The 72,089-nt window shown below is 36.0% G+C and overlaps 4 protein-coding genes and 2 pseudogenes across 5 annotated transcripts; 1 reads left to right on the forward strand and 5 right to left on the reverse strand.

Moving 5' to 3' along the window:
• Positions 1–10,868: 10,868 nt before the first annotated feature.
• LOC107779150 (L-type lectin-domain containing receptor kinase IX.1-like) lies at positions 10,869–14,775 on the reverse strand (annotated as a pseudogene).
• A 4,616-nt stretch (positions 14,776–19,391) lies between these two features.
• LOC107829300 (L-type lectin-domain containing receptor kinase IX.1-like) lies at positions 19,392–21,691 on the reverse strand. The gene has a single exon (XM_016656770.2). It carries the CDS (start codon positions 21,540–21,542, stop codon positions 19,422–19,424), a length of 2,121 nt encoding a protein of 706 aa, XP_016512256.2. The 5' UTR covers positions 21,543–21,691; the 3' UTR covers positions 19,392–19,421.
• A 991-nt stretch (positions 21,692–22,682) lies between these two features.
• On the reverse strand, positions 22,683–28,687 carry LOC107761840 (uncharacterized). 2 transcript variants are annotated; one of them, XM_075247833.1, is made up of 7 exons: positions 28,533–28,687; positions 28,240–28,266; positions 27,528–27,650; positions 26,903–27,221; positions 25,187–25,273; positions 24,203–24,580; positions 22,683–23,783 (listed from the first exon to the last, which is right to left on the reverse strand). In XM_075247833.1, the coding sequence occupies exons 1-7, from the start codon at positions 28,577–28,579 to the stop codon at positions 23,220–23,222; spliced, it is 1,545 nt and encodes a 514-aa protein (XP_075103934.1). In that variant the 5' UTR covers positions 28,580–28,687; the 3' UTR covers positions 22,683–23,219. The 2 variants fall into 2 exon arrangements, with proteins under 2 accessions (XP_075103934.1, XP_075103935.1); XM_075247834.1 differs by lacking the exon at positions 28,240–28,266 and having other exon boundaries at positions 28,533–28,669.
• A 9,445-nt stretch (positions 28,688–38,132) lies between these two features.
• Positions 38,133–41,650, reverse strand: LOC107790049 (seed lectin-like; annotated as a pseudogene).
• Positions 41,651–45,720: 4,070 nt separating this feature from the next.
• Positions 45,721–48,285, reverse strand: LOC107790055 (L-type lectin-domain containing receptor kinase IX.1-like). The gene has a single exon (XM_075248116.1). The coding sequence runs from the start codon at positions 48,135–48,137 to the stop codon at positions 46,014–46,016; it is 2,124 nt and encodes a 707-aa protein (XP_075104217.1). The 5' UTR covers positions 48,138–48,285; the 3' UTR covers positions 45,721–46,013.
• Positions 48,286–50,477: 2,192 nt separating this feature from the next.
• LOC107790050 (MADS-box transcription factor 23-like) lies at positions 50,478–63,620 on the forward strand. The gene is made up of 8 exons (XM_075247533.1): positions 50,478–50,744; positions 53,653–53,731; positions 61,732–61,793; positions 62,801–62,900; positions 62,994–63,035; positions 63,114–63,197; positions 63,321–63,463; positions 63,593–63,620. Exons 1-8 carry the CDS (start codon positions 50,563–50,565, stop codon positions 63,618–63,620), a joined length of 720 nt encoding a protein of 239 aa, XP_075103634.1. The 5' UTR covers positions 50,478–50,562.
• The last annotated feature ends 8,469 nt before the right edge of the window (positions 63,621–72,089 follow it).

Here is a 72,089-nt window from a genome sequence, read left to right on the forward strand (position 1 = left end):
CATTAATCCGGGTAAGTAATCATGAGGTCTCCATGCCTCACATTCTGTTGTCAGTGTTGTGAAAATTCGAAACGAAGTGGTGGTTAATATGAGATTAATTGATGATACTGGAATTAATTATGAACAATTTTTAAGACTAGAGATGTGGTGATGAGCATACATATGATGTGCTTCATATCCTGATATCATTATGATAATGCAATGCTGAGATTAGTGTTATTGATATATACCTTGTGGTATTTTATTGGGTTGCGGATGTGTTGTAGGAGTTATTTTGGTGTTACTCTGGCAGGTGATTAGGCCCAATTACAAGGAAGACTCTACCAAAATTTCTGAAAATTTTGGGAGTTAGTAAAAATTTTGGGGATTGAGACGTGCAAAAGAAGAGACAAATTATGTTATGTGTTTGAGGGCGAATGATCCAAATCGGGAAAGAATGAAACCCCAAAAAATTAAAAATTAAAGTACTTCAACACTATCAAGAAAGTTGATGTGTGCATAGGCACGAGTTGCTATAGCCAGTTGAGACTAATACCGTGCGTCGAAATAAAAATGAGGCATTTTGGAAATGATTGAAGAGTTAGGGATTTTGCTTTAAAGCTTATAAGAATGGAGAAATGAAATAATCTCAAATGAGATGGCGTTGTCGGGCTTATCTCAAATGCGGTAGCATGGAATCAACCGTGAGTATATGTGTAAAATTAAAATCATCAAATTGATAACCTCAGAATAATTCTTAAAACATTCGAGGACGAACGTTTGTTTAAGAGGTGGAGAATGTAACGACCCGACTTGTCATTTTAAGAATTAGCGCCCCGTCCAGTGGCTTAAAGTCTCGAGCAGCTTCGTAATATATATTATGACCCGCGGGTGTGTTCAAGTTTGATTTACTGAAGATTCAAAATTTTATTAAAAAAATAATTCTTATTTAGAAGCTTAAATGGAAAGAGTTGATCGAAAAGTTGACTTTTGAGAAAACGACCCCGAAATAGAATTTTGATGATGTCAATAGCTTCGTATGATAATTTCGGACTTAGGCGTATGTTCGGATTTGGATTTGGAAAGCCGTAGGACAATTCGACATATTTTGGCGAAAATTGGTAAATATAAGATTTTGGAAAAGTTCGACCGAAGGGTGAATGTTTTATAACGAGGTTGGATTTCAATTTCGGAAATGGAAATAGATCCATTAAGTCAATTATGACTTGTGTGCAAAATTTGAAGTCATTCCGGATTGATTTAATACGTTTCGGCGCAAAATATAAAAGTTGGAAAATTTGAAAATTTATAATTCGATTCGATACGCGATTCAGAATTTCGCCGTTGTTTGACGTGGTTTGAAGCCTCGACTAAGTTCGTATTGTATTTTGGTACATACTGGTATATTTGGTTAAAGTGCCGATGGCCTCAGGTGGATTTCGGAAGGTTAACGGAGTTTCTTTTGGATGAGAGAATTGTTGGAATTTGTTGTTGTTTCTGGGCAGCAGCTGTTTGTTTCGCTACTACGGATGTCTGATCGCAAAAGCGACATTGCAGAGGTTAGATGAAGCTCGCAAAAGAATAATTTGGGCAGGCTGGACATTGGTCGTAGAAACGATGGTTTGGGCGCACTTGCGACAGCGCAGGTGCGGAAACAAGCACGCAGAAGCGGAAGAAGGCAGCAAGGCATGTCTTCGCAGAAGCGACAGTTTTGTCGCAGAAGCTACATCGCAGATGCGCATTTTCTTCCGCAAATGCGAGCTCCTATTGGGCAGTGGACATTGGGACTTTGCATATGCGCATTTTGGCTCGCAAAAGCGAGTCCGTAGATGCACCAAAATCTGTCCGCAGAAGCGGAACTCGGTAGAAACATAAAGGATAAAAAATGGTCATTTTACCATTTTCGATTGGATTTTTGGAGCTCGGTTTTGGGGCGATTATGGAGGAGTTCTTCACGACTTTGACTTGGGTAAGTATACTATATCCAAAACTGATTATATTTCATAAATTCATGGTTATATTCATCGTTTAATTCGGATTTAAATGGAAAATATCAAAGTTTTTACAAAATCTTCCAAAAATGAAAATTTAAGATTTGGAGGTTGAGTTATTATTGGAATTCGATAAAATTGGTATGGTTGAACTCGTATCAGAATGGGTGTTCGGATTTAATAAAAATTATATCGGGTTCCGAGGGGCGGGCCCCGTGTTGACTTTTGCTGACTTTTGGGAATAAATTTTTAAGCCAACGTATTATTATCCGGAATTATTTCCGATGAATTTTAATAAAGTTATACAATTAATTTGAATAGATTTGAGCGGTCTGGAGGTCAATTCAAGCAAAAAGGCGATTTTGGAATATTGGCATAACTTTTAAAAGGTAAGTGTCTTGCTTAACCTCGAGTGGGGGAATTTACCCCTTAGACATCGAGTCTTATGTGCCATTTGTGAAATGTGAAAAGCCGTGTACGCGAGGTGACGAGTACGTACTCAGGCTTATATGTGAAATTTTTATTGGATTAAAGTCTTAGACATTATTGTGTAGTAAATTGGGAAATTGTGGACAATTATTAAATCATCTGTTTGCGATGCCTAAAATTCTTGTTGTTGAATTTGTTTTTATATGACAATTTGATGTTATTGTTACTTGAAATATTTATGAAATTTCGTGAGTATTGTTGGTTTAATATTTCTTGGAAATAAATTTCAATATTAATTTTTCCTATGCAAATAATTAATTAAGCAAGTTTAAAAAGAAGTATTATATAATTATCTAAATTTGGATTTATGAAGACTTCGCTTTTATGTTGAGCAATTTCTATTTCTGTTTATTATTTTTGGGGTGTTATATACATTATGGTCGAGTCATAGGCTCCTTATTGTGAAAAATTATGTATTGTTGATTTCTGTGGCAAGTTGTAATTTTTGGGCATTTGATGTGCAATTTGTGATATATTGTAAGATTTGGGCACTTGATGTGCAATTTGTGATATGTTGTATGATTTGAGCACATGATATGCAATTTGTGATATGTTGTAAGATTTGAGCACTTGATGTGCAATTTATATTATGCTGTGATATTTGGGCACTTGAGGTGCGATTTGTGAAATATTGTGATATTGATACGCATGCAGTGAGATAAGGGTGGCTTGAAACGCGTGGCTAGTAGGGGAATTACTAGAAGTCATGCGGTATGATAAGGATAGCTAAAACGCGGGATGTTATTTCGGGAAAAATAATTTCTTTAAAATTATATGTGAAGGCTCCTGCGGTGATATAAGAAAATGAGATATTGTGAATTTATTTATGATTTGAGACTACGAGGCTGTATATCGGGAGTACCCTGTTGATATTTCTTTATTTATGTTCTTGCCTTGGGTGATTTTGTTTCATTTAATATGTAAATTCTTGTCCTCTTCCGTGATGTACTAGTTGACTTTATTATTAAGTATTTTGTGCTCCTAGTTGTATTGTGATGGCTTTGGCTTTTTAGCACGAGACTCTTAAGATGTATATTTCTGATTTTTCTTACTGATTTTCAATGATTGAGTTGATTTAAATAAAAAAAAATATTATTATGTTTTAAATTAAATAGTTTTATAGCCAAACCAAGAGTTTATTTGATGCTTTAATTTAAGTGCAATTTTATTTTCTTCGCCCAAATGATTTCAAAAAAATAAATTCAATTCTTTGAGGATTTCTTACTTGATTTAAAAAATTTAAACTCACTTTAGTGGAAATAAATTGATCATGTGTATCTTATATACATTGAGGATATTAGCATGTGAATTGTCTGTGCAAATGTGATATGAAATGAGGGCACTAGGTGCCGGAAAAATATGATGATTTAATTATGGGCACGAGGCGCCGTGAAAATATGAAAAATAGGCCAAGATCCATTTTTACGAAAAATATGAAAATGGGCTGAGACCCGTATTTTTATGATTATGAAACGAGGGTCACATGGTGAATTTTTAATTAAAAGAATTATATTCAAATATTTATTTGAAAGAATTTTTCTGTAGAAGGTATTATATGAAAGAATTATATTTGAAAGGTAATTATTTGAGAAAATTATATTTGAAAGAGAGTTATTTGAAAGAACTATATGTGAAAGATATTTATTTGAAGGATTTGACTTATTGTGTGTAATTGTATTTATTATTTGTTGAGCGAATTAATGGTATTCTTGTCGTCTGTTGTGTATATTACTGGTTGTTTTATGTTGCCCTTATTGTTATCTGCTTCCTATTATTTTGTATATTATATTGCACAGACTATTAGACTAGTGAGTGTCTTGACTGTACCTCGTCTCTACTCCACTGAGGTTAGTCTTGATATTTACTGGGCACCGACCGTGATGTACTCGTACTACACTTCTGCATATTTTTGTGCAGAGCCAGGTATTGGAGATATCAGACTTGAGCAGAGTTAAAGCGAGATCGTAAAGATTCAAGGTAGAGTTGCTTGGTCGTCGCAGTTCCTTGGAGTCTTTTCATTTCATTGTACTGTAAATTTTTAATCAAACAGTATAGTATATTCGGTCCTCATGATCATCCCATGTATTCAGTTAGAGTTCGTGACTCAGTACTACCAGTCTTGGGAGGTTGTATATTCATATTTGTTACGTTTCTAGTTTTGGTTACTTATTTATTTATTTTTTAAAATCGCTTCAAAAATGTAATTGAAATCGGCTTACCTAGTCTTAGAGACTGGGTGCCATCACGACACCTATGGTGAGATTTTGGGTCGTGACATCGGCTCAGGTATGTTAAGGTTATCCCTTCTTTCTTTTGGCATGATCAATACGATACAAGCGAAATGAGTAAACGCACAACTTTCATAAATGACTCTATTCATAGGAGTACTAGGGGTGTCTATATTCTTGATTCTCCATGTGAATTATTATTATATCTTCTGTTCATGGGTCTGAGAAAAATACGTAGTTGATAAAGTTTATCCGGAAGGCATATTGATCTTATGACATTCCGAGAATTTTTATTAACGAAATTCTTATGTATTTTATGCATTTATACATGTACATTGACCCATGACCAGATGGCGTTATATATGCATATATTATATGTATATGGGATATGGGAAAAATATGGGATATGGGAAAAGGTTACTACGTTATATACGCACCACCACCTGATCAACTGGTATACGTTGATGATTTGACCACAGTGACCGAGATGATATGATGGAATGCCCTCAGATGATGGATGATGGATGATGTTATGAAAGCATATACCTATGCATGGTATGACATTTATACGCACATGCATGACATTATAAGTATTAAATGATTCACAGAGCTATGCAGACTTACATGTCGAGTCTTTTACTCCATGTTTCTCTCAAGTCTATTATTTACTGATTTTCATTCCTTACATACTCGGTACATTATTTGTACTGACGTCCCTTTTTCCTGGGGGACGTTGTGTTTCATGCCCGCAGGTCTCGATAAACAGGTCGAGAGTCCTCCAAGTAGGCTATCAGCTCAGTGAAAGGTGTTGGTGAGCTCCGTTTGCTCCGGAGTTGCTATTTGGTCAGTATGATTAAGATATGTATTGCTTAGTATGGCGGGGATCTGTCCCGACCTTTATGACAACTATGTATTCTTAGAGGCTTGTAGACAGATGTCCCGTATATGAAAGATTGTATGGCCTTGTCGGCCTATGTTCAGTGTACGAGTGCTCATTTTGGCCTTATAGGCCCGTATGTCACATGTATAAGTTTTTATATCAGATTGGGTCGTCTTATATTGAGTATTCCTTTATGTTTATTCTGGTTAGCCCATGACAACCCGTTTGGCCAATTTTCCAATGATAGTACGATAAGAAGGATATGTAACGTTGGTACTTAGTTGAGTAAGGCACCGAGTGCCCGTCGCGGCCCATCAGTATGGATCGTGATATTCTTATCCTAAATTTAGGTTATCATGTATTTTACAGTCAACTGTTATTGGTTGCAAAGTTGCCTATGAAAGATTTTCTTAAATGTTACTACTTGGCTTCTATTAATTCGTACTTTCTTTAAAAATATGCAATGATTTAAAATTTTGGTGAAGAAAAAAAGTATTATATTGAATATGCTTGCAATATAAACTTTGTTTGTTATTGGATAAAAAGAATAGGTAGGATAACAATAGATAAGTGATTTATATCTCAAAAAAGAAGCTTAGAAAATGGGATCACCTAAAATTTTATATCTTTCTATAGAAATTTCATATAACTAGCATGGACAAATGCAAACGTTAATACTAAATTGTTCATTTCACAAGTTCAAAAGATATTCAATTATTTTTTATTTAACTATTTGTTGATACCCAATTTTCCCCTCATATTTTCTAAAAATACATATATACTTTCAACATGGCATATTTTCATCATCATTTAGTTTACAAACATATACAAGTATTTTCTATAATTTTTCATAATTTTTATAGCTCTAAATCAATTCCTTTCTACATTTTTATTATATAAATATTTAGTAATTATCCCTTCAAATTACTTTGTAATGACTAAATCATCCAAATTTATTGTTTACATCCACATATATGTTTTATAATATTTTTTACTTTATTTCACATAATTACATTTGTATTTTTAAGCTCTTTACATAATTTTGCAATAATAGCCTATATGCTACGTATAATTACAATTATTATATTATTCATGCTAAAATAACATTTTTATAATTTTTGCAATATTAAGTTATTATTTTCAATCATTTTATTACATAATTAATATTTTATTACTTATTAATCATTTTTGTTTAAATAATTTAATATATTTAATTTATAACCCAAATTTGGAGCCAATTCCGGACCAATTCAATAGCCCAAATACCCACACCTCAGCCCAATAATGCCCCAACCCAAACCAAATGACCCTTGTGACAAACCGGTCAGAACCCACTTAAAACCACCCGCCCCGCCTTCTTAAAATCCTGGTCGGCCCACGATTAACCCCCTCTTTTAATTATCCACCCCCTAACCCTAACCCTCACACTCACTCCGCCTAACCGCCCTAAAACACTCTCCACTCCTTTCTCTTTCACAAACCCTAGCCGCTATATCACTCAACTTTTCCAAATCCGGCTCTAAAATGGAATCAATCATTGACTCACTTACCTTATTGGTCTCCTCTTGCTACTGGTCGTCCGTTTGTGGTGTTACCTAGGTGCTTGCCTAAACATGGCAAGCAATACCTTCCCAAATCGAACCAAAGTGGTTCGAATCTTTGATTTTGAGCATTATTTCTTCTACATACGTCCAACACTGAATTATGTTAGTCCGATTTCGTTTGAATTTCTGTGATTTACACTTACCCTAAACAAAACTAGGGTTTACCGGATTTCTCTCTTAAATCGATTTCAAATTGATTTGCATGTTATCTTTCCTTATTTGTTGCTTAATTTACTCTGTTTCCTTATGTGTTTGTTTAATTTTTTCTGCTATATAAAACACTCCCCTAAAACCTCCTGGATAGACCTCGGAATCTCCTAATCACTGCTATTATTCTCATTGTTCTCCTCTTTCACTTACTCATTCACTATGTTACACTCGAATATTCTGTGAAATTCTGGGCCGGCTGAAAGCCAATGCCATTAAATGACCTACTTCGGTGCAAGCACTGTTCGGAGCCCTTCTCGAGGCTCTTATGAACTCTGAAGCATCAGAGATATGAGGTTCTTGCTATTAAGCTCTTTACTATTCTTCTGTTCGTATAATTTTTGCTACTGGTTAGTGTTTTAACCCCTCCAATGTTAATTTTCTTTCTTTCCTTCTGCATACTTATATGTGTTTGAATTATATAAGTATGATTTAGTTTGTGAATCCCTGATATTGCACTATTATGATAATGCTCAATACTCGTTTGTTATCATATGATAGTTCAATGCATGAGATAGTTTACTGCTTTGTCTGTGGTTTGTGTTAGGCTGGTCTGCACTTCTATGTTGGTACTTTGTTTTCTTCTGGAATCAGTTCTGTACCTCTAGCATCTGAATATGTTTCAGTTTTGAGTTTCAATGCGTGCCTATTTTGATCTAAATCTGACTGGTGTGACTATATGATGTTAGTTATAGAGTTTCTTCATACCTTGCTTTGGATACCACTACAACTCTATGGAAATCTCCCCATATGAATCATTTAGGGCTGAGTTTTGTGTCTAGTTGACTGTTCTTTGTGTACTAGCCATAACTATATAGAACACTGCTTTAAGGTTTACTCTAAAGATGTTTTCCTTGCTATCCTAATCCCTAGCATCACTTAGTATGTTAAGATAAACATTTATTTCTGCCTCAACTATGATCTTGCTCCCATGCTAATATGTTTTTTTCCAGTCTGTTTTTGTTCATTTAATGTCTTGCCTCTTCCAGTGTTTATCACAATGTCTAAATACTGATTAGTATGGCCATAAGATGCATGCTTAGCTTAATCCAAACCTCTTAGGTCTCAATTGGCTTAATTTTATGTATATCTTGCAAACTTGTTGCTTCCTCAATTTCTTTCAATATGAGACTATCTATGTAGTGTTTTACTGTCTTGTTGAACCTGTTGGCATGCTTGATTAGTTACTTTCTATGCTTAACTTGGTGTAGTACTTAATTTCTGTCCCTCTATCACTATCCACTCTTCTTATTTGTTACTCGTGCTATTCTGAATTGTCATTCTTAGTCGGCTGAAAACCAAGGCTATCTAGGTTCTATTGTCGACCTCCCTAGTGTGAGCACTACTCGGGGTCCAATTGAGACTCTTGTGAACTCTGACACACTAGGGCTTAGTCTTAGTCATTCTTTCAACCTCCAAAACTGTCCCCAATACTCTATTTCCATGTCATGTATTGTATATCTATATTGGTTGATCCAAGTGGTGCAATACTTGGCGTTGTGTCTTATTAAATTGGTATGGGCTCTTCTATGGACCCATGATCGTGTATTGAACGTGGCTCTTTGTTGAAGGCCCAGTAAGGATGGGTATTTAGTTATTTTATTTGGGTCTACGATAAGCTCGTTCACTGTTATGTAATATTGTTATTCATTATTGGGCTTGTAATAATTTTTTGTATAAATAATTAGGTTGTTAGTAAAAGGGAATGAGGTAGATTTTAATATTCATATGTGATGGGTAGATAACATTCCTATAGGACTTAATGATATGTTTGCTATATGTGTCGTTCACTCTCTATGTACACTATTAGAAATCATGCCATTAGGGAAATCACACACTCACACAACCCGTTTGCTATCAAAGCATAAGTGCTTTATTTATTCCAATTTCTACTGCTATGTGTCACTAGACAACATGCCTATAGGAAATAAATGCCAATAACTGTCCTTCAATTTGAATAACTGCACCATGTTCATTAGATATCATGCCTATAGGATTTTAATTATTTAATTCGCTATTGCACCTAGAAAACATGCCTATAAGAGCTAAATATAAAAAAAATCTGTTTCAATCGCCAATCTTTAGAAATCCTGCCTATAGGGTATTACTACTCGCTCTAAAGTGTTGATACTAGACTCTTCAAACGTTGTTTATTGCTTAGCCACGCCACTATTAGAAAGTATGAGTAATTCTGAGCATTTCGAATAATTTTTACTGTCCCTTACTGTGTAAACCACTTAGAGATCATGCCTATAAGTTTTATTAACTTATAATATGTAATCTCAATAAACAACTTAGCAATATCAGATACTCTCAAACTGGTAATTTAAAAATCATAGGTCTAAAGTGGCGCCTTGCATCTGAAACTGCTTGCATATTTGGATCAGATCATATAGAAACCATGTCTATAGAGCTTAATGACTTCAATCTTCCTCAATTATGAAACTGTCTAATGTCTAACGTAGAAATCTATTTGTGTGTATTCATTATCTAATTGTGGAGGTTAACTTGAGCCTTTAACTGTCCTTAAATGCAGCCCTATTTGTTTTGAATTATCGCCTAGTTTTGACATTTCTGAACAGCCTAAGTAAAGTCTAAACTACCCAAAATAGAGGTTCAATGCCTCATGGACCATAGGTATGGGACGAGTAGTACACGCATAAGGTACGACTTATAATTGAATTAGTGCGCTTTAGGTAATAACTTAAAGATAATAATCGGGTAGCAGGAGATGATAGTCTGTGCCCGCTGAATAATACGAGTAATACCCCATCTTGAGGGAGTTACGAAGTGTTATTTATGTTGCACGGGGTGATCCTTTAGGCTAAAAAACTTAGGATTCCCCATCTCATTCCCATTCTACCTTTGAATCATGTGTTTGTATTTACTCAAAGTCTTTGATAATCAAACTTCCCAAAATACTTGTTTTCTCTGTCTTTGTTTATCTGACTAATTCATATAATTCAAGTTCGGCCGGGACCTACAGTTGTGGACCTCGAATAGTGCCTAACACCTCCTCTTCGAGATAATTTCGAGCCCTTACCCGATCTCTGGTGATGCAAACTAGTCAAACCATAGTCATATGCAAATAGGTACCCCAACGCACCTTAAACCGTTAGGTGACGACTCTCCTCTTTTAATACCCTTCTTTAAAAGAGTTGTCACACGTCGATGCTCGCTTTTCGAGAGAGAAAAAAGGGGCGCGACACTATTACGTAAACATAATAAATGAGTGTTGCATCTTTTTTAACGTACCTTACTATTTCATATTAATCGTTTTCTTGTACACATTTTTTAATTGAGTGATACGTAATACACATGCAACGCACGTACTCTAAAGCTAGTAGAATTATAAATGAAGTTTGAGAAGAAAAATTATAGGTAACTACAAAAAAGTCAAAAACAGAAATGGAGAATGGGGAAATTTTTTTAAAAAGGGGGGAAATCATCCTAAATATAAGTCGCATACTTTTTATGCGATGTATATGCGAAGACTTCAGGGACTAATATGAAATATTTAAAACTTCACTGACCAAAGTGAATGTCTTCCAGATTTTCATATTGATTTGTTACTCAGTTTATTTCAAGAATCCAGAAATGGCGATCCAAAAATCCCAAAAGAGAAAGCCAAAACCAAGATCCCCAACACTCATACTCACAGACTGTACATTGGTTATTTCCCCCAAATGGGTTCTCTTTTTCCACTCCAAAAAGCTTAAGGACAACTCACTTTCCTTTTCCGAGGCTGTTGCTCATAACTAGATTGGGTGGAAGATGTTCATAGAAAGCCTGAAGATGTCTGCCAAAAGTTTCTCCCAACTAATGTTGAAGATGGATCATTACTGCCTCATTCAGCAGCCTTATATCCCATGCTTGTTCAAGTCACTGTTTTTGAGTGTGCAGGTATGGCTATTGGTATATGTGCTTCACACAAAGTTGCTGATTGTGCAGTCTATGAGGTTAGAAATAATCAAAATCTAATATGATGAACAACGTGTCAGTAAAATTTTTGCCTTTGATGATTCTACTATAGCATCGCTCAAGGCTAAGTGTGGCACTGATTTTGTACAAGTGCATACTTGTGGTGAAGTAGTATCAGCTGTGATATGGAAAATGTGCCATGACTGCTTCAGGGAACGAGAGAAGGCCATCACCGTTGGCTGCTTCAGGGAATGGGAGAAGATCGTCCCAGTTGGTGCATAAGGTAAATATACGAAAGAGGTTAGTCCCTTCATTGCCAAACCATTGTGTAGGAAATGTTGTTGTAATTAGCAAATCATGTAAAGGTGAGAATGATGACTCTGATTTACTCACTTTTCTAAAGTTCTTCTTTTTGTCTTGTTTAACTGTCCCTTTCATTTTAGTTGGCATGCTGAAAGTGTGTTTGTCTCTGTTGGTTGTGGGAAAAAGGAACCCCCCCAAATAAGTAGAGACCACCACCTTTTAGAAATCTGTCCTCAGTCAAGACTGTGGCCAGGTTACTGTAACATTGGGAAAAGTATGCTTACTAACATGGCGTGAATTGGTAACATGATTTCAGTTCCTTCATAAATTTTGGTATTTATTACTCCAGATTTTTCTCTCCTTGACGTGCTTCCGATGAAATTCTCTGTTCATGCATAGGTGAGAGACTAAAGCAATAAATGAACAAGTGACTTGTGCCAACATTACTTTCGCTTTGAAATAAATAAATCAGTTTTTTATATCATGTGGGGTGCGAACAAGTGATACCAGTAAGAGTAAAATAAGGATTAATGTTAAATAGTTTTCAAATATAAAAATATGTCAATCTTTTCAGGATGGACTAAAAGGGAGAGTGTCACAATATATCAGTGGAGTACTTGATTTGTCTCACTTGTCTACCGAATCAATTGTGTCTATTTGGTATGCAAACATGTTATTCTTTCCTCACTATCCTGTTAATGGGGCAGATTTTCTTCTCTTTGCTTGGTAGCTAATAAAATAAACGGCAGGAACTGAGAGGCCAAGATTACAAGTGTTTATTTTGGATCCTCAGACTTGCTCCAGACTTGGCCCTTGTTCCTATGCATTCTCAAGACATAGCTGCAAAAGAAAGGAAGAGACAGATATATCCATGTTAAGACTTCAGAGTAGATACTCTACAATGTGTACTAGCCAATTGATTAAGCAGGTTTTTATTTGATTGGTCTTCAAATATAGTTAGTTTTAGAGGATTCCACTTTTTGAATATTCCTATGTCATCAAATTTCATCCCCTGGCCAGACTGCAATTAAAATACTGATCATGTCTATCAGCATTTTGATAAATAACATAATATAATAGTTAATTAGTACAACATTTTGATAATATAGAAGTTGTGAAGGACAGCAATATGTTGGCACAGGCTTGTTTGGAGGGAGCACGGGAAATGGAGCTTCAAAATTAAGGACATGAGTTGCTTGCCTAATAGAAGGCCTGCAATTGCTTTCCGGATGAGCACACCATAAGCCAACAATTAGCAAGTGCTCCATCTCCTGCTCATTGAACTCTGATGAGAGTATAGGGTCAACTGCTTCATGAAGATTTCGCATCCCATAAAGTCTCTAAACCCAAATAACAATGTTTACTTGGTGATCCTCAGCTGTAGAATCAATAGGTTTTCTTCCACTAGCTATTTCTAATGCTACAACACCAAAACTATAGACATCTGCTTCCTTGCTAGCTTTGCCAGTGATGTGACATTCGGGGGGCCATGTAGCCCATAGTACCAGCCAAAACTGTTGTTTGGGATCCCTTTTCATGGTCAACCAGTCTAGCTAACCCCAAATCCCCAAGCTTGGCATTGAAGTTGGAATCCAACATAACATTACTTGACTTTATGCCCCTATGCAGCACATATTATTCCCATCCTTTGTGTGGATATAGCTCCAGAGGCCAAGCCTTGAGCAATCTTGTATCTTAGTGCCCATGTCACATGGCTTTTTCCCTTGAAAAGAAAGGAATCTAAGCTCCCATTAGGCATAAACTCATAGACAAGTAGTTTTCTTTTCTCATGGCACCAGCCAATGAGTTGCACCAGATGTCTATGTCTTAACCGGCTGGTGATCCTTACTTGTGATGCATATTCTTTTATTCCTTGCTTTGACTCCCTTGAAACCCTCTTAAAAGCGATATAGGAATTCAATTCCCTGAGATGTCCTTTGCACCCAAGGGTGTGGCCTAGCGGTCAATGAAGTGGGTGAGAACCATGAAGTCTCAGGTTCAAATTCCAGCAGAGGCAAAAAACACCAGGTGATTTCTTCCCAACTATCCAAGCTTTGGTGGATAGAGTTACCTGGTATGGTACCTGTTGCTGGTGGGAGGTGGCAAGTATCCCGTGGAATTAGTCGAGGTGCATACAAGCTGGCCCGGACACCACGGTTATAAAAAAAAAAAAAACCTTGAGATGTCCTTTATAAACACCCCTGAATCCACCCTCACGGACTTTTTTCCTGCGCAAAGTTATTCGTACATCTACCCAACTCAATATAACGGAACTTTTTTGGTTCTGTGCTTCTTTCAAATTCAAGAGTCATTGAACCATTAAAGATATCATTACCTTCACCTTCTATTACCTTTTTCTTTCTCCAAAATGCAAATAACATCAAGACACATACTGCAACTAAAAGACAACCTCCAGAAACTAATCCAACCACAAATCTTAACTTGTTTTTCCTTTGTGCATGCTTTGGCTTGGAGTTTGGTAGGGCTACCCATGGATTTGTAGCTTTCATTATCTTCTAAAGAAGCAGAAAAATTCCAAGAATAGATGCTTTTTAGTGCAAAGAAGTCTCCTGTTGCACCTCTGAAGCCAAAAGTGACCCATTCTGGCAAATATTCCCTGAGATCAAGATTGTAAGATAGGCTTTGCATGACAGTGACAGTAGAATTATCTTTGAAACCAGTAAAGACAACAGTAAGATTTTCTGATGTTGAATTATAGTTACTCCAGACATCAGTTTTCTTACCAGCTGGAATGCTACTAAACCAGGTTACATTAACAACAGATTGCATAGACTTGATATTAATACAATAATACCTACGTGATCATCCATCGGGTCGTACTCGACATTCTGTCAAATAATACCTTCGATGTATTCAGTTGCTGACTTATCGTAGAAAGGACAAGGTTGTCACCTGCACTGTCATAAAGAATTCTTGAATCTGCAGGTGCAAGGAAGAAGGCTAGGACATCACCATAACTTGTTCTTCCCTGTGAATTGATGCTGAAGGAGAAGTGAGTAGTGAAATCTGTGACATTTCCAGAGGCCTTGTCCCAAAGACAGTGGTTTCAAATATGTGGCTCGACCTATGCTAGAATTTATATCACGATTGAGCAAGTTTGTGGTAAGTTGAATTGCACCATTTGCTCGATAATCATCATATGTAAGATTGTGCCATCATAACTTAAAGGTAAGTTCTACAGAACCGTGGTCAAATCGACTATGTTGTATGGGGCGGAGTGTTGGCCAATCAAGAACTCCCATGTCCAAAAGATGAAGGTGACTGAAATGAGGATGTTGAGATGGATGTGCGGGCATACTAGGTTAGATAGAATTAGAAATGAAGTTATTCGGGACAATGTGTGCATGACTTATGTGGAGAACAAGATGTGGGAGGCGAGACTTAGATGGTTCGGGCATGTGAAAAAGAGAGGTACAGATACACCGATGAGGAGGTATGAGAGGTTGGCCCTAGAGGGCCTAAGGAGGGGCAGAGGCAGGTCGAAGAAGCATTGGGGAGAGGTGATTAGGCAAGATATGGCGTTGCTCCAGCTTACTGAGGATATGGACATGGATAGGAAGGTGTGGAGGTTGAAAATAAAGGTGAAGGGTTAGGACAGGTAGCCGAGTGCTGTCCTTGTCTGTAACAGTAGTTTTAGTTACATGATTTAGTGTTATTTGTGTATTTTCGTGTCTCTTGACTCCTGTAATTACTTCTTGTTATTTTCGTGTCGGCTTTCCGATTGCGGTACCTAGTGTTTTTGCTTCGGTTTTCTTATTGGTGTGCTTGTTGTTTCCCTTCCTTTTACCTTTTCTAAGCCGATGGTCTTCCAGAAACAGTCTCTCTGCCTTCTTGAAGATAGGAGTAAGGTTTGCGTACACACTACCCTCCCCATACCCCACTTGTAGAATTACACTAGGTTTGTTATTGTTGTTTTTGTAATATTCTGATCAATATTGGAAGTAAATTGATCAAAACTGAAGGACAGTGAAGTGGCAAAAGGGATTACCATAAGGGGAAAGACAAGGAATTTGAGAGCAAATAGATATGCAAAAGCATCCATAGTTGGACAAAATATTTATTACTAGTTTTTTAGACAACTGAAGATAATCATCTATCTATATGCCTATGGTAGATCCTTCTCATTTTCTCATCTTTTCAAGTGCAAAACTAACGATTTCGTCAAGGTTTACATCCATAAATTTATTGAGATGTATTCATTTTCAACAGATCATATCAAAGCTAGTAAATATTTTAAACACAGGGTAGTTGAAAAGGTCCTAACACTAACTTTCCTTCCCTCTTACAGGAAGCAAGAAGCATTATTTATTCCCTTTCTTTTTCACAGGTGAATTAGAATTGACTTACCCCACTACCCCCATACCTTTCCTAATTTTCTCCAAAGGAAATGAGAAATTTTGAACTTCATTGGGAGGAATATAGTAAGATTACATGTTGTTTTAGCAGAACCTACATTTAGTGATACAGTTTGCATGTTGAACTTATACTGTTGTGGAAGTCGGAATCTCCCATTTCCTTCCCTTTTATTTGAGAAGGTTCGGTTCTGTTCCCTTTTAAGAAGCTTATAAAGATAAAAATAAAGACATTCTCTCCAATCTAATTCCATTCTGAACTATGCAATGCAGCAATCACATGTTGTCTCTGTCTAAAAAATACAACAAGAAAATGGAAGCCAAACAAAATCGTTAAGGTGGAGAATACCAACACTCTTGAAATGCTAGAAATGTTCAGAATTTTTGTTGTTCTTAAATTTTGTTTCGGCACAACAAATTAATGTAAATTTAAAGTACTACTATTCACTATCCTGAAAAGAAAAAAAAACTAGCAAAGACCAGGTTGAAAAATATGTAGACCTAAGAAATGTTTAACCTATTCTAGTCTTTAGATAGAAAGGGCAGCCCGGTGCACTAAGCTCCCGCTATACGCAGGGTTCGGGGAAGGGCCGGACCACAAGAGTCTATTGTACGCAGTCTTACCCTGCATTTCTGCAAGAGGTTGTTTCCACATGTGAGCAACTTTACCAGTTACGCCAAGGCTTCCCTTCAGTCTTTAGATAGAAGAGATGGAAATTGTTCACTTGACTTGTTTCAGTCCCGACGACGGTCAAAAAGCAAAAGTAGTTGACCATTGACATATTAAAGACTTCTATTTTGTATGCCTTTTACATTATTGTAACTCATGGCCAGCTAAATGATAAAACCATTAATTAAAGCATTTGGTTTAGACTAAAAAAGTACTGCTTGATGCTATTGCTTCTTTCTCATATTCTATTGTGCCAAGTATCGAAAATAACCTATCTACCTTCACAAAGGTAAGGTCTGCGTACATTTTACCCTCCCCAGACCCACTTGTGGGAGTCTCACTACGTTTGTTGTTGTTGTTGTTGTTGTTGTTATTGTTGTTGTTGTTGTTGTTATAGGTCCCAAAACTTACAGTTTTTATATTTATATATTAACAAAATGTTCAAGTTTCAAGTGCATGGATTAGGGATGGCAAATGGGGCGGGGCAGGGCAGGGCAGGGTAAAGTCTTAATGGGGCAGGGCGGGGCGGGTCAAAAACACATTTTCAGAAAATAGTAAATGGGGCAGGGCAGGATTTTAGCTCAAACTCACTTGTGTGTGCCTACTTCTCTTTTTAGTCATCAACAGATTTGGTGCCTTAAATTCTTGTTGTTTTGTTTTCTTTTTAAAAAACTTGTTTTGTTTGCTTGCTAACATTTGTTAACTAGTAGCATACTTGCAAATATAATAGTTTTATAAAATATCAAATTGTTTATTAACGATTCTACTTTATGCCTAGCAAATAATGATAAAAATTTATACATTGGTTGGAGCAAGTAATTTACAAAGGTAGTATAACTCGTGAATCTGTTGCTATAAAGAAAGTCTTACAGGATAGGAGATACAAGAACATAGAACTTCAGATTATGCGTACGCTTGATCATCCTAATATTGTTAAACTAAGACACTGCATAAAAGAAAAAAATGATGGTATTTATTATTGTATTGAAATTAAGAAATTGATGTTGTATTTTAAAAAATTAGAGGAAATTAATGGAAATGATGGTTCGTCATGCAATTTTACAGTCAAATTAGTTCACTAACTTAAGAAGAAGTATGATAACTAAAGGAAACAAACCGTTCCAGAAGTGATTTAAACAATTAGCTATTTACTTGGAGTAGAACATTAATATAAGGAAAAATTTAGTTTTTGATAAATTATATAACATTAATAAAAATTTATATTTATTCAATCAATATGCACAAACAACTTTTATTGACATGTCAATGTTAAATATTTCAATAGAAAGTTGAAAAGGTAAAATAAATTAAAAGCATACTGCAAAATAAAAACATAAAGAGAAAAAATGAAAAAGAATCTAAACAGGGCAGGGCTTAATAGGACGGGGCAGGGCTTAATAGTTGGTGTATCTTGTTTTAGGTTGGAAATAAGATTTGTAATATGGCCATTAATTTGGCTTCTTTTCAAGTGGGGGCCAAGTTTTCATGACATTTGCCATGACATAATATCCACTATAACAAAATTTGTGGACCAAGTTTTCATGACATTTTCCATGACACAATATCCACTATTAGGCCAAGGATTTCTTGTTATAAATAGAGGAGTTCCTCCTCATTTGTAAACACACGAATAAGACTTGAGTCTTCATTTCTTGTTTTTTCTTCTCCTTTAGTAATTGAGAGTATTTTGTAAGAGAATTGAGTGTTGGGAAACACTTGTGTGATCCCCTTTCTTCTCCTCATTCTCCTCTTCTTCTTCTTCTCTTCATTTTCTTTCACTGTTTCTAGCCCCGTTTATTTAGACCTTTCAATGAACCAGATTTCTGGGCCATATATTCCCTGATTTTGCAAATTTTCCACATCTAAGAGATATATCTCGGTCGAAATCACTTCAATTGCCTGAGAGCATTAGGAGTCTTTCCCAGCTAGAGATTTTGTCTCTTCATTCAAATCATCTTTCCCATTTTTCTGAACTTTGTCACTGTGTCTTTTATGTCTCTCCTGGTGTTAAAGGATTCCACTTTTTGCATATACTTAGTGTTATTACTCATTAAATCTATTCTATCTGTACGCGAGGAAATAAATGATAGAGGACACAAGTCGACAAATCAAATATCTTATCCTGTCCAGACTGCAATTAAGCTATTGTCCATGTCTATCAACATTTTGGTGAAGAATATACATAGTACAAGCTCAGTTAAAGAATTCTTCCAAAATGGATCGCTTCAAAAGAAGGAAAAATAGTGAAAGATTCTTTCTATCCTCCAATTCAACTTCTAATCCAAGTTAGAATACATCCATTGATCTTTTATTTTATTTTATATTTTATAATGGTAACATGTATATTAATAAATAAAACAACACTAGGGCAGTGCCAAGCCATATTTACAAGGAAAACAAAAACCAGCTATGTCAACCTAAGATTACAGCTATGTCTACTAAAGATTTTGCCTCCTCTACACAGCTTTCTTTACACGAGAAATGAAACAAAAGTAAGCACTTCATCTTGATGTTCTGCAAAGAATTGTTTCTGTCTTCAAAAGTTCTTAAATTTCTCTCCTTCCAGAATACATCCATTGATCGAAAGTGAGACATGTTTTTAAGAACATAGTATTTTCACTATTTAATGGAAACTTTGAACAAGAATTGTTGATTCATTCAATCTTATACTCATAAAAAGAGAAACACAAAAGAGTAAGAAGAGCAAAAGTTGGAGATAGCTAGTGAAAGATTGAATGCAGGGATATACCAGACAAAATTTCTTTATAACACAATATCAACGTGTGTACAAAAGTGATGCGGAAGGTGATGATGCTGCGGAAGCTGCTGTGTTATTTGAAGAATCAGTGTAGTTCACTGAATACTGTATTTCAGTAATCCGAGATCCGTTGGTGTCATATGGTGATGAAAATGAAGCACTTGATAAATGTTGTGATGGACTGCAATATGTTGGAACAGGCATGTTTGGAGGGAGGGTGGGCAATGGAGCTTCAAAATTAAGGACATGAATTGCTTGCCTGATAGAAGGCCTACAATTGCTATCTGGATGAGCACACCATAAACCAACAATTAACAAGTGCTTCATCTCCATTTCATTGAACTCTAATGAGAGCTTAGGATCAGCTGCTTCGTTAAGATTTCCCATCCCATAAAGACTCCAAGCCCAATCAACAATGTTTACTTGATGATCTGATTCAGCTTTACGGTCAATAGGTTTTCTTCCACAAGCTATTTCTAACGCGACAATACCAAAGCTATAGACATCTGTTTCCTTGCTAGCTTTCCCAGTGGTGGCACATTCGGGGGCCATGTAGCCCATAGTACCTGCCAAAACTGTTGTCTGGGATCCCTTTTCATGGTCAACTAGTCTAGCTAAACCAAAATCCCCAAGTTTGGCATTGAAATTGGAATCCAACATAATATTGCTTGCCTTTATGTCCCTATGCACCACACATTGTTCCCATTCTTCATGTAGATATAGCAGCGCCGAGGCCAAGCCTTGAGCAATCTTGTATCTTATTGGCCATGTCAAATGGCTTTTTCCCTTGAAAAGATGGAAATCTAGGCTTCCATTAGACATAAACTCATAGACAAGTAGAAGTTCTCTTTTCTCATGGCACCAGCCAATGAGTTGCACCAAATGTCTATGTCTTAACCGGCTAATGATCCTCACTTCAGAAGCGAACTCTTTTATTCCTTGCCTTGACCCCCTTGAAATCCTTTTAACAGCAACATAGGAATTGGATTCCCTGAGATGTCCTTTATAAACACCCCCGAACCCACCCTCCCCAAGCTTCCCTTCCCCCGCAAAGTTATTTGTACATCTAGCCAACTCACTGTAGAGGAACTTCTTTGGTCCTGTACTTCTTTCAAATTCATCAGCCATGGAACCATGAAAGCTATCATCATCATCTTCATCTTCTCTCAACTTCCTCTTTCTCCAAAATACAAACAACACCAAAACAGATACTGCAACCAAAACACAACCACCAGAAACCAATCCAATCACAAGTCCTAACTTACTTTTGCTTGGAGTCTCCTCTGGCTTTGGGATTGGTAAGGCTACCCCTGGATCTGTTATGTTGTCATTAATTTCTAAAGAAGAAGTAAAGTTCCAAGAATAGATTCTTTGTATTGCAAAGACAAGTCCAGCTCCACCTGTGAAGCCAAAAGTGACCCATTCAGGCAAGTATTCTCTCAGATCAAGATTGTGAGATAGGCTTTGCTGGACAGTGACAGTGGTATTTCCTTGGAGTTTGAAACCAGTGAAGGCAACACTAAGATTTTTTGAGGTCGAGTTATAGCTAATCCAGGCATCAGTTCTCCTACCATCCGGAATGCTACTAAACCAGGTCACATTAACAACAGATTGCATAGATTTGATATCAATACCTACGTGGTCGCACATTGGGTCATACTGGACGTTCCGATACGTATCAAACTCCACAGCTACAAAATGATTACTCGATGTATTCAGTCGTTGAGTATTACTTGTAAGGCCAAGACTGCCACCTCTGGTTGTGTTCTCAGGAATTCTTGAACCTGCAGGTGCAAGGAAAAAGGCAAGGCCATCACCATATCTAGTTCTGCCCTGTGAATTGATGCTAAAGGAGAAGTGAGTACTGAAATCCGTGACATTTCCAGAGGCCTTGTCCCAAAGATGCAGGGGCTTGGAATATGTTGCTCGACCTATAGTAGCGTTTATATCACGATTGATCAGGTCTGTGGTAAGTTGAATTGCACCATCTGCTAGATAAGCATCTCTCTCGTATGTTACATTTTGATCGCTGGGTCTAAAACTATCAAAATTGAAGGATAGTGAAGTCACAAAGGGGATTATGACAAGAAGAAAAACAAGGTAGTATTTGAGAGCAGATAAAGAGGAAAAAACAACCATAGTTGGATGATATGTTTATCAGATTAATGTTCAACAACTGAATTATATTCTAAGGCAGACATTTTCTTGTCTTTCCAAAAAGCAGTCTAAAGTCTTGGTCAACTTTTAGTCTTTTGCATACATAAAGTTATTGAGAGTTTTCATGTCCCGACAGTCTACTTTGAATCAAAATACCATGTTGAATTTTGACAAGATTAATGTGAACTAATGTGAACATTTGAAGCCTCTTTTTAGTCTTGTTCTAGAAGGGGAAAAGAAAGCTTTGAAATTCTCTGAGGAATATACTGGTACATTTTGTTTAAGAAGCCCCTACATTTGGTTGATAATTGTGGTACTTAGTATATTGTGTACGTTGAACTTTTAATATTTTGCAAGTTGGAATCTTCACAACTTAGGCAATATAACATGTTTTGAATTTCTTCTTTTAAGAAGTGGGCATAATAATTTACCAGTTTAGCTTCTACTCTTAACAAGAACATTTTAATTTTCTGTATTATGTATTTTGTCTTAGTTGTATTCGTTGCCTAATTAGACAAACTATAGTTATTAGGCTCTAAATTATAATAATTTATGAAAATTCCTCTAGTAAAACAGTTTTTGAGAAATAGATATATTGGTATTAAGTTTGTACTATTCTTTAAAACTTATACTCGGTAATTAATTTCACTTATGATCATCCAACTTTAATTTTGTGACACAAAAACAACTTAACTATACCTATATATTACAGAAATACTAAATTATTCCCGAAAAATGCAAGTTGGGTGCTAATGTCTATATAATGGACTTATAATTGTAATCATGTCAGCTCACTTTATATAATATCCATGTGACGTCACATAACAAAATTATTTTTCAACCCAACCTAATGACCGATATTTAATTGTAGTATTTGAAAATATAATTCAACTTTCCAATTAGTTCCCCGATTTTCTGATGTCTCCAACAGTTTTAGGCATGGTAACTTTGTTGTTTCCACGTGTAGCTCCTTTTCAATATACACCATATTTTTAAAATTTTATTTCCAAGTTAACAAAATTCCTAGTTTGCCCCATAACAAAATTTTATTTCCAAGTTATGGTTTTACATGGAGATAGACAGGTTAGGGTGCAAATTATTAAAAATATTACTAGGGCAGACTTTGACCAGTTTAACCTTTTCTTTTTTTAATTTATTTAACTCGAACAGAGAACAAATCTTTCCATCAGAAAACTTATCAATTCTGAAAAAATAGCTTTAAGTTTTAGCAGAAAGGACAACATTATAAAACATATATGAAGAAACAAAAAACCAATTTCAAATTAGAAGCTCTAAGCTATAATTGCTCACGACTAGAGTGGGTTGCTCTAGTGGTGAGCACCCTCCACTTCCAACAGGTTGTGAGTTCGAGTCACCTCAAGAGTAAGGTGGGGAGTTCTTGGAGAGAGGAAGCCGAGGGTTTATTGGAAACAACCTCTCTAACCTAGGGTAGGGGTAAGGTCTGTGTACACACTACCCTCCCAGACTTGTTGTTGTTGTTGTTGAAGCTCAATTGCTCACACCAACTGATTATACACAGGATGATATCTCACCTTCTGACATAAACTGTTCCTCTATTTTCTTCCCAGTGATTAAGCAACTAACTTTTAGTATTAATAATTGAACAAAGTTGCATGCTTCAACAGTACATCCCCTAAACTATACCATTGTTTCTTGAAGTTTTTCCAAGTGCTTTCTTCCTTTAAGATGCGCAGCCATATCAATCTCGCCAGGGCACCTAACGTTACAAAAACGACACCACAGCTTAGAACTATGAGTAACACCAACAGCATTCTTCACTTGCTTCTGCTTTTCATATTGTCCAGTAGCTCCTAGTTGTACCTTTTCTTTAGGCTTTTCATTAGTACTGCGCGTTATTTGCGCTGAGCGTGCATGTTTTACTTGCTCCTTCTTAAGCTGGTCTGGCTTATTTGAAGTAGAAGGTGGATTTCTTTCAGTTTTGGCCTTTTTCTTGCAAGTTTTCAGCTCTTCACACTTTTCCCTATGTTTCCTTCCTAGAAGATGGCACTTCAAGTCATGCTCTGACTTGGTTGTTACTTGACATACTACACAAGTCCGCTCTTTCTGAACGTTCTTTAAAGAATTAGTCTCCCGGAGTTTAATCTCTTTGGTATAATTATCTGCTGGAAGCGTTGTTTCCTTGATCGGCACACCTGCTGTTTTCTTCCCAACCTGAACTAGATTTTCCTTCACACTTTTAACCTGCAGTTCCACCGGGTACATTTTAATCAATGGGATACGAACTTACTTTTGCTTGATTATAGAAAAACTAAATACTAGGCTAGAATAAAGGTGGTACTAGTGCTTAAAAATAATTAAGAGTTTCAACTCAATCCCTTTTTATCTCATGGATAGCTTGCTTAATACTCCATCCATTACAAATTAAATGGCATAGTTTGAGCCATAACAATTGTGTGGCAAATGTTAATCAAAAGGTAAAATGGGAAATTTAAATTAAATTATTTCTATCATTATAAGGTGTCGTTCTTTTTGGAACAGACTAACAAGGAAACCGTGTCATTCTCGTTTGAACAAAGGGAGTATCTCAACAATTACATCCTGAGCAATACTTAATATCCCAAGAAAGACCAAGGAAGTTCTAGCGTTAAAAAATTAATAACCTGTTTGGGGTCAGCTGCTTCATTAGTACTGTGCTCTGATTGTGGTGCAGCTGCATGTTTTACTTGCTCGTGCTTAAGCTCATTTGACTTTTTTGTTGAAACAGGCGGATCTCCTTCGCTCTTGGCCGTTTTCTTGCAAGTTTTCAGCTCTTCACACTTTACCTTATGTTTCCTTCCGCTAAGATGGGATTTCAAGTTATGCTCTGATGTGGTTGTCACTTGGCATACTGCACAAGTCCACTCTGTCTGAACTTGCTTTACAGAAGTAATCTCTGGAAGTTTAATCTCTTCAGCATCTGCTGGAACTACCATTTCCTCGACCTGCATTCCTATCGTTTTCTTCTCAATATGAATTTGATTTTCCTTCACACTTTCAACCTGCAGTTCCACAGGCGTCTTAATCACTGGCATACATAGTACTTTTGCTTGATTATAGAATAACAAATACTAGGCTAGAATAAAGGTGGTACTGATGTTAAAAAAATAAATTAAGAGCATTACGTCTCTCCCTTGGTAAATTGCAAGGATTCTAGGTAATTTGCCAAAGCTCAATTCCGCCAAAATATCCTACCCCAACTTGTTTGGGACTGAGGCGAAATAGTAGTAATTGTTGTAAATCTCTCCCTTTTTTAATGTCTTCAAATATAGTACAGGAGAAACAGTGGCTCGAGACCTCACTAAGACATATGAATCTAATGCTAGCTTCAAAAAGGAATAATTTAATAAAGTGCACCAGTTAAAACTTTCAGGTGCGATTGTTTCAGCATATACGAAGTTTCTTCTTGGTCTAAATGATAATGCACTTGATCTCAGTGTGCATTATCAACTGCCATTTTTCACATTTAGCTTGATTAATGAGCCTAATAGTTTACCTTCAAAGATAGTAAGCTTCAGATCAAGCTCTCTCTTGTCAGCAATACCTAGAACACATAATCTTCCCAGAAAGAAGATAACTAAGAAAATTTAAGGGTTAAGAAATATAACCTGTTTGGGCTCAGCTACTTCATGTTTTGCCATGTGCTCCATCACTTTGATTTCCTCCCAAACAGGACTGCTCCCTTCACACGCTGTCTGATTAGGAATGCCACTATGATTGTTATTTATGGGATTTTAAGGAATGAAAGCATGCGAACAGATAAAAATATTTTCACTAGAAAAGAATAGGGAAGTAACTAATTCTGCTGTTAACAAAATGAAAATTCAGACTGTTTGATGCTTTATTTGACAAAATTGATAGCTGCATAATGTTATTACAATAATCTATTGCTCATGTACATATAATAGTTTAAGGAATGGAAGGTACACTACATCTATGCAGTCGAAGCATTCACGAATTAGCTGGAACTAAGCAAATCTCAAAAATTAGTGTGTGTGTGTGTATATACTGCAAACCATTTAACTAGTACAAAACTGCTAATGCAACTTCCCAAATCATTATGGAGTCAACACCAATAAAGCAGTAGCACATAATCCGGGGTATACATAGGTCGGGTTGGTTCGGGTTTTTCAATTATCAAACCAAACCATTGGTGTCCGGTTTTTAAATTTATAAACCAAACCAAACCAACAAAGTCGGGTTTTTTAATCTCGGATTTTTCGGGTTTTTTCCCGGTAAAGTCTTCATAGCATAAAATATGTAACTTGTGCTCCAAATATTTCTTAAGTCCTAGTAAGATACAACTATATAAAACTAACACAATAATATGAGATAAGTCATAGCATTATACTAAAATATTCAATAACAAAGATAATAAAATTACATAAAGCAAATATTGCCAATTAATAAGCCATAATGAAAATTAACATAATCTAAAAATACTATATAGGTCATGCTAAAATAAATATAGCTAATAAGTACTAATATTAATTACATAACTAAGCACTAAAGAAAAAGATAAACTAAGTTATGCATTTTCAATATAAACCAATGTAAAACTATAATAAGTATCCAACACTACCGTCATTCCTAGTATTGCATTGAATTTCTTTTGTTAGCATTAGTATTGATTTGAACTTTGTTTGAGTTACTACATTTATGGGCTATGAAATTTATTTACCATTCAAGAATGTTAAGTCTAAACTTGAAATAATACGTTAAAAGATAAAATTGTGAAAAAGTTTAAGAAATATTTATAAATTACATTACAATAAATATTTATATGTATAAAATATTTTTAAAAATTATATAAATGTACTATCGGGTTGGTTTGGTTTCGGTTTGACTTTTTTTAGTTAAAACCAAACCAAACCAATTATGGTCAGGTTTTATTTTCCAATACCAAACCAAATCAAACCAAACCACATCGGGTTTTTTTTTCCGGTTTGGCTCGGATTATCTATTTGGTGCGATTTATCGGTTTTCTTTGTACAGCAAAAGAAGTTAAAAACTGTTTCATACAGTACAGGGAGCTGCATGATTATTCGTAGTATAATCCTTGGATTGAAAATACGAGATCATGATAAGCACACAGTTAATGCTTGTTGAAAAATAATCAATAGACAATAGGCAAGCTCGAATTGCCACAAAATCCAGTCGAATATGTAGTCATAAGTTTGTTTCTGTAATGGTGGGAATCTAACTTTTGGCAACTGAAATGGATTAGTTGTCTGAATTTTCATATGCTAAAGTACATAAAAACAACAGTGCGGCCAATTTGGTAATGAACTGGCTACTCCGTGCTAAAGTAACGTATGCCATACCTTGTTTGAGATAAGTTTCACCAGAGCATCAGATCCATTTTCTTCAAGATACCTCTCTAGAAATGTTTCATTCTTGAGATCTGGATCCTCCATTGGCTTGTTAAACCAATCAGTGAAAGTTTGAAGGTTGACAAACGAGCACAAATATGCAAAGCATTGGTAAACATAACAAGAAACATAAAACTGAGCAATAACATCGTGCAGTTTCAATGGCAAACATGGATGAACAAGATGTTGATAAGAATAACATGCGCCGTTAAACTCAGGTATTACCAACCAACATATGGCAATTAATTTTATATAAGGCCACAGAGGAACCCTGCCAAAGTAAATGAAAAGATATCAGTATATGTAACAGGAGTAGTTTCATAAGTTGAGGCCACTAATTGAGGATATCATAAGTTAACCATAAACGACTTTGAGTTTCCCCTTATTTCTTTTCAAAAACTTTGCCAAATGATCTTGCTAGAAGTTAATCTAAATTAAGTGTCAAACTGTCAATAATTCAAAGAGTTCCCATTTCCATATGACTTAAAAAGGATAATGAAAGGAATACACGTAAAATAAAGTTACAAGATTAATTTCTGTCCCTTATAATATAGCCAGCTATACAGCAGATTATTACCATTCAATAAGTTTCTCAAATACGTGCTCGAACAGAGAAATAAAGGAGAAGATGGTCCAATATGTGACTAGATTCCTCATGTGATATTTGGAGCCAGTCTCAATAGCTCGGATTGAAGCACATCTGCAGTTCCATAAAAGAATTGGTAAACGTTACCAGTAACAAGCAAAAATACTACACAAGTAACCAAAACTGGAAATGAAAGCATTCAATACTAGAAACTTTGTTATGCCTTAGGGCTTAGGGTGCATTTGGGGACTTAGCTACTCAATTAAATCCCCTTCGCCTGAATATTACACTACGCTAAAAGGATAAAAACAAAACTTTTGATATATACATGTATATATATAAATTATTGAATCCCCGCCTCGACATTGGATAAAATCTTAGATGTAACATTTTTACAGTTTTTGAATCCCATTGTTCAAATTCTTGGCTTGCCACTGCATTTGGCATGGAGAAAAATGTTTCAAATAAAAAAAAGTTTCTACTAAAAAATGTTGTATGAGGAAAATGCTTACAGTAACAAAAGAGATTCACTGGGAAAATAAAAGTTGGTTTATTTGTAAAGAAAAGGGGCTTAAATCAGAATATGGAATTATAATTAAGATCACATACTATATATATATATATGGACTTGTAAATAGACTTGTAAAGGATAAAGGAAGTGATGACAGATGAGTATGGAGTAATTGGGAGTTCCCAAACTTACATAGGATAGCCCAGAGCAAGTACCGGCCTGCAAATTTGGTACAGCAAAAAAATAAAACAAAATATAAATACACAATAATCACATACATGCAAAATACGTACTTGAATACGTAGAATCATGCAAATATACACGTATAATGGTAAAAAGAAATCAGCACTAATCTGTTAGCTACAAAGCTAAAATCGCGTTCATTTTCTTTTTTACTACTACTACTACTACTCAAGAATATTTTTATGCCCAAGCTCCATTTTTTACCAAACAAAAACAAGAATGGAGAAAGAAAATGAATTTACCAAGCGAGGAAATCGATCAACTGAAGCGTAGAACTGAGAAAACCCATTTGGGAAAATCTTCTTTTTCTTTCGCTTTCCTTTTGTAGCAATTTCCTCAGCTTGAATTCTATCAAGTTCTTGTTTGAGTTGATCAGTGGGAAAAAGGAACATATATTGTACTTCAGAAGACTTTTGAAGAGGAAAAGATGAGAGTTTTAGTTTCCAAAAATAGGTCTTTCTTTTCCTGTAATAACAGAAATACCATACTGATGTAAATACTGGAAAAAGGAGAACGAGGGGTAGTTTTGGTAAAATAATACTAAAACTGATCCGTCGGTCTTTCTATCTTCCCACTAACTACACTTGCTAAAACATTAAAGGCATCTTGCTTCCTTAGCCCTGGAGTTTCAGTTTTAATTTTATTTTTATTCTAAAATTCAATATTGACCTACCCATTTTTTTTAATTGCAAAAGTCCCCCTCAAGCTTTGATCTGATTTCAGCTGACGAACAGGTTTGAAATTCAGAGAAGAGTTCTCTTTTTATTTTTCAACTTAATTATCAAATTTTGTTTGCCCCAGGATTTTAATTTTGTGACATCTTATTTGCATATCACGTGTTGTGTCCTTGTCACTAATTTAAAACCTCGAGCTATATTTGTAAAGTCATCATTATTTTGAGCCTTGCTAATATAAGCATATAAATGAGAATTACTCTGGGCGGACAAGATTGAAGGCTCCGTAAAGATTTCGATGAAAAGTAAGTTTGGATTTACTGGTACATTATTGTTGTAGTTGTTGTTTTTATTACTTCAATTAATACAAATTATGGAGAATTACTAAGTTGGTAATTTATTAAAGTAGTAATTATGCAGCCTATTAATTTCAAAGATATTTTTGCCACAACGTAATTTTCAATTTCATGTTTGTTTGCATGCAAAATGATTACATACTTAAACTTTTTAATATAAAAACAATTTTTTTTCTGGATAAAAGATGAATATTGATTTAAAAAATTGAATGGACATTTTTATATGAACAAGTAAATTAGCTTTAATGGATTGTAAACATGTGATATGTGTATAATAAAAGATATACATGCATGAGACATGAACGTATTTTTTGATAACAAAATATGTGCTGATGAATAGATTAGGACTTGAGAGTAGGTTTGAGAAAGAAATAGGTGCAACAAAATAAGAGTAGGTTGAAGGAGTATTTTATATTCGGAAAAGAAAATCCGAAAAGTCACATATAGCACATTAGCATGTGCTTCTCATCTCTTTGCCCCTAGAGAATTGCAAAGTGTAATAACACTTCTTTAATTAACTCAGGGTCATACCACGCAATATACTTGGTACGATAACTCAGGTTCTAAATACCCACGTAGCTTCCTAAATACGACTGAGTGATCCATAGACTTATAAAATGAGTTTAAACATCAAAGTGTATATGAATCTTCGAGAATAATTATACACTTTACAAGATAACTATAGCTTATAACTTAATATCCCTGCAAGTTGCATAAAGCTCCATCAAACATGATTATTGTATAGGTCAAAATTTATCTCTAAAAAGCTCAAGTCGTGATAGTATTAGTGAGACATTCACAGGCCGCCATGTGTCGCCAGTGCGGCTCCTATAGAGACACGCCCAAGGTCGAAGTGGTTCAAGAAACAATGAAGGTTGTGATCGAAAAGACATCAAGGATTAAGATCGAGAAGATATCAACCTTTGAGGTCGAAGTCGAGCACCCTTGACAGAGTCATAACGGCTAGTTTTAAGATAGGACACCAAAGAGAATATTCTAGCGAATATTTTCTGCAATTGTACTATTAGAGTTTATAGAAACATGTTCCCTATAAACAGAAAAATACATAATGATCGGGGACATGAGATATTCATTTGTAAAGAACACATTGAATTTATAGAGAGAATCTGGTCTTATCACATATATACAAAAATAACTTTTTTACCAAGATTCTTGTCTAGTATTTTCACCGGATCCAAGAACAACCCAAGTGTTCAAAGCCTTATTAATCTTTCATCATTGTGAGAAAGAATAACCATTGATCTCATCCCTGTTCGGATGACTCACACTTTTTATTTACTTAAATGTCATTTGTTGCTATTTATTTCCATTTAATGTTATATTCTATCTTTTTTTATCATTGAATACTGCTATCATTACTCATATTCCTTACCATCCGGATAGAACATACTATTTATTTTGCCTTAACACCGATAGCTTTATCTTTTGAATATTATTTCTAACTTAGATTAACCCTTCTTTGTATAAATCTAATTGGTTGAGCCAAAATCAATATTTTTTGGTCAAACAATTCCAAAAATAAGATTGAGAGCTTCTATGAAATTGCATATTAAATAAAAAGATTGAAAAAACAAGTTTATGAAAGAGAGTTGATTTCATAATTAGTCAACAAAATAAGGGTCAATTGCAAGTCGCAAAGCTAAATTTTGTGACAAAATAATATATCAACAATCCTTATATTTTCCATAATGAAAATTCCCAAAAAGTCATCAACCTTGCGCTAAAATTAACAATTAAGCTGCCACAAGATAATATTGTTAATTAAGTTGTGTAACGTTATCAAAATACCATATCGAACACGTACACAGCGAACTCCAAGATTAAGATGCTTGTCAATTAACAAGCATCTTAATCTTGGACTTGGCTTCCCTCCATTACACAATGTGTATTAATTGAGGAGGGGTTTGTGAAAGAGGAAATAGGATGATCTTATCATGAGTCTCACATTTAATCCAAATTAATTGAATTCGTCATTACTATTTGTGTCTCACTAAATACCTTCAGAATACAATAAAGTTAATTTTACAAGTCCCTCCGGTATTAATTGATATCACATGACTCATTCACTATAAATTAAATAGTAGTGGGAGACAAACTGCCGCATGATCAATTTAAGTATAAAAAACCACTATACAACTCATTCTAGCAATAATTGATGTCATATGATACTCTGAATTACAATTAAAAATTCGAACTAGAATATCATAATATACACCCCATCTCCCTTTAATTACAAGTTGATAATTGAGTGCTTTCGGCCTTAAGACAAAACTAGCCAGAAAACTAAGTTATTGGCCATGGAAAGAAAGATAGAGATAGTTTCTATGGAGTTCATTAGACCTCTTTCTCCCACTCAAAATCACCTTAGATGCTTTGAATTTTCTTATTTGAATCGGATGGGAATACCCCTATTTGCTCCGTTAGCTCTATTTTATCCTCCTCCTCATTCGATCGGTAGTGATGAATCCTATTCCTATGAGCAAACAAGGGCAGTTAATTCATCAAGATTACTACTTTTGAAGAGATCTTTGTCTCAAACTCTTACTCGCTTTTACGGGGTTGATGGAGCCACATTGTATACCCTCGCTAATGCTTGGGCAACAACAGCTCGAGCCAGAAGCTGACTCAGAATTTGAAGGTTCACAGGGGCACATGAGTGAACTGCTCAACCAATACCCCCACCGGACTTTTGATCTTAAAGGTTCCAAGCACAATATATGATCGTTTTCAATATATAAACACTTATATATTCATCATTTTTGCTGAAGTTAGCGGGGTCCAGTGACCCCTCTTCTACAAGCATAGGTCTGCCTCTGGCTCGAGGTAGCAGCCGCGATTGTATGGTCCTATAGCCGAACTCGTTGCAGCTTCCAAATTCTTACCACTACATATTCCCTGTGTTTCACACGGACCTAAGTCGCAGTTTGACTTTACCAAATTCTTTTTTAATGAGCAATGGGTCGCTAATTTTTTTACCTTTGATGCTTCTACAATAGCATCGCTGAAGGCTAAGGCCATCAGCGATGATGTACCCGTGCCTACATAGGTTGAAGTTGTATCAATTGTGATTTGGAAAAGTATCATAGCTGCTTCAGGGAATGGGACAAGGTCATCAAAGTTAGCACATTTAATTAATATTGTTTGACCAAAAATATGGCTTTTGGTTTAAATAATTAAATTTATGTAATTATAGGTTAAACTTAGTTAACAATAATATTTCTAGATGTAGCTTCCGAGGGTACAATAAACGTTATATGGGTTTGGTCAAATAGTGCTAACAATATGCAATAATTATTCCAAAAAGTATGAGCAATAATGTAGCATTTAATAGCAATGAATAACAATAAGTGATATTTAAGTAAATAGGAGGAATGATTCACCCAATAAAAGATAAACTAGATGGTTGTTCCTCCAGACAATGATGAGTGACAGAAAATTTTTTGAATGTTCGAGTTATTCTCGAATCTGATTGAAAATTATGGAATAATATAGACAAGAATCTCAGTAAAAAGGTATTGTTTGTATGTATCTGAGAGAGAGAGAGAATTTTTTTTATCAAAGTGTATTTTTACAAATAAATATCACATGCCCCTATCATTGGCTCTTTTCTCTCTATATTTGGGACATGTTTCTAAGAAACTCTAATAGTACAAGTGCAGAGAATATTCCCTAGAATATTTTCTTTGAATATCCTATCCTGACAAACTAGCCATTACAGTTCTTATCATCGATATTCAACCTCGACTTCGACCCTTGTTGACATCTCAACTACGGCTCTTGTCGACATCTCGACTACGGCTCATTTCGATACTTCGGCCAAGGACTTTGCTGCTTCTTGGGTCGCTTCGACTAATGTTGTAACGACCTGACCGGTCGTTTTGCCTTCTAGAACCATGTTCCCCTAAATAAGACTCCCCGTATATATTTTTACTATTTTATGACTTGCGAAGATGGTTAGATCAGGTTTGGAAGGGTTCGGGTTAAAATCAAAATATTTAGTTCCTTAACATTGGCTTTAAAGGGTTAAGTTTGACTTGGGTTAGCATTTCTAGTAAACGACTTCGGAACCGGGATTTGATGGTCCCAATAGGTTCGTATGATGATTTTGGACTTGGACGTGTGTTCGGATCGGGTTTTGGATGACCTGGGAGCGTTTCAGCGCCTAAAGTTGGAAGTTGGCTCATTGAAGGTTTTAAAGTTCTTTAAATTTTGGTTTGAAATAGTTTTTGGTGTTATCGAGGTCTATGAATAGCTCCGTATGGTAATTTAACACTTACTCGCAAAATTTGGTATCATTCCGAGTAGTTTAAGTATGATTCGGCGTGTTCGGAGCAAGTTGGAAGAACTTAAAGTTCATAAGTTGATTCGATTTGGTTTGGAGTGTGATTCTTAATTATGATGTTGTTTTACACGTTTCGAGGGTTCGAGCGAGTCCGTCTTATGTTTACGAACTTGTTGGTATATTTAGTCAAAGTCCCGAGTAGCTCGGGCGAGTTTCGGATGGGGTTCGAATCGATTTGGGCCATGTTGAAGAGCTGGGAGTTTTATTGTTGCTGGTACGACCGCTTCTGCGGAAGTTTGGTCGCAGAAGCGGCCACGCAGAAGCGAGGTGAATCTCGCAAAAGCGGCTTGGGCAGCCTGGGCAGGTAGTCGCAGAAGCGAAGAAATCGCATAAGCGGTTAAGGTCACAGGAGCGGCACGGACGCCGCAGAAGCGGGCTCGTAGAAGCAAGCCTTTTGTCCGCAGAAGCGGAGGTAGGCCAGCTGGGGGAGGGCCGCATCTGCGATGCATTTTCTGCAGATGCGGAGTCGCAAAAGCGGCCAATTCCCCGTAGAAGCGGAAACCGCTGGGAGGTAAAAAGGTCCATTTATTAAGAGACTTAGGCTATTTTGGTTCATTCATTTCACTTCATGGGCGATTTTTGGAGCTTCTTAGAGAGGGATTTCTACCTAGCTATTGAAGGTAAGTAATTCTTACCCAATGTAAGTTAAATACATAGATTATGGGTAGATTTTAACATATAAAATTGTGAAAAATTATGGGTTTAGTTAAAAAACCTATTTTTTTTTATTATATAAAAATGGTATTTAACCATAAAAATTGTTATGGAATTGGGTGAAAATGATATATTTGAGTTTGTGAGGTTATGGGTAACAATTATCTTCGAAAATTTCCAAAATCCGGCACGTGAGCTCGGGAGTTAATTTTAGGAATTTTCTAATTTGGGTTGGGTAATTACTCTAATAGTTACATTATGAACTTTGAGTATATATTGAATTATTTGTATAATATTTGGCTAGTTTCGGGTTGTTTGGCGCCAAGTTGAGTACTTAGAGCGTATTTGTGGATTGGAAGTGAGCTTGAGAACGAGGTAAGTCTCTTGCCTAACCTTATAAGAGGGAACTCATTCTCTTTAGGTGTATTTTTGTTGTGAGTTACTTGTGTGGGAGCTGCGTACGCACTAGGTGACGAGAGTCCGTGCGTAGCTATATTCCATGAGATGTACGGGTAGTCTTAGATTTACATCATGCTTTAATTATACTATCGTATTTGTTGTGCACATTAATTATCTTAAATAGAGCAGAGACTAGAGATTTTAGTTGAAAACTTCCAAGTTAGATTTATTATTTTGGGGAAAGATTTGAAGAATACGTAATCACTTTGCGAAATCCATGTCCTCTAGCATCGGTAGTACTTCCGCGGGCGAGGTAAACTTCTCTATTCTCATGGGAGCAGGCCGTTCGCTCGACAGGTTAATAGATGCATCTGTGGTTCATGTCGTTCGACCCTCGACAGTGCACACAGTATATTTTTGGATCGGGTCGTACGAACTCGGCATAAATCGTGCGTAATAATACTCGGAGCCTGATTACACCTAATATTACTTAATGGCTCGAGAGGTTATAAATTTATTAAATGATAGAAATTGATTCAGGGTTAATAGATGTTGGTTGGATATTTTGAAATTTATTATCAGTTAATGAGTCATTTATTCCCTGCTTAACATTGTATTATCTGTATTTATTGTTTGCCCATAGTAAGTGTCGAAGTCGACCCCTCGTCACTATTTCTTCGAGGTTAAATTGGATACTTACTGGGTACATGTTGTTAATGTACTCACGCTACATTTCTGCACTAATCGTGTAGGATTTGAGGCAGGTGCATCTGGCAGTCATTCCGGCGCGCACCCCTGATACTCCGAGACTTAGTGGTGAGCTGCTTTTCGAGCCCGTTCTGCAGCACCCGGAGTCTCTCTTTTGCGTTTACTTTCTGTCTACAATATTTCATACAGTAGTTTAGTATTTTGTATATTCTATTAGTAGCTCATACACTTGTGACACTAGGTCTTGGAATTATGCTAGTAGACATTTGATGACTTTTAAATATTTACTTTACCACACTTGTTTTTATATTAGTTTACACTTTATTTTATTAAATTTTTACCTCTTACTTGCTTATCAAATAAAAATTCACTATTTCGAAATTGTTAAAAGGAATAAACACATGGCTAGTTCATCGTTGGCTTGCCTAACGGCGACGTTGGGCGCCATCACGGCCTATAGGTGAAATTGGGTCGTGACAAACGTCGACTCGAGAATCCTTCCCATAATATTATCTTGGCTTAGATACTCTAGAGACGAATTTTGCCTCATACAGTTAGTCCCTTTCGCTTATTGAAACCAGCTTCAGGTGGGGTCGATGAGCGAATTTGCTCGTTATGGTAGAAACAATTGAGCGAACAATTCAGGTTGTGGTGGTCATGGTGAATCGGCAACGTGGCCCTATGCGGGCCACCTATTTCAAGACGTCTTGATTTTCCCCATCGTTTTGTTAGAGTTGGGTTGTCCACATATTATTTTATTTGGGCCTACGATAAGCTCGTTCACTGTTATGTAATATTGTTATTCATTATTGGGCTTGTAATAATTTTTTATTATAAATAATTGGGTTTTTAGTAAAAGGGAATGAGGTAGATTTTAATATTCATATGTGATGGGTAGATAACATTCCTATAGGACTTAATGATGTGCTTGCTATATGTGTCGTTCATTCTCTATGTACACTATTAGAAATCATGCCATTAGGGAAATCACATACTCACACAACCCGTTTGCTATCAAAGCATAAGTGCTTTATTTATTCCCATGTCTATTGCTATGTGTCGCTAGACAACATGCCTATAGGAAATAAATGCCAATAACTGTTCTTCAATTTGAATAACTGCACCATGTTCATTAGATATCATGCCTATAGGATTTTAATTATTTAATTCGCTATTGCACCTAGAAAACATGCCTATAAGAGCTAAATATAAAAAAAATCGGTTTCAATCGCCAATCTTTAGAAATTTTGCCTATAGGGTATTACTACTCGCTCTAAAGTGTTGATACTAGACTCTTCAAACGTTGTTTATTGCTTAGCCATGCCACTATTAGAAAGCATGAGTAATTCTGAGCATTTCCAATAATTTTTAATGTCTCTTACTGTGTAAACCACTTAGAGATCATGCCTATAAGTTTTATTAACTTATAATATGTAATCTCAATAAACAACTTAGCAATATCAGATACTCTCAAACTGGTAATTTAGAAATCATAGGTCTAAAGTGGCGCCCTGTATCTGAAACTGCTTGCATATTTGGATCAGATCATATAGAAACCATGTCTATAGAGCTTAATGACTTCAATCTTCCTCAATTATGAAATTGTCTAATGTCTAACGTAGAAATCTGTTTGCGTGCATTCATTGTCTAATTGCGGAGGTTAACTTGAGCCTTTAACTGTCCTTAAATGCAGCCCTATTTGTTTTGAATTGTCGCCTAGTTTTGACATTTCTGAGCAGCCTAAGTAAAGTCTTAACTACCCAAAATAGAGGTCCAATGACTCATGGACCATAGGTATGGGACGAGTAGTACACGCATAAGGTACGACTTAATTGAATTAGTGCGCTTTAGGTAATAACTTAAAGATAATAATCGGGTAGCAGGAGATGATAGTCTGTGCCCGCTGAATAATACGAGTAATACCCCATCTTGAGGGAGTTACGAAGTGTTATTTATGTTGCACGGGGTGATCCTTTAGGCTAAAAAACTTAGGATTCCCCATCTCATTCCCATTCTACCTTTGAATCATGTGTTTGTATTTACTCAAAGTCTTTGATAATCAAACTTCCCAAAATACTTGTTTTCTCTGTCTTTGTTTATCTGACTAATTCATATAATTCAAGTTCGACCGGGACCTTTAGTTGTGGACCTCGAAGAGTGCCTAACACCTCCTCTTCGAGGTAATTTCGAGCCCTTACACGATCTCTGGTGATGCAAAGTAGTCAAACCCGAGTCATATGCAAATAGGTACCCCAATGCACCTTAAACCGTTAGGTGACGACTCTCCTCTTTTAATACCCTTCTTTAAAAGAGTTGTCACACGTCGATGCTCGCTTTTCGAGAGAGAAAAAAGGGGCGCGACACTATTACGTAAACATAATAAATGAGTGTTGCATCTTTTTTAACGTACCTTACTATTTCATATTAATCGTTTTCTTGTACACATTTTTTAATTGAGTGATATGTAATACACATGCAACGCACGTACTCTAAAGCTAGTAGAATTATAAATGAAGTTTGAGAAGAAAAATTATAGGTAACTACAAAAAAGTCCAAAACAGAAATGGAGAATGGGGAAATTTTTTTAAAAAGGGGGGAAATCATCCTAAATATAAGTCGCATAATTTTTATGCGATGTATATGCGAAGACTTCAGGGACTAATATGAAATATTTAAAACTTCACTGACCAAAGTGAATGTCTTCCAGATTTTCATATTGATTTGTTACTCAGTTTATTTCAAGAATCCAGAAATGGCGATCCAAAAATCCCAAAAGAGAAAGCCAAAACCAAGATCCCCAACACTCATACTCACAGACTGTACATTGGTTATTTTCCCCAAATGGGTTCTCTTTTTCCACTCCAAAAAGCTTAAGGACAACTCACTTTCCTTTTCCGAGGCTGTTGCTCATAACTAGATTGGGTGGAAGATGTTCATAGAAAGCCTGAAGATGTCTGCAAAAAGTTTCTCCCAACTAATGTTGAAGATGGATCATTACTGCCTCATTCAGCAGCCTTATATCCCATGCTTGTTCAAGTCACTGTTTTTGAGTGTGAAGGTATGGCTATTGGTATATGTGCTTCACACAAAGTTGCTGATTGTGCAGTCTATGAGGTTAGAAATAATCAAAATCTAATATGATGAACAACGTGTCAGTAAAATTTTTGCCTTTGATGATTCTACTATAGCATCGCTCAAGGCTAAGTGTGGCACTGATTTTGTACAAGTGCATACTTGTGGTGAAGTAGTATCAGCTGTGATATGGAAAATGTGCCATGACTGCTTCAGGGAACGAGAGAAGGCCATCACCGTTGGCTGCTTCAGGGAATGGGAGAAGATCGTCCCAGTTGGTGCATAAGGTAAATATACGAAAGAGGTTAGTCCCTTCATTGCCAAACCATTGTGTAGGAAATGTTGTTGTAATTAGCAAATCATGTAAAGGTGAGAATGATGACTCTGATTTACTCACTTTTCTAAAGTTCTTCTTTTTGTCTTGTTTAACTGTCCCTTTCATTTTAGTTGGCATGCTGAAAGTGTGTTTGTCTCTGTTGGTTGTGGGAAAAAGGAACCCCCCCAAATAAGTAGAGACCACCACCTTTTAGAAATCTGTCCTCAGTCAAGACTGTGGCCAGGTTACTGTAACATTGGGAAAAGTATGCTTACTAACATGGCGTGAATTGGTAACATGATTTCAGTTCCTTCATAAATTTTGGTATTTATTACTCCAGATTTTTCTCTCCTTGACGTGCTTCCGATGAAATTCTCTGTTCATGCATAGGTGAGAGACTAAAGCAATAAATGAACAAGTGACTTGTGCCAACATTACTTTCGCTTTGAAATAAATAAATCAGTTTTTTATATCATGTGGGGTGCGAACAAGTGATACCAGTAAGAGTAAAATAAGGATTAATGTTAAATAGTTTTCAAATATAAAAATATGTCAATCTTTTCAGGATGGACTAAAAGGGAGAGTGTCACAATATATCAGTGGAGTACTTGATTTGTCTCACTTGTCTACCGAATCAATTGTGTCTATTTGGTATGCAAACATGTTATTCTTTCCTCACTATCCTGTTAATGGGGCAGATTTTCTTCTCTTTGCTTGGTAGCTAATAAAATAAACGGCAGGAACTGAGAGGCCAAGATTACAAGTGTTTATTTTGGATCCTCAGACTTGCTCCAGACTTGGCCCTTGTTCCTATGCATTCTCAAGACATAGCTGCAAAAGATAGGAAGAGACAGATATATCCATGTTAAGACTTCAGAGTAGATACTCTACAATGTGTACTAGCCAATTGATTAAGCAGGTTTTTATTTGATTGGTCTTCAAATATAGTTAGTTTTAGAGGATTCCACTTTTTGAATATTCCTATGTCATCAAATTTCATCCCCTGGCCAGACTGCAATTAAAATACTGATCATGTCTATCAGCATTTTGATAAATAACATAATATAATAGTTAATTAGTACAACATTTTGATAATATAGAAGTTGTGAAGGACAGCAATATGTTGGCACAGGCTTGTTTGGAGGGAGCACGGCCAAAACTGTTGTTTGGGATCCCTTTTCATGGTCAACCAGTCTAGCTAACCCCAAATCCCCAAGCTTGGCATTGAAGTTGGAATCCAACATAACATTACTTGACTTTATACCCCTATGCAGCACATATTATTCCCATCCTTCGTGTGGATATAGCTCCAGAGGCCAAGCCTTGAGCAATCTTGTATCTTAGTGGCCATGTCACATGGCTTTTTCCCTTGAAAAGAAAGGAATCTAAGCTCCCATTAGGCATAAACTCATAGACAAGTAGTTTTCTTTTCTCATGGCACCAGCCAATGAGTTGCACCAGATGTCTATGTCTTAACCGGCTGGTGATCCTCACTTGTGATGCATATTCTTTTATTCCTTGCTTTGACTCCCTTGAAACCCTCTTAACAGCGATATAGGAATTCAATTCCCTGAGATGTCCTTTGCACCCAAGGGTGTGGCCTAGTGGTCAATGAAGTGAGTGAGAATCATGAGGTCTCAGGTTCAAATCCTAGCAGAGGCAAAAAACACTAGGTGATTTCTTCCCAACTATCTAAGCCTTGGTGGATAGAGTTACCTGGTATGGTACCTGTTGCTGGTGGGAGGTGGCAAGTATCCCGTGGAATTAGTCGAGGTGCACACAAGCTGGCCCGGACACCACGGTTATAAAAAAAAAAAAACCTGAGATGTCCTTTATAAACACCCCTGAATCCACCCTCACGGACTTTTTTCCTGCGCAAAGTTATTCGTACATCTACCCAACTCAATATAACGGAACTTTTTTGGTTCTGTGCTTCTTTCAAATTCAAGAGTCATTGAACCATTACAGATATCATTACCTTCACCTTCTATTACCTTTTTCTTTCTCCAAAATGCAAATAACATCAAGACACATACTGCAACTAAAAGACAACCTCCAGAAACTAATCCAACCACAAGTCTTAACTTGTTTTTCCTTTGTGCATGCTTTGGCTTGGAGTTTGGTAGGGCTACCCATGGATCTGTAGCTTTCATTATCTTCTAAAGAAGCAGAAAAATTCCAAGAATAGATGCTTTTTAGTGCAAAGAAGTCTCCTGTTGCACCTGTGAAGCCAAAAGTGACCCATTCTGGCAAATATTCCCTGAGATCAAGATTGTAAGATAGGCTTTGCATGACAGTGACAGTAGAATTATCTTTGAAACCAGTAAAGACAACAGTAAGATTTTCTGATGTTGAATTATAGTTACTCCAGACATCAGTTTTCTTACCAACTGGAATGCTACTAAACCAGGTTACATTAACAACAGATTGCATAGACTTGATATTAATACAATAATACCTACGTGATCATCCATCGGGTCGTACTCGACATTCTGTCAAATAATACCTTCGATGTATTCAGTTGCTGACTTATCGTAGAAAGGACAAGGTTGTCACCTGCACTGTCATAAAGAATTCTTGAATCTGCAGGTGCAAGGAAGAAGGCTAGGACATCACCATAACTTGTTCTTCCCTGTGAATTGATGCTAAAGGAGAAGTGAGTAGTGAAATCTGTGACATTTCCAGAGGCCTTGTCCCAAAGATGCAGTGGTTTCGAATATGTGGCTCGACCTATGCTAGAATTTATATCACGATTGAGCAAGTTTGTGGTAAGTTGAATTGCACCATTTGCTCGATAATCATCATATGTAAGATTGTGCCATCATAACTTAAAGGTAAGTTCTACAGAACCGTGGTCAAATCGACTATGTTGTATGGGGCGGAGTGTTGGCCAATCAAGAACTCCCATGTCCAAAAGATGAAGGTGGCTGAAATGAGTATGTTGAGATAGATGTGCGGGCATACTAGGTTGGATAGAATTAGAAATGAAGTTATTCGGGACAATGTGTGCATGACTTATGTGGAGAACAAGATGTGGGAGGGGAGACTTAGATGGTTCGGGCATTTGAAAAAGAAAGGTACAGATACACCGGTGAGGAGGTATGAGAGGTTGGCCCTAGAAGGCCTAAGGAGGGGCAGAGGTAGGTCGAAGAAGCATTGGGGAGAGGTGATTAGGCAAGATATGGCGTTGCTCTAGCTTACTGAGGATATGGACATGGATAGGAAGGTGTGGAGGTTGAAAATAAAGGTGAAGGGTTAGGACAGGTAGCCGAGTGCTGTCCTTGTCTGTAACAGTAGTTTTAGTTATATGATTTAGTGTTATTTGTGTATTTTCGTGTCTCTTGACTCCTGTAATTACTTCTTGTTATTTTCGTGTTGGCTTTCCGATTGCGGTACCTAGTGTTTTTGCTTCGGTTTTCTAATTGGTGTGCTTGTTGTTTCCCTTCCTTTTACCTTTTCTAAGCCGATGGTCTTCCAGAAACAGTCTCTCTGCCTTCTTGAAGATAGGAGTAAGGTCTGCGTACACACTACCCTCCCCATACCCCACTTGTAGAATTACACTAGGTTTGTTATTGTTGTTTTTGTAATATTCTGATCAATATTGGAAGTAAATTGATCAAAACTGAAGGACAGTGAAGTGGCAAAAGGGATTACCATAAGGGGAAAGACAAGGAATTTGAGAGCAAATAGATATGCAAAAGCATCCATAGTTGGACAAAATATTTATTACTAGTTTTTTAGACAACTGAAGATAATCATCTATCTATATGCCTATGGTAGATCCTTCTCATTTTCTCATCTTTTCAAGTGCAAAACTAACGATTTCGTCAAGGTTTACATCCATAAATTTATTGAGATGTATTCATTTTCAACAGATCATATCAAAGCTAGTAAATATTTTAAACACAGGGTAGTTGAAAAGGTCCTAACACTAACTTTCCTTCCCTCTTACAGGAAGCAAGAAGCATTATTTATTCCCTTTCTTTTTCACAGGTGAATTAGAATTGACTTACCCCACTACCCCCATACCTTTCCTAATTTGCTCCAAAGGAAATGAGAAATTTTGAACTTCATTGGGAGGAATATAGTAAGATTACATGTTGTTTTAGCAGAACCTACATTTAGTGATACAGTTTGCATGTTGAACTTATACTGTTGTGGAAGTCGGAATCTCCCATTCCCTTCCCTTTTATTTGAGAAGGTTCGGTTCTGTTCCCTTTTAAGAAGCTTATAAAGATAAAAATAAAGACATTCTCTCCAATCTAATTCCATTCTGAACTATGCAATGCAGCAATCACATGTTGTCTCTGTCTAAAAAATACAACAAGAAAATGGAAGCCAAACAAAATCGTTAAGGTGGAGAATACCAACACTCTTGAAATGCTAGAAATGTTCAGAATTTTTGTTGTTCTTAAATTTTGTTTCGGCACAACAAATTAATGTAAATTTAAAGTACTACTATTCACTGTCCTGAAAAGAAAAAAAAACTAGCAAAGACCAGGTTGAAAAATATGTAGACCTAAGAAATGTTTAACCTATTCTAGTCTTTAGATAGAAAGGGCAGCCCGGTGCACTAAGCTCCCGCTATACGCGGGGTTCGGGGAAGGGCCGGACCACAAGAGTCTATTGTACGCAGTCTTACCCTGCATTTTTGCAAGAGGTTGTTTCCACATGGAAGCAACTTTACCAGTTACGCCAAGGCTTTCCCTTCAGTCTTTAGATAGAAGAGATGGAAATTGTTCACTTGATTTGTTTCAGTCCCGACGACGGTCAAAAAGCAAAAGTAGTTGACCATTGACATATTAAAGACTTCTATTTTGTATGCCTTTTACATTATTGTAACTCATGGCCAGTTAAATGATAAAACCATTAATTAAAGCATTTGGTTTAGACTAAAAAAGTACTACTTGATGCTATTGCTTCTTTCTCATATTCTATTGTGCCAAGTATCGAAAATAACCTATCTACCTTCACAAAGGTAAGGTCTGCGTACATTTTACCCTCCCCAGACCCACTTGTGGGAGTCTCACTACGTTTGTTGTTGTTGTTGTTGTTGTTGTTATTGTTGTTGTTGTTGTTGTTGTTGTTGTTGTTGTTATTGTTGGTTTAGACTAAAAATGCTATAGGTCCCAAAACTTACAGTTTTTATATTTATATATTAACAAAATGTTCAAGTTTCAAGTGCATGGATTAGGGATGGCAAATGGGGCGGGGCAGGGCAGGGTAAAGTCTTAATGGGGCAGGGCGGGGCGGGTCAAAAACATAAAGAGAAAAAATGAATAAGAGTCTAAACAGGGCAGGGCTTAATAGGACGGGGCAGGGCTTAATAGTTGGTGTATCTTGTTTTAGGTTGGAAATAAAATTTGTAATATGGCCATTAATTTGGCTTATTTTCAAGTGGGGGCCAAGTTTTCATGACATTTGCCATGACATAATATCCACTATAACAAAATTTGTGGACCAAGTTTTCATGACATTTTCCATGACATAATATCCACTATTAGGCCAAGGATTTCTTGTTATAAATAGAGGAGTTCCTCCTCATTTGTAAACACACAAATAAGACTTGAGTCTTCATTTCTTGTTTCTTCTCCTCCTTTAGTAATTGAGAGTATTTTGTAAGAGAATTGAGTATTGGAAAACACTTGTGTGATCCCCTTTCTTCTCCTCATTCTCCTCTTCTTCTTCTTCTCTTCATTTTCTTTCACTGTTTCAGTGATAAATTGCAGTGAAATGCTACCCATTTTTCGTTTCAGTTATACTGCCATTTTTTTCATATCATTTATTCTTAGTTGTCTATGCAGTATTTGTTTTATTGTCATTCTCCTCCTCTTCTTCTTCTTCATTGTCTATGCAGTATTTATTTTAATATTTATTTTAAAAAATTCCGCTTCATATCAAAAAAGCGAGCGCTTCGCTTCTCGCTTTAAGCGAAAAGGGGCTTGTCGCTTTTCCTCGCTTTAAGCGAAAAGGGGTTTGTCGCTTTTCCTCGCTTCACGCTCTTCATAACACTGGTTTGGCTAAATTTCACACTACCCGAGTTCCCGATCCTAACAATATTAGTGGTCTGTTTCCTGATATTTCATGATTTTCAGCTCCGACTGAATTGACACTGAAAGTAATTAACTGAGTGGCTTCAGTGTTGAATGTTGCAGCCAGCATTCTAGCCCCGTTTATTTAGACCTTTCAATAAACAGGATTTCTGGGCCATATATTCCCTGATTTTGCAAATTTTCCACATCTGAGAGATATATCTCGGTCGAAATCAGTTCAATTGCCTGAGAGCATTAGGAGTCTTTCCCAGCTAGAGATTTTGTCTCTTCAATTAAATCATCTTTCCCATTTTTCTGAACTTTGTCACTGTGTCTTTTATGTCTCTCCTGGTGTTAAAGGATTCCACTTTTTGCATATACTTAGTGTTATTACTCATTAAATCTATTCTCTGTATGCGAGGAAATAAATGATAGAGGACACAAGTCGACAAATCAAATATCTTATCCTGTCCAGACTGCAATTAAGCTATTGTCCATGTCTATAAGCTATTGTCCATGTCTATCAACATTTTGGTGAAGAATATACATAGTACAAGCTCAGTTAAAGAATTCTTCCAAAATGGATCGCTACAAAAGAAGGAAAAATAGTGAAAGATTCTTTCTATCCTCCAATTCAACTTCTAATCCAAGTTAGAATACATCCATTGATCTTTTATTTTATTTTTTATTTCATAATGGTAACATGTATATTAATAAATAAAACAACACTAGGTCAGTGCCAAGCCATATTTATAAGGAAAACAAAAACCAGCTATGTCAACCTAAGATTACAGTGCACCTATCAGGTCTACTAAAGATTTTGCCTCCTCTACACAGCTTTCTTTACACGAGAAATGAAACAAAAGTAAGCACTTCATCTTGATGTTCTGCAAAGAATTGTTTCTGTCTTCAAAAGTTCTTAAATTTCTCTCCTTCCAGAATACATCCATTGATCGCAAGTGAGACATGTTTTTAAGAACATAATATTTTCACTATTTAATGGAAACTTTGAACAAGAATTGTTGATTCATTCAATCTTATACTCATAAAAAGAGAAACACAAAAGAGTAAGAAGAGCAAAAGTTGGAGATAGCTAGTGAAAGATTGAATGCAGGGATATACCAGACAAAATTTCTTTATAACACAATATCAACGTGTGTACAAAAGTGATGCGGAAGGTGATGATGCTGCGGAAGCTGCTGTGTTATTTGAAGAATCAGTGTAGTCTCTGTTCACTGAATACTGTATTTCAGTAATCCGAGATCCATTGGTGTCATATGGTGATGAAAATGAAGCACTTGATAAATGTTGTGATGGACTGCAATATGTTGGAACAGGCATGTTTGGAGGGAGGGTGGGCAATGGAGCTTCAAAATTAAGGACATGAATTGCTTGCCTGATAGAAGGCCTACAATTGCTATCTGGATGAGCACACCATAAACCAACAATTAACAAGTGCTTCATCTCCATTTCATTGAACTCTAATGAGAGTTTAGGATCAGCTGCTTCGTTAAGATTTCCCATCCCATAAAGACTCCAAACCCAATCAACAATGTTTACTTGATGATCTGATTCAGCTTTACGGTCAATAGGTTTTCTTCCACAAGCTATTTCTAACGCGACAATACCAAAGCTATAGACATCTGTTTCCTTGCTAGCTTTCCCAGTGGTGGCACATTCGGGGGCCATGTAGCCCATAGTACCTGCCAAAACTGTTGTCTGGGATCCCTTTTCATGGTCAACTAGTCTAGCTAAACCAAAATCCCCAAGTTTGGCATTGAAATTGGAATCCAACATAATATTGCTTGCCTTTATGTCCCTATGCACCACACATTGCTCCCATTCTTCATGTAGATATAGCAGCGCCGAGGCCAAGCCTTGAGCAATCTTGTATCTTATTGGCCATGTCAAATGGCTTTTTCCCTTGAAAAGATGGAAATCTAGGCTTCCATTAGACATAAACTCATAGACAAGTAGAAGTTCTCTTTTCTCATGGCACCAGCCAATGAGTTGCACCAAATGTCTATGTCTTAACCGGCTAATGATCCTCACTTCAGAAGCGAACTCTTTTATTCCTTGTCTTGACCCCCTTGAAATCCTTTTAACAGCAACATAGGAATTGGATTCCCTGAGATGTCCTTTATAAACACCCCCGAACCCACCCTCCCCAAGCTTCCCTTCCCCCGCAAAGTTATTTGTACATCTAGCCAACTCACTGTAGAGGAACTTCTTTGGTCCTGTACTTCTTTCAAATTCATCAGCCATGGAACCATCAAAGCTATCATCATCATCTTCATCTTCTCTCAACTTCCTCTTTCTCCAAAATACAAACAACACCAAAACAGATACTGCAACCAAAACACAACCACCAGAAACCAATCCAATCACAAGTCCTAACTTACTTTTGCTTGGAGTCTCCTCTGGCTTTGGGATTGGTAAGGCTACCCCTGGATCTGTTATGTTGTCATTAATTTCTAAAGAAGAAGTAAAATTCCAAGAGGAGATGCTTTGTAATGCAAAGAGGCCTCCTGTTGCACCTGTGAAGCCAAAAGTGGCCCATTCTGGCAAGTATTCTCTCAGATCAAGATTGTGAGATAGGCTTTGCTGGACAGTGACAGTGGTATTTCCTTGGAGTTTGAAACCAGTGAAGACAACACTAAGATTTTTCGAGGTTGAGTTATAGCTAATCCAGGCATCTGTTCTCTTACCATTTGTAATGCTACTAAACCAGGTCAAATTAACAACAGATTGCATAGAGTTGATATCAACACCTACATGATCACCTTGTGGATCATACCAGTTCTTAAAGGTGTCAAACTCCACAGCAACAAAATGATTATTCGATGTATTAAGTTGCTGAGTATCAATTGTAAGGCCAAGGCTGCCACCTATGGTTGTGTTCTCAGGAATTCTTGATCCTGCAGGCGCGAGGAAGAAGGCAAGACCATCACCATAAGCTGTTCTGCCCTGTGAATTGATGCTAAAGGAGAAGTGAGTAGTGAAATCTGTGAGATTTCCAGAGGCCTTGTCCCAAAGATGCAGCGATTTGAAATATGTGGCTCGACCTATGCTGACGTCTGAACCACGATCAAGTTGGTTTTTGGTGAGTTGAATCACACCATTTGCTGAATAAGCATCTTTCTCATATGTTATATTCTGATCATTGGGATTAAAACTATCAAAATTGAAGGATAATGAAGTAACAAGTGGGATTATGATGAGAAGAAAAACAAGGTAGTATTTGAGAGCAGATAAAGAGGCAAAACCAACCATAGTTGGATGATATCTTTATCAGATCAATGTTAGACAACTGAAAATAATCATATCGATATGCCTATTGCAGATTGCTGACATTTTCTCATCTTTTCAAGCGCAGAGAAATGACTTGGTCAAGTTTTACATACATATAATAATTATTGAAATATTTTCATGCCCAACAGCTCATAAGAAAGTTGGGAGTATTAAATTTTTATACACGGGATAGTTGAAAAAGTCCTTATAGTTGACTGCACTTGCTTCTTAGAGAAAGTTCTTAAATTTAAAGTACTACTACCATTCAATATCTTGAAAAGAAAATTAAGACAAGGTTGCAAAATACGTAGAACTAAGAAAATGTTTGTAACTTAACTAGATAAAAGAGATTGAAATTGTCCGTCCTGAAGGCACAGTCAAAAGTATAAGTAGTTGGACCGTTGGCATAAAGACTTCCATTTTGTAGGATTTTTACATTGTTTCTAACTGCTCATTCCAAAAAAAAAAATGTTTTTAAATTGGTCATGGATAACTCTCTTAACTTAATGTTAGATCCTTTTGGTAAAGGAGGAATACCCTCATTTAATTATGCTATTAGCTTTAGTTTAGTCTATTTCGGGATAGTTATTTGTATAGGATTTTCAAATGATCAACTCTTCAATTGTAAAGGAGTGAAGCTGTTCACCCCACATCGAAGCTTTAAGGGATCGTTTGGTTATCAGGATGTGATAGACAAGAATATCTGGGATATAAGATAGATAATCTCACCATTTACTAAATACGAGATAAAATAATTTTATATTTTATTCCAAGATTGTTCCCTTATTCCACCACCAAACAACCCATAAGAAGTTAGGATTTATGTCCCCTAATAAATAAATTTTTCTTAATGTTTTTTTTTTAAAAAAATATTCCGAAATCTTTCCACTAGCACTATAAATCCTGCTATATTCGTTAGGCAAGAGGAATAAAAATACCTTTTTTTCTATATTAGGATCCTCATCATCTCCATAATTTTCTGCACGGAAATGGTCTTTTCAGAAAGCACTATTGAAGTGTACGGCCCTAATGGTGCCAAATACTTGCAGATTTTGATAGCATCGGAAACCAAATCAGGATCATACTAATACAGGATCATTAAATTATCTTTACTGGTTGTCTTAGTGTCAAGATTACAAATCTCACATTTTATGAAGGCTAACAAGTTATATGTAGATATCATTTGAGTGACCTAAATCCTAATAGAGTAAAAAAAATTATTTACAGTAACGGTGTATATAATTTAAAACTCAAAACAAATTAGATGCTGAAATAAATTAAATGATGAAAACGTGCCAGCTTCTTCATTGGTTATATGCATTTCAACTTAAGTTTTGGGGAGAAAAAAAGAGAAACACAAAGCTTTTCTTTTTAGTCTTGTATGTATCTAAGTTTCTTTTTTTTCTTTTTTTTTTTTTTTTGAAGAGGGAGATGGAAAAAGGGACCTAGACAATGAATGGGAAAATAGATCTTCGTGGCATTTTACAATATTAAAATTAAGAAAGTGTCTATTTTAAACTTTTTATGTGTAAAAATAAATTTTTTAAGTGTTGAAAAATAAATGGGGTTATAAAATTAAAATCACTTTACCCACAACCAAAAAAAAGTTAAAATGTGAGAAAGGAAAGATTAAGGTACCTTTTACTCCAACAAGTAAAAGGTGAAGTCATAAAAAGAACCCTAAAGTAGCAAACACCTAGGCCAAATCACCACCAATTACTTGACATTTGTCAGTCATCTATACGATTAGACAATGACCTAAGAGTGCTAAATTACACTCCAATCAAAAAATAGTTCTGAATCTCCGAGGTATCATTTAACGCCCACTTGCAACTACTTTAGCATTTAGGAGATCAAGATTAATTAGTAATGTAATAAGATACGGTGAAGATCAAGATTAATTAGTAATGTCAAAAGATATGGTGAATAATTAACGTATAATACTAGAATCGTTATCAATTTTTATTTTATTTTAATACTTTCAATTGTAAATACTCATATATAAGTATTGTCAAAACCTGATTATATTTAACTCAGAGAACTCCTAGTCTCTCCTTACACCATATTTCTCCCTTAGTTTCTGACAAATTAGTAAGCTCATTGTTTAGTCTTAATTAGATCTTTTGTTTCTTTTGTATCCTTACTTTTCCTTTGCCAATTCATATAAATGCTGATTTATTTTCTTTTAGTGGATCTATATATATATATATATATATATATATATATCGCTAAGGCCCCAACTTAGTCAATTACTCAAGCTACCGATGATTTATACTAATTTTTGGATATTTGAAATTAAGCTTTCTGATTTATTGTTTCAAATTAAAGCTTTGGGCTAATATATGTTAATTCTTTGATTTAACAGAGAAGAGGAGAAACCCTAGATATATTGATAACAAAGAGATCAATGGGGAGAGGAAAGATTGCGATTCGAAGGATCGATAACATAACAAGCAGGCAAGTCACTTTCTCAAAGAGAAGAAATGGACTGCTCAAAAAAGCTAAGGAACTTTCAATACTTTGTGATGCTGAAGTTGGACTTATCATTTTCTCCAGTACAGCCAAGCTCTATGATTTTGCAAGCACAAGGTTAGATAGACTTTCCTGTAATTTAATTTCTGGATTGGAGAAAGTTTATGCCTTGAATTTCCTTCTAATTTTCTAGGTCATTTTCTGAAAACAAGTCACTACTGTTTTTTTTCTCAAACTTGCTTTATTTTTTTCTTTGAGCCGAGGATCTGTCGGAAACAGTCACTCTATCTCACACAAGGTAGCGGTAAGGTTTGCTTACGCACTACTCTCCCTAGACTGCACTTGTCAGATTATACTGACTATGTAGTTGTTGTATTTTTGAAAAGAGTATTAATCCTTATCTTTTGCATAATATATAGTACCAGTTATGTTTGTTAAAAAGAGAAAAAGGAAAATTAAACGAGAAGCAGTCTAGGGAAATGGTTAGGTTAATTCTTCTCCTTTTTTTAAATTTTTCATTTTAGGGTTCAAGTAAAACTGATAGATTTTCGAAGTTTTCCTAGCTTACATTGTTTGGTAATCATAACATTATTCATAAGATGCTTTACCGTTTTTATTTGGATTAAAACATTAATTAGATCACCTAAAACAAGCCTAGGGCAAATTCCAAAGAAATTGTTACTGATGAGTGTGGTGTGTCTAGATAATTAAGTCAAAAGTTCTCTTAAAGGATTTAATTGAAAGCGAAAAAAATGGAGATTTGGACAAGTAGAATGAAGTTGGGCATAGGCATAATTTTGAACAAGTTATGCCCAAATTGAAGTTATATATATATATATATATATATATATATATATATATATATATATATATATATGTTGCTTGAATGATATCTACAAAACTTTTAAAAACGGGGACAAAATTTAAACATTGGCACTCAAAGTATCAAATTTGTGTAAAATTTTGAACCAGGTTATTATGACTGAGTTGTTTTATCTGTTATAGGATTAAACCTAGTAATCCTATGATCAGTTTGAATGTGAAATCGTTAGTGAAGTTTATGTGTCTGCATGCATGATACATATATTTATATTCTACTCCATATATCCAAAGCTTTAATATTATTACTCTCTTTTCTAGCTTATAAGATTAATATAGATAAAACATGCACGTCAAACACAAATACATGCCCCATTAAACAACATTGGGAGACAAATATATATAAGAGAGAATTTAGAGTTTGGTACTGTTATGGATTTTAGAAAAAATATGCAAGCAGCAAGAAGGTTGAAAATATGATTTAAAAAACTTATCTAAAATTTTATTAATCATAGGGCCTTAAATAGCCAAATAAATAAAGTAGTAGATCCCTCCTACAACTAAATCACTAAACTCTTACTATAATTAAAATTCTGAATCTTCTAGCAGACTCCTCCTAAAACTAAACAACTAATTATTCTAGAAAACAGTAGCAGTAAGAGATGCAAAATCCAACACTCTCCTCCTTGCTTCTGTTGCTGCAGTCTAAAGAAGGTCATCCTCAATTACTTCTTTTGCTATTACTGCTTATGCATGAGCATCTTTGAACTTGCACACTTTTGTAACATGACCTTTTTGTTTGCAATTTCCACATAATTTTTCTAAGTGTGTTTTCTTTTTGCAATATTTGCAATAAGAATAATCGACTTTTTCTTTTGGTATTTCGCATAAAAAATACCCTCAGTAATTTTGTCTTGTGTGAAGGCCCTTCTTTACTCTTGTGCTTGAAGAGCACTTATTAATTCTGCAACAGAGATGGTAGAGAGATCTTTAGACTCTTCGAGAGAGGAAATTTTGGATTCAAATCTCTCGGGAATTGTCACAAGAATTTTTTTAACTATCCTGTCATTTTTAAAATCCTCGCCAAGTAACCCGATTTTATTGACAATTAAAGAAATTCGGTCAGAATAATTAGCGATGGTCTCATCATCTTGCATTCTAAGAGATTCAAAATCTCTTTTCAAATTTAAAATCTGATTTTGTCTTCCTCGTTCACTTCCTTAATACTCTTGTTTGAGTGTTTCCCAAGCTTCTTTTGTTGTCTCGCATGCAATGATTTTAGAGAAGATTGAATTTACAACTGAATTTTGAATTATAGTTTTGGCTTTATATTTTTTGGTTTTCTCATCTGAATGAGCTTTGATCTGGGCAAGGGTAGGATTTGCAGGAATTGGTTGTATAAGTTTGTCTTCCGTTGCAACTTCTCATAGATCATAAGCTTCAAGATAAGATTTCATCTTCACTGACCAAATCTGATAGTTTTTACCAGTGAAAGTTCGTGGGGTATTCAAAGAGAGACCGTTGCTTGCCATTGTTAAAAATTTGGTTAAAAATCGGTATGGGTAAAAATGCGTATGGTTTAAAAGTGGTTGAAATTGGTTGTTTTTCAGCGAATTCAGAGATCCGTCAAGATCAATGGAGGCTTTGATACCACTGTTATGGATTTTAGAAAAAATATGCAAGCAGCAAGAAGGTTGAAAATAGGATTGAAAAACTGTCTCTAAAATTTTATTAATCATAGGGCCTAAAATAGCCAAATAAATAAAGTAGTAGACTCCTCCTACAACTAAATTACTAAACTCTTACTATAATTAAAATTCTGAATCTTCTACCAGACTCCTCCTAAAACTAAATAACTAATTATTCTAGAAAACAGTAGCAGTAACAGATGCAAAATCCAACAGGTACTATATATTAGAGTTAATTACACAAAAATCTCAAAGTAAAATCATTGAAATTATTTTTCTAACTGTAAAATCACTCAACTTTCACTTAATTTCCTAAAAAATCATTCTTGACAAAATCCTATTTCCAGACGTTTTATAAAATATATGTACTATATTATTTTAAACTAAAAATGCTCTATAACCCAAGTAAATTACCCTTACCCAAAACCCTACCCATGATCACATTATCGTGAAGTTTAATTATAATTGCATTTGCAAATATATAGTATGTGACAGTGCTGTAATTTTTCTATTATCAGCATGAGATCTGTAATAGAGAGATACAACAAAGTGATGGAGGAAGATCATAACCTCATGAATCCTATGTCAGAAGTCAAGGTATATAGCTCTTCATCAAACAGAAATTTTATTCCACATATTTCTTTTTGTTTCTCTTTTAAGTTTATATTTGTTAAAGGGCGCGAAAGTGGCTATTTGTCCAAATCAACCATGGTTAGACTTGCAATGAGCAAAACCATGGACCTCACCTCCTAAGTCCTAAAGACTTTAACCAATCTTTTAAGGCAAAAGACGTATGCATTGAATTTCTAATCAACGAATCAGTTTAATTACGGGCCACGAAAAGATTTAAGAAATAATACGGGGAAGTTACTTTACCAACCAATTTTAGCCTATATTCTTTTCTCTTACCTAAATTAGCCTATTTTATATTATTTTAAACTTCTTTTCACCTATTAACAAGTATTAAGAAGATCTGTATTAAAAACTTATTTTAGGGTGATATTCATGTTTATCATCACTGATTTAAACATTTGGTGGGTGAATTTAAAGCGAAAATTTAAAAACTCCATTGTTGGAGTTTTTAAAAGCTTGAAAACTCGTGGATGGGGTTTGTGATTTTTGGAATTTTAGTTGACAAATTGATGACTGAGGTTCAGTGGAGGATGTCATTTTGAAGTTTTGGCTAAAATTTGAAGGTAATTGGTGATGATAGTTATATGGTGATGCTTTTCATGAGTTGAAGTTCGTAATAGACGAAAGTCAATTTTTTTTTAATGTTATATACCGACTATATAAACATTGTTGCAAATAATGGGCTATGTGGCACAATGTAGTGTGTTGGGCTGTAATTTTTTGCAAATCCCTCAAAAAATAATCAGTTTAATTCGGGGAAAAGTTAATTTAATTAGTATTTTGGGACGAGTTTAAGTTTAGTACACTAAACGGTAAAAAGATTTGTACTATATTAAGGGCCCAAACAAGATAATTAGAAGTTGTCGATAATAAGTGAGATTGATAATCTAGAAAATAAATCATATACTATAATTTAGTACTCCTCAATAATGTGAAATTACTTTCTATATTTGTATGTATATAAGTTAAATTCTTTTAGGAAGAGAGTTTAACTTTTGTATACGAATCGTGTGAAAAAACTATTACCTAAAGAATACTCAACTACAAGTAATTATTGTCATATATATATATATATATATATATATATATATATATATATATATATATATATATTACATGAGATTAGAAAGCTGAAAACTTAAAACAAATGTATTCCTATCGCAGTTCTAAAGGTCCAAACCCTCCAAGTAGTAAAGAAGAGTCCAAATAGGGCCAAAACCGAATTCAGAGGTGATCCTCCCTTGATAATTTTGCAAAGAATATCCAATATCCATTTGAAGTCGGAATCATTCAACTGAAATAGATGCTGCCTTTGGAACATTTCTAAAACCAGCACTAGGAGATGACATTCCATGTTCACAAAACTTCTGGATTGCAAAAATACCAATTACGTCAGTCATCCAGGTAATTAGGACTTAAAAATAGCCTATCAATTCTGAAAGTTCATTGATAAAAACTTAGGGTCCACCAAACTGTATAGAGAATCGGTTTCTCTGTCAATTCCTACAAAACACACAAAAAATTAAATGATACAACAGAGTTTTACGATTAAAAATCACGACCTACACTCGTAGTATTTCAACTTCACTAACTGATCAACTTTAGATTATAACATATTGTAACCTAGGAATTAAACTCTTAATCCCTTACTCACTTGTAATAACTCTATTACAAACCTCTTGTAATAACTCGATTACAAATCTCACAACTCGACTAACTCTAGTCAAGATACAAACACAAGGTTTATGGTTTTACAAAAGATTTTCTATATAATGCTTCTACCTCAGCTAAGTAGGAATTACAAGTAAAACAATTTAACAAAGATACAACATAACCAATGACATATAATAACTCAATGCAGGAAACTGGTCCTTCGTTATGATGTGTTCTCTGTTCTTGAAGCCCTGAAAGTCGTTGGCAACACACTTGAGAGAAAGCTTGATTAATTCTGAATGTGCAAGTGCGTGTTTTCTTCACTGCTTCATGTTAATAATATCCAAGTGATGTCACTTGGATGATGCAAGCAATATTCGGTACAAGGCATTCCCCATAAAGTGATTGTTGCATTGTTCACACTGTTGCGTGTGTGCAGAGGAACAGTTGCAGCGGCTTTACAGCTGTGAGCAGTTGACTGGTACAGTCAGCTAGGGAACTTATGTTCATTTGTTCCCTCTATCGTCTCTTTGACTCTGATTATTGGAACTTGTGCCCGACTTGAGAATTGTTGTTCTTGAGCACTTTGAGGATGTGTAACAGATTTCCTATCTGGTTCTTATCATTAAGTTTGTTAGAGCATCAAAACATAACATGGCACATAACCTATCATTCATGATATCCAAAGGAGAGAACTATCACATGAATCCAGAACAATCCTCGCTCCTCAACCAAGTACGCTTACATGGCTGGTCTGCGCCTTGTTTATGCATGGCCTAAGCATTGTCGTTGACATATGAAATAGTACCATCTGCTTTGCCTTAGTATCAACTTTTCTCTCATTCACCTGCTTGTCACTCCTCTCGATCCTACATTATTTATGTTACTACATCTCATCGTAGGATCAAATGCCAAATCATGATTCAACTGTTTGATCTATTGAACTCTCGATCGGATAATTGTGAAGAATCACCTAGTGAAGTAGGACATCCTCTTTGAGCGAGATAAGGAGCAGCTGCAAACAAAAGACACCAATCAGGATATACCAAGTTGGTAAATCGATTCTAGCTATTCTCCTATGCAGCCAACAGCTAACTGGCCATATTTTCAGACTTTGTAGGAAATCTTAGGAGCAAGAAAAACAGATATATTCTGGAGCGGTCTGGTACCAAATCAAGCCAATGAAAATAAGAAAATGAAAGGAAAGACAGATAATGAATAATAATAGATCATAAATGATATGTCACTACCTGATCAATGCAAATGCTTATGACCAGTTTAGGCGTGAGAGTCTCAAGGTAACAGATATCAACTTTCCTAACTTGCTTATCTAATAAACTCTAGAAATACCTTAATGAAACTACTACTACTACTACTTAGGGTACTAATGTTCATTTACCAAAAGTTATCCAACTATGCAGCACGTAGAACAACAACAACAATAACAAAAAACCCAGTGTAATCCCACAAGTGGCGAGGGTAGTGTGTACGCATAACTTACCCCTACCTTGTGAAGGCAGAGAGAATGTTTTCGATATACTACGTTGCACGTAGAACTTGCTCTATTTGCTTTGTGGATAAATGCCATCCTTTAGTTGTTCAGACTAGCAATTGCTAAAGCAGATATCAGGAAAGCAATGAAAAGGTAATTATGTATGAAATCTTGCCTGAAGTAATATTCTATTTGTCGCTTGTGATCTAATTGTTTAACAAGATCTCATGAAAGGAATGGAAACCGGCTAGAGTCTCCAAGCTATTTGAAATGACTGTCTCAAAAAGATTTGGGAAGCAGCGTTCGATCTGAAAATGGGAGCTTCCTCCGCTGACTTCTCTTAGGATTTGATCTATTCTAAAATTCAAGTAGAAATAGGGAAACATTACCTTAAGAATTGCAACATCGATCTAAGCTATTGTGTGTTAGGTAAAAGAGCTACCTACCATAGTTCTGAATAAATATTCTAAATAATTTACCACAGCCCACAATAACTATGTTGATCTCTTCCCAAAATCTAAACCTATATTGGCCTCCATGTTCCAAGACTGACTTACAGCAATCTTTAGACTAAATTGTAAACAGCCTTGATCTTTCCAGTTCCCATTACACTTTCACTCTCCATACTTTTACTTGATCGTTCCAGGTGTTTTTTTCTTGTTTCATCTGCATACATTTAGCTGGTTTCAACATCCTTCTTCCAAACCTCCATGGAAATTAGTAAGTACAAAAGTTCTTTTTAAGTCTCAGAACCCAGTGGTCACTGCTTCAACAGCTTAACTTATCACATATTTGCTTCTGGACATCTTTTCTAAGGGACAGTTAAAGATTCAGGCTTAGTGCAGCATAAATCGTATCAATTAGTTCAATACTGTTCAGAACGAGATAAACCACAGAAATACCATCCAAAATCAGATAAGTTTTGGAAAATAGTCGGAATCTTTAGCCAGGAAAAGAATGCTGAAGCAAACTGATAGAGAATGAAGTTGGAGTTTCCAACTGATAAAATCAAATCCATACGACTAATGACTATTAGTCTCGTGTTCCAAGTTAAAATATTCTGATCATATTACTGAAAGAACCAAGTACAAGAGTCCCTTTTACAAGTCCAATTCACAACTTGTCTTGAGACAAAAATTTTGGCCCTGCAACAGTTCTTGTGACGGAAATCTCGATGTTTATTGCCAGAATGCTATGGTATGAAAAGACAGCAAGGCGCACATTAATGCCTATTTTATTTGCATTTGCAGACAAATAAAGACAACTCCCAAAGAGCCATTCTGCTTACCAGGTTGAAGTTCCTGATGAGACAAGATTTTCTATACAATACCATTAAAAGATAGATCGTATGTCTCGCAGAGAATGCTTTGACATTGCAGATTCCAGTAGAAAAGGAAATCCACAAGAGGATGGAGGACGTCTTACCCCCACCTGAATTAGTAAAGGATCTGTCATCAAAGGTAAGTAATATACATATATCTAAATTTAGAAAAAGAGGGAACATCATGAAGCAATATCCAGATGTCCCCCATATCACTTACATAGCCATTCAGCAAACGACAGAAAAAAAACCAGCTAGGTTGGGTTATGCTCAAAAGCTTAAAGATTGAAAGTTGATGATCTTGAGAAAATCCATTTTTTGACTTTGCGTTGCGCGGATGCCTTAAATCGCATTCCAACAACAACTAGCTTTTACATATCTAGCAGCTATAGTTCACACAGAAGCATAGAGGTCAAATTCATATGATATAGCCTTGATCTTCCGCGCTCAGGTGAGCATCTATCATGGTCTCTTATATGAGTGTTATCAAAGGCTCAGTTAAGGCTCTTAAGCCCTGAAGCTCAAAAAAGCTCAAGGAGGGTGCTTCGCCTCACTTAAGCTGCGCTTCAGTGTAGGGAAGGCACTAAGGCGTGCGCCTCAATGACCATGATCTATCTTGAACTGGGCAGTACTAAACAACAAACATTATCAGCAAATAAGTGTATTAGTTGCTGAGGAAATTAGGAGTGAAATTTTTTTTTTTGAATTACATATGTATTTTAATTTTTTCCTTAGTTGCGCTTTTTTTACCCCAGACCCCACTTATAGGATTATACTGGGATAGTTGTTGTTGTAGTTGTTGCGTCTTTTTTAATAAAGCCCGCACTTAAAGTCCCAATCAAACTGGAGTGCCTTTTAGAGCTTTTCGCTTTTGACAAAACTGTTTATATGAACCTATCTATCAGCAGAACCAATGGAGGCGATCAGGTCACATTTCTTTTCTTTCTACTAATCAGCCAATGAGGATAGCACTAAAGGCATCCGTTTTCTAAAGAAAAAGCAGCGAGCTAGTTCATGAAATGACTCTTGAAATTACTTAAAATATAACCTCTTAAATTCATGCAAACTGCAAAATACACCGTATAATGTCAACAAGAACCAAGGTTTGGTTTTCTAATACTTGCTTGGCCCCGGAGACCTGGTCCAAGGTTGGTGGCGAGCATGGGGGTTGGGAAACTCTTCACAAACATCCCCGGTGACATGCTAACAAGCCTGAACATTCAATGCAGTTGGGAAAAGCTCAAGCTGAGATCTCAGCCGAAAATATGAAAGTAGAAGCACATGAACAACAAGCGAAAAAAATACTTAACATGCATATCAAGATCTTAATAAACCATGTTTTAGAAACTTCTCTTTGTTCTTCCAAGACCTTAATCTTACTTAGCGGATCCATCAGAAACATTCACGACAGGAAAGGTATACTATTTGCAACCTAATGGCCTCAAGGAAAAACCACTTCTACCAATGAGCAGGGTATATTGAGATGTCAGCTTAATTCTAAGGCTTTGATTCGCATTGCTATCAGCAAGATGGTTGTTATGTCTTTCATTCAACATAATTTGTTGATATTGGAATCTGCCGTACATGCAAAGGGTGTCCTAATAGAAATTTCAGTTCTAGGAATTCAGGTTAGAAGAGATGCTTGGTCGAAACTCAAGATATCCCAAAAGTCTAAGTTGCTGAAGCACAAGGAAGATCCAAATACAAGGTAAAAAGTTAATTCTTACACCAGGTTGCACATTTCTTGCTACCTGAAATCATTGGAGCCTCATAACATATTTTGATGCGAAATTTAATTTCTAATGACTCCACAGACATCCAACATTTTCAACAATTAGAGGCCATTTGGTACATGGATTGTAAACCAGAAAAAGTTTATCTGCCCTAATGCTCCATTTGATAGCACACTATTCCAGCTAGACCAGGTAAATTGATATAGAGGGAGGGGGGTGAAGGGGGATATGAAGATTTATCCATAAGTGGAAACATGATACATTTCCTCATCCTTCCCTTCATCCCCAACCATCTCCATCTTCACTCTCCTCCCCCCTATACTACTCGTGTTATTATTCTCCCCCTCCCCCCTATACTACTCATGTTATTATTCTCCCCCTCCTCTTCCCACCCTAACATTGTCTCTACCATCCATCAAAAACCCAATTATAGTGTCTCACATTGATGATTGAGGGATTGGATAGTTGTCTCCTTATATGCTCTTGTGCAATCCTCACCTCATGAGCTAACTTTTGGGGTTAAGTTAAACTCAAGGTCCATTTTCTTCCATGGTATCAGGGCCAAACCTATCCCTATTATTGTGTTTCCCAATGTTGGGTCCCTATGTTATCCACGCTCCAGTTGTCTAGGTGTGGTCATGTTGGGGTGATATAGTCTCCTTGTAGCGGTCTCGGGAAATGCTCACCGCATGTGCTAGCTTTTAGGAATGAGTTAGGCTCAAGGTTCACTTTCTTCACAAACCCCAAACTGAACCATGGCCTCCCACAGCGCCAATTCCCCCCACTCTGACATTGTTAGTCTCCCTCAGATCCTTGCAGCAATTTTACCTATCCTGCATTTCTCTTGTCATTTTGGCTATTCTTACTTTTCTCTCCTATATTTTCCACTCCATTATGCTTTGGTTGTGGCAATAATCATAGTCTTCATTTTCATTTTTTAGTTGTTTTGTTCAATTTATCGATAGTGTTATTAACCATCATTCTGTCGCTTAAAGTTACAAGTTGTTCGAAGGGTGGGATTATCGCCTCATGATGACGTGATGTGATTCAGACAATGAAGCATAAAGTGATTCTAATGAAAATTAGACGATTATTATTATTATTGTTTTTTCTTGTAACTGAGAATCTGACGGAGTTAACTGCCCAGTAATTGTGCTCACCTGCTAAAAACTCCGGGTACTATGGGCTTGCTCCTCTATCCTACACCCACTTACGTACCAGGCGGCTTCAGTTAGTGGCAAGGTTCAAACTCCTGACGTAGGCCTAATCAAATAAAACTTTCACATACATTAGCTTTAGAAGCTTAGTTCAAAGCATCTGAATCATGATATTGAGAATCATACACATATGGTAATAACTGCTTATTACTCCTACTAGATGATGAGAATGAGAAACTGCTCCAAATATATCTATACCCCAGAAAATTAAAAAGAAAATATGTAGAGGACCTGAGATTGATCATTGAAACCACAATTTCCAACATATGCATTTATTAGCTTTCAAAATGTTCTCAAGAAAGCCCACTGCTTCTTGTGAAGTTATAACCAATGCACATGCTTTTTCCTTGAATTAATTATGGAATTGCAATAATTCACTAGGGATTATTACAGGAAAGATGAACAGAATTTGTATCTGCTTGCTTAAAGACTTTAAGACTGTCACGAATCAAGTTCTTTTATTAATTTTGTCTTATATAACTAATACAGCAGTTGTCAAGTTAAACTAGTTAAGCTAAACAACTTCCTTATGTTTATCTTTTTGCTAGTTTTGGCAAGGGGAAGCAGCAAACTTAAGGCAACAACTGCATTACTTGCAAGAACGCCACAGGTATGGTAGCTCAGTAACTTGATGTTGAGTACCTCAGAATTGCAGCCACTATTCATATATGCTTTTACGACTACGAAACTTTCCATATGAATGTATATCCACTAGAGATTCTATGAACTTCAGACCTAATTTTAAGTGAATATAAAAAAGAAAAAGAGAAGGATATCTCTTTTAATGAAGATATCTCTATCCAAGGCATTCAGCACAAATTGGATATTGGCTTCTAAGAAAATGTTGTACACATCCAGCTAGAGACTAATGCTGTTATCATAAGAAAATGAATATCCAGGCAAATCTCCTACTACTCTGCTATACCTTCTTAAGTAACCCTTTTTAATCCTGTTCAGCATTCCAGCCCAACATCCATAACTTAAACATCTTTTAAGGCACTAAGAGTTCGGATAGCAATTGATCGATTGGCACCATCCTCATCAAACTTTAATTGTGATCTTTGCCTCTCCGCACTATGTAATAATTAATGACAATACATCTGACACTTTTTTCCTCCATATCTACACATCCTTCAATTCAAAGGATGAATGTGTATATACTCAAGTGGTATTGAAGTTAAAGGTTCTTAGAACCGAACCTCAAGTGTAAGACACATGCTGAAATATTGCTCTAATGCAACATGGCATGTCACAGCAGAGAATGCATTTATTCTTTCCTTCTCTTCTGGTTTGCTCTTCCCTCGACATTAAACAAGAAGTGCTAGTACTTCCTGTCCATGAAGCTGTTGCTAAGATCGACTCAACTATTCATAAGAGTACTCATGTTTTCTATCCTCAGACCGAGGTGATTAAGGATTTAATGAATAAATTTCACCTTTTTTTAATAAGATAAGTTGTTTCACATACCCGCACCAAGAAGATGCTAAAAGATATCTACAGAAAAAAGGACTTCTCTCCCTTAACAGTGCAGTGTCTAAAGAGTCCACAAAAGTAGCTATAAGTTGAGCGAATAAAAGGATACAAATGTTAACTATCCTTATTTGATATTGACCACAGGCAGCTTTTGGGTGAAAAACTTTCTGGACTCAGCATCAAAGATCTTACAGATCTGGAAAACCAACTTGACATGAGTTTGAGAAGCATCCGAATGAAAAAGGCAAAGTCTAAACCATTTAAAATTTTGTGGTTACTGAACATTCCCTTTATCAAGTCTACACTGATCCTAAATGTAATAATTCTTCTGTGGCAGGAACAAATTTTAACTGATGAAATCAAAGAACTGAACCGGAAGGTCTTACTAGAAAACTATTCCCCGTGTCCTGTGTTTTAAGTTTCGATATAGAGATGACTTTGAACATTCCTACTGCAGGGCAATATCATTCTTCAAGAAAATATAGAACTAAATGAGAAGGTGAATCTCGTTTATCAAGAGAACATAGGATTGCAGAAAAAGGTACTAACTTCAGGAATATTGCCTCTATTTACTATACAAAATGCGCCATGGATTATAATTTCTGTTTCCCTTTTACCACAAGCATGCTTGGGCTTAATCTAAAGGAGAAAACATTGGTTTCAGGTTTATGGCACGGGAGGCAGAAATGAAGCAAATGAGACTCCTGCTACACACGCAATCAGCAATGGATATAATTTTATCAATCTCCAGCTAAGCCAGCCACAAGGACAGAGGAAGGATACATCATCAAATGCAATGAAGCTCGGGTAAATTCTCTATTGCGAATCGTTGATGAATTACTTATTAGAATCGCCATTATCCACCCCCACCCTCAAAAGGATTAAAAATAAAATGGGATACTAATCTCACTGTTACCGTTTTCAACATTGCAACAGACTACAACTGCATTACAAAGCAGATTGACAGCTTTCTATTCTATCGCAACAAGCTCAACAACTATGAGATAGTTATATGAATGACATTCTTAAACAAGATAGAAGGATGAAGTTCATCAATGGAGAGGCATCAACATCGGCTCCGCCAATATATTGAATAGCTTTATAATCTTTATGAACATGCAGAAGTTTATATATATAATGTAATGTAAGATTGAAAATAAGAACAGGATCATGGAATTTATCTCAGTTTGCTTCAGTAACACCCAACTGTTAAATGAAAAAAGTTGTATGATCAAAGCTAGTCCTTGGTATCGATGTTAGCATGATTTGCATTCAGAAACCGTTTTTTGAACCATACAGGGCAAAGCACCAAGCTCAGAAAACCTAGTAGATATTTTTCACTAGCCCATATTGAGAAACCAGCCCTCCTAATTGATTTCAAGTACAAAAACTTCAAGAACGGCTATCTATAATATGCTACCTTACAAATCATTAAGTAAAGGTTTCTACAACTACCCATCCTAAAGATTGATCAAACTTATGTCTATAACTAGGCCAATAGAAAGCACTTTGTGAAAAAAGAAAACAAAGTGTGACATGCCAATATGTAAAAAAACAAAATGGTAAATTTTATGGTAATCAGATCCTACAGTGATTGAAGGGGAGCCTGGACGTAACTGATAAAATTGTTGTCGTGTGACCAGGAGGTCACAGGTTTGAGCCGTGGAAACAGCCTCTTGCAGAAATGCAGGGCAATGCTGCGTACAATAGACAGTCTGGCCCTTCCCCGGAGCCCGCGCATAGCGGGAGCTTAGTGCACCGGGCTGTCCTTTTTTATCCTACAGTGATTAAGGATCTGCAGCAAAACTACATAAGGTTTTGACCTTGATGTCAACTTATCACATCCTAAAGATTGTCCCAAGGGTTCAGTTGTCTGTCCATTCAAATGATACGTGACTTCTCTTTTGTAAGGCTTAACATAAGGAAGTCTGCCAATTTTTTAATTTCTCCCTATAACCTGGTTCTATCTTAAACCCAGTTGGGAAATGAATAGGAAATGCATATTTGACCTCAAATTCACTCAACCATTTCTCAGTATACTCCTTTTGCCTCCAAGATTCAACTTTTGCCACCCCAAAACTCTTATTAGCCCCATTTTTATCAATTAATTCAACAATTTCCAAATCCACCATCCTAAAAACTACATCATACTTAATTATAATCGAGTCTCTGAAATTTTCAGGCAAACCCAATGCAGTCCCTAACAATCTTAAAGCATGCAATTGTATAGTACCATTAACAGACATCATTCTTCCTTATTATCATCACATGCTCATGTTCATTTTGTGATTGTCACGACCCGATTTCTAACCAAGTCGTAACGGGCACTCGGTGCCTTAACTTGACCGAGCGAACCATCTTGGCTTTTCTAGTCTCTTCTATTTCTGTTATGCACTGCATCTCAACACAAATCGATATAATTTAAAGTAAATTCTTTTCTGAATCTTTAATCGAAATAATAGTATGAAAAAAAACTCATTCTGCTATTTGGAATACATTGAAAAAAAAATGTAATGTAAAGTGGATATCCATGACTCTATTCTGACTCTGTGTATGAAGCCTCTAAGAAATACTAGATAATAAGAATAAATTCTAGAATCAATGAACTCCACGAACTAAAATGGAGCTCACCAAATCTTCTGGTAATGGGAGGAGACTATCCTAACTCGTAGCTTGCTTACCTGCAAAATCTGTGCCTACATTGACATAGGTCAATATAGGTTCCTATGAATAGAACGTAAGTATACCACAACAGTACTCAGTAAGTAAAGCAATCCTCCCACTAAAGCTGAAACGAGACTCTGAAAGAAGTATGTATGCATGATATAGGAAAATTTTGAAAGCTTTTGATGAAGAGTTAGAAACAAACAACTCATATATCTAGTATAAAGTTCTTCTTGATGTCATTCATGAAAATTCTTTCTTTTATTTTCTCTTCTTTTTTGAAAAAAAAATATAAAATTCAAATAGATAGATATATATAAACTTTCTCGAAACAATCATTGTAAATTTTCTAAAGCGTTTTCTTTTCTTCTCTTTTCTTTTCTAGGGAATACCATTGATTCTGACATTCTTTCTGATTCTGATTCTGAAAATGTCACCATATGATCGGTATGGTGGACGATCTCAGCCCGATCGCCTGGACCCCATTCCTGTGATACCTCATAGTTCAAGGTTCTAGCATGCTCGTGTTCTTGTGCCTTACCGGGGCACTTATATCATAGTGCCCAAACCAATGGTACGCTAATCTCCTACTCTCGCAGGAGCAGTTTCGGGGTAACATAAACCACTAGAAGCTATGAACCCTTCTCAGATATCTAAGAAAACTCCCAAAATATTCTTTTGAGTAATTCTTGCATCACAAAATTTAAAACAATGATATATCTTCACATTTCTCATCAAAACAATTGCATAAAATTATGTAAAAGAAATTTTCATAGTCTATACATTAAAAAATATGTGCAAGCCATGAATGCATGAGACATGATTTATGTAACAACAGACTATTCTTGAGTTATTAACCATGATAATCATCTAAGATCTTTTCTACAATTCTAATGGATAATGTGAGTTCACCTGTTCCATTCAGAGTCTACATTAACACCCTATACAGTCTAACAATAACTTATGGCATGATCTTTCGGAGATGACAATTTTAGTAAAAGCATTGTCTCTACTCACTTTGATTCCTTGATTTTGAATACCTCCGTTTGCTCCAATCCAATGGGTTCAACTCACCAAACTAATCTATACATAGTTAATTTAAAGATCAATACTACAAGTTCCAAGATTTACAAAATATAGAAACCCTAGGTTTGATTCTTCTCTCCTTCTAGGGTTCATCGTTAATCTAAGTACTTATAGTAGTTTATAGGAATAAATATCAACCATAAACCTCTCTAACAATCATGGTTGAAAGCGGTTTATGAAACTTACCTTGAATCGTGAAACCCTAGGTTAGTTGAGAGACCTTGTTCTTGAGTTCTTGTTGAGAATCTAGCGATTTTGAAATAGAATATTGTTAGAATTGATGTTTAGAAGTAGTATTCTAACGTTAATCGCATTGAAAACTCACCTTAGATAGTATGAGAACCCTTGGATGACTTGAGGATGAGAGGAGAGGTTTAATCTTTAAAGAATAAGGCTATTTTCCCTCTCCTCGTCTCTTTTATTTCAATTTCACGCCTTAGGTGTCATGGTCCACGCCTAGCGCCACCAAAACGCCCCAAATAAAATTACTTCTAATTTTGGCATTCTGATTTGCTCTTGGCACACCCCTGGGAGCCCAAAACGCAGCCCATTTTTCTGACATGATAGTCTTCAATAAAATGCCTATAACGTTTTAGGAATATCGAAATGATAAACGGTTTGAAGTGTTAGAAACTAGACTTCAATGGATTTCTTTTAATATATAGCTCAAATCTCAATTTATTATATATTGATAGATATGCTCATTGAAACTTAGGTCATGTACATCTAAGGTCATTTTCATCCCTTAAACAACTCCAATGGATTTCAGTTTACTCTTCTACTCTTATAACCATCAACCTTCATTTCATAAGATTTATATATTGTATGCCTTCATAACTTTTCACACGTCTTTGTATCCCACTAAGAGCTTGAGCGAGAATATTATACTTAGCAAAAGTTTTTCGGGGCTTTACAATCTTCCCCCCTTATATGACATTCGTCCTCGAATGTTGAATGGGTAACTTAAAGTTAAAACTCCTTCCATTAACTCTCTATCTCTTTTTCATAGTTTACCTAAAATACAAAATTTGGTCAACATTTTGAATTTCTTATAAATTTCTATAGTGCCTCCTTTGGAACTAGAGCAACCACAACATTTTGAACATGTCAAATCTCAATCATTTATAGCCCATACGGCTATCCAACTACAATCCAAAATCTAGGTCACTCATGATCACACATAGCTATCAAAACTGGTACACATACAAGTAGAAAAACTTATCGAACTTTGGAACATTTACATACCTATTCCTCAAATAAATTAGGATTTTTTTTTCATGTCTTCTTCTACTTTCCATGTAGCTTTTTCTACGTATTTTCTTTAGTCTTATCATTTCTTGAGGATAACATAGAGCATGACTTCATGTATATAGATCTTTCATGACTTTTAAGAGAAACTTATATAATATTAAAACCAATATAAGTTCCCATATATATCATATGAAGATACCATATAATTATAATTTCACAATAACCTCCCTCACTTTGATTCAACCCTTATGTTCGAATTTGCTACTCTCGCTATTTTGGTTTGCGACTTAACTTTACTTACTATTTAACTTCTCTTTTAGTTCTTTCTTCATGAAAGGGCTCGTATAGGTTGGGAAATGCACCCACTATTGTAGGTCTACTCATAAAAATTATAAGAACTAAAAGTTACCTCAGAAACATGGCTCATATTTAGGCACTTCTTTCTTGCTTTTTCTTTCTGGCCTTCTTAAGGTTTAGGGGGATTGAGGCATCACCTCCCTCTTCTTTCAGAATATATATATATATATATATATATATATATATATATTCTTCCATAAGATCCCACATTTATAATGTACCATATTTTTCGCAACCTCAATCTCAGGACGCCATTCTTCCACATAGGACTGCTGGTACGTTCCATTTAATCATTCATATATATTCCTTTTATCCTTTTGAATTCTTAGGATACCACTTATCTTATCAGGTTCTCTATATCAATTTGGTGACTCGGCCCTCTGCCCACTTGATTGATATAAATAGAACTACTTTTGAACTTGTGAAAATATCTAACTTTGTGAGTTACTTGTTCTACGAATAGGCTATTATCTACCTTCATATGACTTGTGACAAGTGGCGCAACATAAACTCTAGAACAACTATGTATGTTCTTCATCTTTTCATCTTTTCTAATTTCATGAAACTACCCAAAGCATGGTGGAGCATCGCTTGGCTTGCTCGAGGTAAGTAACTCTTCTAATCTTAGTGCTGAGGGTATGAAACCCCGAAATATGTATCATGTGATTGGTACTGAGGTGACGCATATGCTAGGTGACGGGCATGTGGGTGTGCACCATGTGAATTGGGACTCTGTTGTTTCTATGGCACTATATAGTGGTCCTATTTTGTTGATATCCGTGTTTTCACCATGTGACAAAGTAATTGAGCTATCAATCATGCTAGATATCATGTTTAGGCTTTATGCCGATACTGTTAGGACCCATAGTGGTCGTTTCTTGCTGTCATCTCATTGATATTTCATACTCAGTCACATTCATGCATTTATAGCATATCTCAGTCTCAGTTATTATTTATTGATATATCATATCATTGTTGTCGGGCTAGTTTTATGACATTGTGAGCCCGTGAGTGTGACTGGAGAGATTGATGACTAAATAAGGCCGAGAGCCTGATTATGAGTGACAGTTATGGGATCGAGCTGCACGCCGCAGTATGCTATATTGATTTATGCCTGAATCTGGCTTATGATAGCGTTTGGGCTGTAGGAGCCCCTCCGGAGTCTGTACACACCCCCTAGTGAGCGCGATTGATTATATTGAGGGATGGATCTTCCCTGGGCATGGATCTTGTCCGAAGCATTTATATACCTAGAGATGGATCTTCTCCGTGGGGCCGAATTGGCCTTCCTCGGTACTGAGTGACTGATGGTCAGTGATGTATATATTCCTGGATGGATCTTCCCTGGGCCGTATGGGCCATATACAGTACCGAGTGGTTGAGCATGATGAGTGAAAAGTATGAGACAGTGAGATTGAGTACTCTGAAAGTATGAGTACATGATTTATCTCTGAGATACATGGCATTGGCATGCACACATGACATACAGGCATAGAGATGCATTTTTTCTCATGTTGTACGGTATCACGTCATTCATGACTTTTTTTTTTTTTACACATATTGATATGTGGGCATAGAGTGGTATTTCACACTTGCTATCTGGAAAGAAAATGAAACATCTTATTTATTGTGGAAAGGATATTTGGAAAAATTACAATTTTCAAACTTACTCGTATTTTTGGCATTTTCGGTAAAAGATTTGGGTTTTCACTAAGATACTTGAAAAGCATGACTATTTTCTGAAACTGTGAATGAGCTGAGCATTTTACTTCTGAGATACATCTTTTATTACTTGTATTATGCTGTTATGAACTGTTGTTGGATATTGGTATGGACCTGACCTTGTGTTAGCTCGTCACTACTTTCAACCTAAGGTTAGCTTTGTTACTTATTGAGTACATGGGGTCGGTTGTACTCATACTACACTTCTACACCTTACGTGCAGATGTTGGTTGTTGATGTTGTTGTGTTCGCTGAGAGCTAGATTTGAAGATGTACCTGTGTCCCGGTTGTAGCTGCATCTTGTTCGTGGTAGCTTTAGATCTGTAAAACTCTATTTATGTACTATTCAAACAGACTATGTATTTATTTCATTTCCTCTTTGTAAACTCTATTCTTAGAAGCTCATGATTTGTACTACCAGTTCTTGAAGAATATATTAGATTCAGATATTTCTTTACTTAATTAATATATTAATTGTTATTGGAATTAGTTAGTGGTTAATTGTCTTACCTAGCAGGTTGGGTTAGGTGCCATCACGACTAGTCGGATTTTGGGTCGTGACAAGGTGGTATCAGAGTTCTAGTTTCATAGGTTCTACAAGTCATGAGCAAGTGTCTAGTAGAGTCTTGCGGATCAGTATGATGACGTCCATACCTATCTTTGAGAGGCTACATGACATTTAGGATATACTTCCCATCTTTCTTTCCTTATCGTGCGGCATTGATTCAGCTTGAAACGTAACTCTTTGAATTCTTTCCACGCATTCGTATATGCATGTGAGCGCTCGGTATCGGCTGTGCGCCGGCGGCTTGTGATTCCATGGATGAGGTGCGAGATGTGATTTCTGTGTGCTGATGAAGGTCAAGTTTGGAGGACTTGAGGCTGGGTTTTGACTGTAGCTTGAGCACGGAGATTTTGATTGTGTGAGCACGTGCTTTTAGAATTTATATGTCTGGTAGTGTCCCTATTAGTGGAACTTGTGATTGGATGACTATGTGGTGAGTATGATGTGACTGTGTGATGTGTTCAGATTGTTCGAATGTGACGAGAAGAGTTTACTTGAGATGTAGAAAGGACTATGGGGTGCCTGATTTCTGTCTTGAATTGGCGTATGGTCTTGAGTGACGGGTGTATTGAGGGATCTCTCATGTTGTTTAGTTGTGGAGTGAAGTAGATTCTTATGTCTTGTTGATGAGTTCAGAATCAAGAAGATTAAGTGATTGCGTAGTAGTCGTGACTGTGGAAGGGTATAGAGAGATGTCAGTTTGAGGCAGAGCAGGTGGAATATCTCCTGCGAGGTGTCCTGAGGCTGTGTGGTCCTTATGATGTTTTGTAGAGAGTTATCTTTTACCAGTAAATGATATATGTTGGAATTTGAGTTTGTATCGCTTGTGAAAGTAGGCTTGACTATTACAAGCGTGAATGTGAGATTTGCTGATAATGTGAAGTATTAGATGGTTTACATTACAGGAGCTCAGGAAGGATTTGGTTGAATCTCACTGCAGTATTATGGCAGTAATAGAGTATGGGCATTGTGAGTTGTGTGTTTTGATCTATGGCTTTGAGCCAAGTGGGGGAGTCTGCTACCGACAAGCTGATTGCACGATTATGAGTTGTATTGGTTTTGGTTTGAGGTATACTGGTGAATCAACTATAACTGCAGGGGTTGAGATTGAAGATGACTCGAGTAAGGGAATTTCTGTATACGGGTTGTATTACACTCTATGGTTATATGGGTATTATGGAATGATTGAGTGGTTAGTCATGAAAGATGTAGTGTGCAAGGAGTAGGAATTTGCTTGGTCACATTAAGGTGGGGTTACTCCTTTGGGTGTCATTATGCCAATGGGACACCAGTCGTTTGGCTTGTTTGGGGCGGTGCAATTGAGATTTGAGCAGAGTGGATGACTCTCGAGAATGGTTCTAATGGATTCAAGATTTATATGTAGCGATTTGAAATTTTCAAGATTTATATATGGCTAGAAACTGGGAGTTGCATTGGATGGTGTCGAGACTTGTGGCATTTTATATCATTATGGATTGTGCATTTTAGTATCAAGAAGGTGAAGGAAACAATTTTAGGTTCACATAAGGTCTCTTTAGAGTGGGTGTCTCGGTTGTGGTGCCTTGGGGGTTCTTAAAAGGGAAGTCAGTGGCTTATGGGCCTTAGGGCGTTGTGGTTTTATACTAGGGTCTCTTGTGTGGTGAATTTTGGTTAAGGATCGTGGTGTTCTAGCAAGGAGAAGTATTAATTTGAAGGCAATTTGGAAAGGATTTGGACAAATAGGACAGCTTGGTAGTAGGTTAGATCAGCACAGTAATGGATATAATCAGTTCTTTAGTCATCTATCAT

Source organism: Nicotiana tabacum, chromosome 24 (assembly GCF_000715075.1).
Source record: "Nicotiana tabacum cultivar K326 chromosome 24, ASM71507v2, whole genome shotgun sequence".
In the NCBI taxonomy this organism is placed as follows: Eukaryota; Viridiplantae; Streptophyta; class Magnoliopsida; order Solanales; family Solanaceae; genus Nicotiana; species Nicotiana tabacum.

Coding starts and splice junctions, on each gene's coding strand:
- LOC107829300 (XM_016656770.2), bottom strand. CDS start 21,542: ATGGTTGTTTTTTCCTCTTTATCTGCTCTCAAATACTACCTTGTTTTT.
- LOC107761840 (XM_075247833.1), bottom strand. CDS start 28,579: ATGGGTTTTCTCAGTTCTACGCTTCAGTTGATCGATTTCCTCGCTTG. Junction 28,267..28,532: donor TTGATCGATTTCCTCGCTTG/GTAAATTCATTT, acceptor CCAAATTTGCAG/GCCGGTACTTGCTCTGGGCT. Junction 25,274..26,902: donor TGAAACTTATCTCAAACAAG/GTATGGCATACG, acceptor ATTCCTAATCAG/ACAGCGTGTGAAGGGAGCAG.
- LOC107790055 (XM_075248116.1), bottom strand. CDS start 48,137: ATGGTTGGTTTTGCCTCTTTATCTGCTCTCAAATACTACCTTGTTTTT.
- LOC107790050 (XM_075247533.1), top strand. CDS start 50,563: ATGGGGAGAGGAAAGATTGCGATTCGAAGGATCGATAACATAACAAGC. Junction 61,794..62,800: donor TACTTGCAAGAACGCCACAG/GTATGGTAGCTC, acceptor TATTGACCACAG/GCAGCTTTTGGGTGAAAAAC. Junction 63,036..63,113: donor TCAAAGAACTGAACCGGAAG/GTCTTACTAGAA, acceptor TTCCTACTGCAG/GGCAATATCATTCTTCAAGA.